The 65,045-nt window shown below is 38.9% G+C and overlaps 1 protein-coding gene across 1 annotated transcript; it reads left to right on the forward strand.

Annotated features, from left to right (window-relative positions):
- The first annotated feature begins 501 nt into the window (after window positions 1-501).
- LOC113120452 (polypeptide N-acetylgalactosaminyltransferase 14-like) lies at window positions 502-45,164 on the forward strand. The gene is made up of 16 exons (XM_026290267.1): window positions 502-854; window positions 6,582-6,751; window positions 17,619-17,717; window positions 21,408-21,475; window positions 21,566-21,631; window positions 23,775-23,896; window positions 24,595-24,682; window positions 24,944-25,028; window positions 28,378-28,481; window positions 34,992-35,118; window positions 36,022-36,114; window positions 36,219-36,302; window positions 37,028-37,172; window positions 42,378-42,497; window positions 42,874-43,189; window positions 44,945-45,164. The coding sequence occupies exons 1-15, from the start codon at window positions 720-722 to the stop codon at window positions 43,030-43,032; spliced, it is 1,665 nt and encodes a 554-aa protein (XP_026146052.1). The 5' UTR covers window positions 502-719; the 3' UTR covers window positions 43,033-43,189; window positions 44,945-45,164.
- The last annotated feature ends 19,881 nt before the right edge of the window (window positions 45,165-65,045 follow it).

The raw sequence follows: 65,045 nt of genomic DNA on the forward strand, positions 1-65,045 counted from the left end.
ATATTACATATTTGATTTTATATTCTTATATTTTAGATAAAGCGACCCATAAATGACAAATAAAATCAAAATCTCTTATTAGACTCCTTTTGTCTAGCTAATCGGACCTTTCCTGTCTAAGTGAAAAAGTCTAAAATTGCTTTCATAGAGACTCACAATGACCATTTCTAGCCTTTAATACATTTAGATGTGCGAATTACCTTAATTACAGTAATCATAAAAATGTTCATGACTTTCCTTAAGTAGCCTACTTATGTTTTTCCATGGCTTTACAAGACTACAAGTCGCTACTTACAAAATCTGATATTTCCACACTTCCCATCACAGCAGGAGCCCTGCTTATTTGTAAGCCCATTTCACAAATAACGGAGAGAAATTCAGAGCGAGTCTACTGCGTTTGAAGCGCATCAACAACAGGAAGGTCCGTAAAAGCGCTGTTCCGCGGTAGGTGGTGCTAAACTCATTCAAATTTTGTCGGTACCTCGGTGGGTACACAGGATGATTTTAATCGCGCTGGACAGCGGCCAGCGTCACTCACAGTCTCAGCAAGTCAACGCGCTGAGCAGTGAGCACGAGAGCAACAACCTCATTCCTGGATATTAGGCACTAGGGGCAAGTGCGCGAGCTCAGCGCGCGGACACATTTCGCCTTTCGTTCGCTGAGAGAGGAGCGCGCGAATGGTTTTCAAACTGAAATGAAACGTTAACGGCCGTTTGAAGATGAAGAGGCTTTCTCGAAAGCTGACTTTAGCTCTTGCAGTGCTGTTTTGGATAGCCGCTTTACTCTATTTCATATTGCTGAATAGCCGCAAAATAATACCTGACCAAAGAAACGAGCAACCGCAAGTCAAAGAGGTGAGTGATACATCATGATATGTTAGAAATAACAAACCTCGTAGACGAAATTAATTGATTTGGGTGGTTTATTTCTGTTTAAAACCTGCCAGTAACTCTTTAATTCTTTGTTTTTCGTGTTCCGACAGAAAATATTTGTAAAGGTGCGTCACTTTTAGAATACCTGAGCCAACAATAAAGGGCAAAACAGTCCGAAATGAAACGTTATTTTTTATTTTTTTATCGTTTTGGGTGTGGAAAAGAGGAAGGTTTAGTCAGATGAATTCCTTTTCTGAACTTATTTTTGAACCACAAGGAGAAATGTAGCTTACTTTTCCCTCTGGAGACGAAATAAAATGCTTTGCGATAACCTTTTCACATTTGTTTGTTGACAAACATAATTTTATAATAGCTAATTTTGTCTCTTTTCCTATTCAAGCATGAATTTATCAGTCAGTATGATGGACGCACGAAAATGGCTTTAATGCACGTTAGGTGCGTACATGAGGGGGCAGATAGGCCTATTCAAATCTAGATTATTGATTAAAAAGTTAATATTTAAGAAATGGTTGTAATTAACGCTGTAAACGAACCAGCAACATTTGTAACTCTGACATTTGCTTTCATCAGCCACTGTTTGACCCCCCACAGGAAAGACAAATCACAAAAGAGGTCTCTCTTAGACAGCAATGACTTTTGTTAAGGCTTATTTCTTAGGAGAAAGTGTTCTGCTTTCCCTTGACAAGTAATAATCTCTCATTTGGTTCATCTGGTCTGGAGTTTCAGAAAAGTCTCTGTTTGCCAGGGTACCATCTGAAATTTCAGCATGAACTTAAAAAATCAAATTCCTCCAAAAATCAAATAAGCCTATGTGCACTGTTATCCACATTGGTTGTATATCCCTATATTCTTACTGTAAGCAGCTATCTCATTTGTTTCATCTCATTTTATTCACATTTGAGACATTTAAGGAGAAACACTTGGGACAAAACTGATTATTAAAGAACTCCATTAAGTCTATCAATAAGCCAACTCAAGAAGTTTGAACTATACACTTTTTTTCTATATGTTTCTCTCCCCCAAATTCAAGATTATGTTTCCTATTAAGATGTAAAATATACATATAAAGGCTATACAAACTGTGTGAGATTACATAGGGAATGAAACAATGAATAGTTCTGTTGTTCTGAAGACATACTGGATTTTTACAAGGAGGCACCAATCAATAAATAATTCCACAATTTTGTTCAATATCCATCAAGACGAAGGTAGAAAGTAATGGAAACAGAAGGTGAAGGATATTCACAAATGGCATAAAGCAAGATGATGCACATATGCGTTGCATTAATGAATAGATCTAGCTGCTGCATTGTTGCTGTAGGTAGCATAAATCTGCAGCAAAGTCTTGTAGATCTTGTAAGTCAGCGGCTGGTATATGACAATAAAGTATCACCGAGGGTAATGGGGTATGAAACATGATGTATGGTGTAATATATCTCAACACTGAGCAACACTATAGGAACGGAAATATAAAAACAGTTTGCACATGCTCCTTACATCTGTAGAGAGACAGTGATGGACTTTTTATGGTATGATGACTGGATTTATCTCAAAGAAATGCAGAAAGAATTCTTAGCCGGTTGTTGCTTCAGTAGTGATGGATTTTCCTTTTTTTTCCTGATTTTCTATGTACATCCTTGTGTGAGTAGGCTATGTAAAACAAAAAATAAGTTAAACAGGTAATGTTGCCTTGAAAGCCGCCAGGAGATCGATTTTGCAGACACTCCCCCTTTAAATACAACTAACGCTGTGAGAGAAATGTCTACTTTAGTATTCGGTGTTGAACATCATGTTTCCACTTGCTGTTTGCTTCAATATCTATTTTCTGTAATAACCCTGACAGGGAAGGCCGAACCTGCAATAGCTGTTATTGGCGAGGAGGAATGTGAAATACAGGGTTGGCGCAGCGGCTGTTGAGGTGAATGCGGTGTGTGTCACGGTGGCCAGTGTGTTCAAACCATTCATCAAATGGTGGTGACATCTCACTCAGATTCAATGGGGAGATACTCCCCCATCAGCAGAGTGATGCATTATCGTTATAATAGTAAGGGAGGACTGAGATATCACTCATGACATCTGCTATTACCATGATTCATGGCAGATATGTCCAACAATACAGATTACACAAGCAGACCGTGTTGTTGTGGGGTATATTCACAGAGGCTTCGTGTCACTGACGTTGAGGTGTTAGACCGGACAGATGGAGTTTGATGGACTCATCATTTGCCTGCACATGAATTCTGACAGAAGATTGGAATGAATCATTTTAATGCAATTCTGCAGACCAATTTTACAGTCATGCACAGCTTCTGTACCTTCTGAGTGCTGAGGCCTTTAAAAAAAGGAGCAGGATTTCAAAAGAAGTTCAGATGTGTGGTTTTGTGCATTGCAAGAGGGCAGAGGCTTTGGTGGAGTAGAACGCTCTATAAAAAGGACCCACACAACCACACATACAGAGTACAGACAACAGGACAGGGAGGATCCAATTACCACTTCCTCAGTCTGTCCTCCTCCTCTCATTAAGGCTGAGCTCTGTGGGAGCCAGGGAACACTGAGCCCCAAACGTGGCACAGCTCAAATGCCCTGATCAGTGACTGTGGAGCATCAAGGAGCTAATGATTTCAGCGGGGAGCGTGGGGGTGGTTGCGCTAACGCTGCCTTTTGAAGGCGAATAAAATTGTTAAACAGATAGGAAATTTGACACATTGATTCAGAACCTGTCATCTTTTTTTTCATGTGCTAATTAAATTCTGTTTCTATTACTGAGTATGCTTAATCATTAAAAGAGTTCATTTTTGCAGTGAGTCATTGTGCCCCAATCCAAAGTGTCTAGATTAACAACGATGTTACATTTTTACAAGCGCTCTCACCTTTTGTCATTTAAACATTAGCTTAGCCTGTAGGCTTGGCGTGTCGCTTTAAAGTTGCTAGGCCATTTTAGACAAACTCAGAATGAATGTGCCTATGGTGTTGTGAGTAATAAGAACTAAAGACAGGACCATACTAGGCATAACATAATTCACAAATTAATATTTGTATTTTTTATTTTTTTGTCTGAGTCATTGCTGATTGCAGAAAGTCAGTTTGCAGTTTCTTTAATACATTTCACAGAAATGTTTGCAGTGTATATTTGTTTGGCTTTAGATTATGAATCCATGTAGTCAGAGGAGATCAATCATATTTAAAATGTTAGCCGATTTTAGAACACACTAGTTGCATCTTAAATTGCATAATGTTTATGTTAATGTAATGTGAAACTTACTTTGTGACAATTAAAAAAGTACTCACATCATATCTATATGATTTGAATATAGGCATTATCAGTGGAATGTGAACATACTACATCCGCCATGTTGTTACTGCCATTCACAACTCGTCTCCCATGACCTGATGAGATGCTAAAGTGTCCATCAGATGTGCACTTCAAAATCTTGGCAGAAGTAATAGGCCATCTGGGTATTTTCCAACATTTTTCTGTACGGATTGGTAGATGGATAGATTTTTTTGCATATTGTGAATTTTGACACTCTTTTCACGTACTGTATTGTATTTTATTTAATTTTTGCCTATTTTTAAACGCAGTACAAATAAATATCTCAGTTTTTGTGAGACTGTGGGAGTTTTATGCAATAAAAGTTAGAAATATTTGCTGAATATCTGCCAGCAAAACAAAAAAGAAGAACTGTGCGTCCTTGGATTGCATCTGCACTGTTTAGCCTACCTGTTGGGCTATGTACATGGACAGACATCTTTAGCTGTTGATCACTGAGTTTTTTAGTTCCTCACAGTGGGCATTGCATTTGCAAGCCAACTGAAAAACTAGTAAATCTTTTAAAAACCATGTCTGTTTTCTGTTCATTCTGTTGCACTGTGTCCACTTGTGTCCAAAATCGACTCTGTGAGACTTGTTTGATTTGGGTCCCTAATTATTCAAATGTGATTTAGATAATGTGTAGTTTTGCATATTCCTAATGAGAACATTTACATATTGTTTGTATTATGAAAATGTGTGTATCTGCATTTCAATATCAGCCTGACATTTAGACAGAGAGAAACCACCAATATTATCTGATACCGATATGACTTGGAGACTGAATAGGAAAGTGGAATAGAAAGCCCAGGCATTATCATGCTAAGCAGTCTAAAGATACAGACATGTGCAATTACCCACCTCCATTACTGGCTGTAAAGATGCTGTTGTGGCTGTTGTAAAGCAGCAGGCCATGACATCCCAAGCACACATGCAGTACTATGAAAAGGTGTGTGAGCTAACTGTTGAATTCATAACTCATTGTATTTACAATGCCCTGAAGTCCACTCATTCTTGAAGTACAATTTAATAGATCTATATTAATGCTGTTGTTTTAATTGCAAAAATAAGAGTATATAGTTTCTTGAAATTATTTCAAGTGGGAACGTTTAAGGCCAATTCACACTGCACTGACAGATGCAGACAAACGACAACAAGACACGCTCATTGGGTTTTGTCAGATCAGTGTGTTACCTCTGTTGGCTTTAGTTGGCACTTGTTTTTGCCGATTGAACATGTTGAATCAGCATTTGTCTGGTTTTGGAATGTCTGAGAAGTGACACTGTAATTGGTTGGCTGTCGCTATTGGTCTGTGTCTGATGGCGCAGTGCGAATTGGCCTTTAAAGGGTGATTTGTGCTTGGCGACTTTTGCATATTATTATTTTTCGGGAACCTTTTTAAATTCATGAACACTATTTCTGATTATAGTTGTTTTATTTTTTATGACTGCACATGACCTTCATTAAAGCGACACATTTGGAAAAATTCTGTGCATTTTTAAAATGAAACAAAAAAAAAAGGTCCCCTTAGTCCTAATTAGCAATACCTCTGAAAATGCATCTGTCATAAACATGGCTTATTGATTTATGATGTGTGTTTTCATGTAACAACCTTTACTATTGTTATTAGCAGAATCTCTACACAAATTCGAATGCTAGTGGCAGTTATTTCCATGGTGGGCAGTAGCTGCATTTGGAAACGCAGGAGAGAAGGAGGCATCATCATCAGTCAGCATTCATACAGGCGTCTGGGGAGAAACTAGCAACCTGCTGGCATGGGTAATCACCAGCCCCGACCATAACCAACAGCCTCCAGCCCCCTTAATGGTCTAACATCAGCAAAAAAGCTCAAGGAAATAATAAGTGGGAAAAACATGAAAACTCTCAAGCTGCTGTCGGTGCAGAATGTGGAGGTTTATTAAATTATGATTGATATGGCCTTATGGATTTCAAGACATAGTGTGTTCAACCCTCAATATTCATGACTACAGCTTGCTGTGTGCCTCATATTTTGAGGGGATTGGTGTGATGGTGCTGCAGAACGCTGAAATATAAATGACTTTCTTATGATAATTGAGAATATTGCCAACAGCAACTTTGTTTGCCTTTCCCCACTCTTTTAAATAGTTTACTGAACATGTTTTTCCACCAAGTGAACATACTCATATCAGAGTCTTGGGTTTCACAGTGGTTTAGTAGCCTATTATTATTTTTAGATTTGAAACTTGAAGATGCTAGGACTTCAGACCTATAGGGATGACTAATTTAACCTGAAGTGTCATTGACTTCAGGCATTTCTCTGGAACAAGACAACGGACAGTGCACATAAATAGGCTAAATAATTACAGTTATTCTGCTGTATTTCCATTATTCTGTAGATCTCAGATGCTGAGTGGGATGACCTGCTGGAAGAGTTTGAAGAAAAAAGCTACCTCAATGCTCACAGATGGAAGCCAGGCCAGGACCCATATAGTCTGTATGCCTTCAATCAAAGAGAGAGCGAAAGAATCCCCAGCAACAGAGCGCTTAGAGACACCCGACATTACAGGTAAGTCCTGTGTGTGTGTGTGTGTGTGTGTGTGATCTATATATAATATCCACACAGTTCATATTAAATTAATGAAGGTGCATCTATGAGTTCTTGAAAACTTTTCGAAACTGATGAAAGGTGTACTGAGATAAAAAAGTAAGGTTTAAATTTCATGAGCAACAGTTTTATGAGTGGTTCATGGCTGGGTAGTGAGTGCTTCTCAGGTTCTCTAAGGTCGACATGCTATACTAGATCATGAAGCATTTACACTATTATAAATAAAAGTTTGGGTTCTGTAAGATTTTTAAAATAAGAGGATGCATTTATTTGATCAAAGATATAATAAAACAGATATATTGCAAAATATTATTACAGTTGAATATTTTAACATTTCATAACTTACTGACCCCAAACTTTGAAATGGTAGAATAAGTTTTTGGTAGAATTATTCAATCATTTTGAAATTGCTCTGCTGTATTATCAGGTTTTAGTTCTAATTCAGTGATTGCACAGACAAAACTATATTTATTTTTCTGTACTTTTGCCACAACAACATTTTTCTCACTCTCTGCCATATGCAATAGCCAGCAAATCAAAACTAACTAAAAAAAAAGAGGTTGATTGGTGCTGTTTCAGAAATTCAGGAGATAGAATTGTTTGTTAACATGCTTTCATTTGCATTGGAAATTGAGCTTCTTTATGACTGCTGTATGTGATATTTGGCAGCTCTCGGTGGCAACATGACCTTGTGGTATTTGTAGCTCATGAAATTAGACTGCTCCTGGCCACAGTACATTTTCACTCTCTGCAGCACTCTGGGAGGTCACTCACTCATTAGTGCATGTCACTTTCGTCAGTCAGAGTGCCACATTTCGATTTGCATCTATTTCTGGATTCTTTTCGTGTTTATCATGTTTACAGCTGATATTAACATCCATCTCGGTTAATCAGATCGCATGTGCTCAGCAGTGACAGATTTTCTCAGGTTTGCACCCCATGTGACCACTTGTGAACAGATTTCTTTGAAGGGAATGTGTCATGTTGATAAAGTGCAAAAAAAACAAACACATTGTACCTTACAAAAATACGTAACTTTTTAAACTCACTTCTAATGTTATGCTTACAGGGATTCCCAGGTACTGTATTTTCATGAATTGAATGGGCTTTTCTAAGTTATTCTTTTCAAAGCTACACTTAACCAAAAAGTTTAAATCTCTTTGTTTTATTGCAATGGATGGTTGATAGATGAGTAGGCAAATCCAAGTATAAACAGTGTCAAAGTCTCCTGTATACACATCTGATGAATCTTTTATTTGCATTCCCTAAATAAACAGAACTTTGATCAAACCTTTTTCAGCATCATAGTCTGAGTTCATTTAGTCTGAGTCATTTACCTTTATATTAAGTTTATAGTATTTATTAGGTTAGGCCCAGATGAAGCAGAGAATTGCAGATGTATTTCACAATGTGGGTCCACAGACCCACTCTTTTGTCAACAGAGAAAATTTATTGATGAATGTGCCTTGTCAACTAACACCTAACATGGTTATTCTCAGTTGCACAGTCTCCAAAAAATATGCAGGTATGTGTCAGGTTTATGAGAAATCATCTAGAGAGCTTTCGGGGCCTCTATAGTGGTGCAGTACTATTCTCTGTAAAATAATTCATGCAGGGGCTTGGAGACAGTAGAGAGAATCTCCGATAAAAGGTGAGGAGGCGGCTCATTATGCAGACCCAGTGCTCTAATGCTATACTCTCTTTCTCTCTCTCTTTCTTTCCCTGTGTTGACTATTTTCTATGTAGCTTTCGTTTCTTCCTTCCTCTTACGTGACTCAAATGCCTTTGTAATTACAGTAGGAACACCACACTCATTGTTCATGCTGTTGTTGACCAGTAGCAATATTGAAATTTCCAGGGAAATGCAATCAAAGTGCCAGCGTTACCTCTTAATTAACTTAAGCTGAAATTGAACAAAGGATAATTCTACAGTTCCAGCAGGAACCACTGTTTCACTGTGGCTTTGGACGTCAGTATAGATGCAAGGTATTTGTTAGTGTTGACTGTATTTGGTCAATAAATATAACCTTGCCAGATTTATGTTCTCGTTTAACAAGCTTCTCGGATCTTGCTGCATTTTCTCATATAGCATGATCAGATTAGAGTATATTAAGCAACCTAACACGAGTTATGCTTCTGCACTGAACATTTGCACTCAGTTTACAAATTCCTTTAGTTGTCTTCAGGCAAGCTTAGTTCTATCAATGTGGAGAAGGCAAAAATTGCTACATCTCAGACTAAGCTGGCAGAGCATTCTATCAAATGCAGAATGAGACTTTGACAGCCATCTGTGGCAAGACCCTGGTCCTTTCACTTACCCTGTTGCCTGAACCTCATTTTGCTACAGAGAAAAGAGCCACCAGCAGAGGAAATTAGCATGAACCTCAATTCAGAAGGACTTCCATTCCTCAAGGACTAATAACAGATAAGCTCAGGTGCCAGGAGCTTTGCAAATGTTGTTCATTAAAGCTGCCATTTATTCAATTCAAAAAGAGGCTTCTGAGTCACCATGATGAAACACCAATGAGGTGGTGGACTATAACCATAGCCAAGATGGTTTTTAGTTTTTAAGATTAGTAAAACACAATACACTATTCACTGAAGGTGAAGATTCTGTAAAGTACACTTACGTTTTTACAGTCTACTTGGCACCTTCTTCCAGAAAGCAGGATATTTTCAGGATGTCCAGTTAACAGTTATTTCTGGTCTTTGAATCCTTCAAATGATTGGTCATATAGATGCTATAATGTACCACAGCACTGGAACTGTGGTTTTTCAGGTACTCTTTCTGCTTTTTATGAAATTATTAAATGATTCATTCTGTTGATTTGTTCAAAACACTGGTTTGTTCAGGAATAAATGAAAACAATTTTGAGGGGGAATGAATGAAGGTGGGGCCGTTGCTTGTCATCTTGTCATATGACACACAGCAGCCATATATTTGTATAGCTGATACAGGCTTATGTATATTATTATTAATTTACTTTTTTGGGGTGTAATATTCCCAAACATGCTAACTACATTATGAGATATCTCTATTCTCAAATATGTGTAATTAAATGCATTTTGCACCTTTATAGATTATGTTGGTTGATCTATAATGCACGATGGGCAGCGCTTTAATACAGAAAGATGATTAAACTGAACAGTTTTAATTAATTGACCTTGTCACACACACACACATACAGTGGTGTTCAGTATGGTCACTGTTCGTTAGTATCTGTTATTCAAGAAACTTCTAAAAAATGTAAAAAACGATTTATGAAAAAATACTCAGAAACTATTTGCAAGAAAATCAAATAGGTCTACAGTTTTTTTTTTTTCATTGTATCAATTAAAAATGTGTATGTACTGTATAAATACAGAATGCAGTAAAAGGGACGGGGAGGGGGTATTGGCACAGTGGTTAACCAGAAAAATTTAAAAATGGCACGTAATGCCAAAAATGTTGCCAACCCCCTGGTGTAAACCATTAACTACGCATAGGGTTGTCAATATGGGTGTCAAGCCATAAAATATTTTTAATACAACTGGCTTTATGTTTAATGTGAATTTAATGAAAACATTGTAATTTACTAATTATAACACTTTAATTTTACAGAAAGAACATTTACAGTATCAAAGAACATTTGAAGTAATCTTAAAAACTCTCATTATAATCACTAAAGCAGTTTACTACTTACATCGTTCACACATCTGGACTTTGTTGTTTCTAATGAGAGAATTCGTCAGAGAGCAAAATTCCTTCAGTGAGCAAATGAACAAAACACTGGCATTTCAGCAATGACTCATCTGATTGCCTCTCATTGGTCATTGCATTCATAAGCTCAACAGAATCCTGTGTGATTGGTTATAATGTGAAAGTGACATGACATTCAGCCAAGTATGGTGACCCATATTCAGAATTTGTGCTTTGCATTTAACCCATCCATAGTCCACACACACAGCAGTGAACAGCCATGTATGCTGCGGCGCCCAGGGAGCAGTTGGGGGTTTGGTGCCTTGCTCAAGGGCACCTAAGTTGTGGTATTGCCGGTCCGAGACTCAAACCCACAACCCTAGGGTTAGGAGTCAAACTCTAACCACTAGGCCACGACTTCTCCATGTGCAGTGCTGTCAAAACGTGTCTGTCTCTGGCTTTGCGCAAGCCGGTTTGAATTTAGCAGCTGATGCTGTGCCGCACTGCACATTCTAATCTCGCAGGTGTGATTGCATTAAATAAAAAAATATTATTCAGCTATGTTTTGCCTTTTGAACTGCATTCAAATCCCCTTGGTTAAAAAATCTGAGGGGCATATGCATTTACGCACAAAGAAATTATTTTTTAGTTTGTTATAATTAGCGATATGTTCTTCCTTCTTCAACACCTTTATGATTTGGATTTTGGCTTCATATTAGAGAAGCATCACTCTTTCTCCACCCTGTATCTTCTCCCACTGCTGAGGGATGATGGTCATGTGGCATTCCTGAGAGGAAGTGCCTCAGATCATCAGCAGTAGCCAATTAGTCAGTGCACTCACACCAGCATCCTTCCAAATCAAGCACAGGGCCTTTAAAAAACCGAAGATCTCATGCTCATTATCAACTCGAGAATCCATGATCTTTCCAGTTTTCCCTCTTGTTTCCTGTTAGGTCTCCAGTGCCTTATCAATAAAATGGACAAAACTGCTTATTTTTTTGAGGTCTTTGGATATTTTGGGCCATCTACTGCATGTGAGCGTGTTTAATTTTCATTGTAGCTTAAGCTTAACGAAAGACATGCTGCCTCCTGGGCCTTTCAGGCTTGCCAAGGTTGAAACAGTGTCACTCGGTTCCCTAGAGCTCTTAGACATCCTATTGTGTGTATAACAAAAGCAGCACAGGAATGACGTTTGCATCTCCGCAGAGAATCTGAGACATGAATACATATTTTTGAGATAAACTTCCTTGTCGGGTCCTATCATTGTTCTGTGTATTATTAACAATAAAACATATGCATAGCAATTACTCAGTAGAGCACATATTTAATTAGCTTTTACTGCCTTTTCCTATTTGTCATATGCAGTATTTCTATTGGTGAGGCCATATGTTGTGATTTTTGTCCAGCAGTACCAATCTCAAGGAAAGTGAGTTGGATACATCATAATGAGAAACACTAAGACCACATTCCCAATTCCCAATTTTCTCAGGGACGCATCCATCATTTTGGCGAAATATCAAGTACACAATAATATGCTTCCCCTCTCCCAGATGTTGTTTTCTGACAGAAACTCTAATGATGCTCTGTGTTTTGCTGTTTAAAGCATCCCCCTATCTCAAAAGACCTTGGGCTATAGCTGCATTGAGCGATGGATCCCGCTCCCAGGCTGCCTTCAGTAGAGGCTTCAAACAGCATATAAAGCTGTGAACACAGCCCTTAGCTCATAAAGTGTGTTTAAGGCTGATCTATCTGTATTCATGAATAAGCAAAGTAGGAATATATATGTACTTGATTCCAAAGCAAATTTATCATGACTGTTTAACCCCCAAAAGTTTTGTCATGAAACATAAATAAATCTGCACTTTACAGTATATGTGTTCCTCCAACCGAGCGCTGATTCTCATTAAACCATTTAAAAGGCTCTGCTGTCTAATGATTGGTGAAATCTATATCATGTTATTTTACAGTTTAACTCAATATTTAAATTATCCATTAGAGTTCTAAATTGCACTCTGCTAATGCAGTAAACAGTCAATTTCAGTCAGTTTACACTTTTTCAATAGCAGGCTTTCCAGACAAATTGGCTCTGTTTCAAAACCATGTGAACTGCCTACGTAAGCAGCATTACAAAACATCATTCACAAGGTCCGTGATGCGAAGCTAGGTAGCATAACTTGGATAAATAATTTACAGTTTTGCCCCAATATTTGTGTATGTTTTGTATTTTATGCTTATTAGAGTTTGATTGTGAGCTTAGTTACATATTAACGGTAAACCTTTTTGAAAGAAACTTAGCGTCCAGTATCCTCTATGTGGTTTGCGTCAGAAAGACTATTTGTAAGACTGCCTGTGTAGGCAGCAGACAGCAAGGCAGCTTACCAGGTTGGAATAAAGCCATTAATTAAGCAAGCCATATTGAGCCCAAAATTAAATATACATTCACTTAGGTGATTATGATGTTAGTATGCTGCTTCTAATATAACTAATTTAAGAAGGTTTGAATATTGGGTTTACATGAGACTATCATAAATGTTTGGTTTAGTAATGAAAAATGTAGTTTAGAGATGTTCACAGATGTATGTGCTTGTGTAAATGTCATGCTCTATTATGTTTAATGTTTACAAAAGCCATAAAAATAGAACAACGACTGTCCATTTGTTTTAAGTGCCATTGATTCTGGAAATGTTTTTCCCATTCCCATTCCTAAGAAGTCAAATATAAGGAGCCCTCAGTGATGAACCAAAACAGTATTTCCAAGATTAAAGGGTTACTCCACACCAAAATGAAAATTGTTTAATCACTTACCCCATGTTGTTTCAAAACCGTAAAAGCTTTGTTTATCTTCAGAACACAATTTGAGATATTTTGGATGAAAACCGGGAGGCTTGTGACTGTCCCATTGACTCCCAAGTAAATTACACTGTCAAGGCCCATGTATGAAAGACGTCATCAGAATAGTCCATCTGCCATCAGTGGTTTGATATGAATTTAATGAAGCAATTTGATTGATGACAAAATTTGGGGTGGAGTAACCCTTTAATCAAAACCTTTTTTTAAATTAACAAACTGATGGAAATTACTTGTCACGTGAAGCAATTTTGTGGGATGTGAATCATTCATTAATTCATTCATTCATTCATTCAATCATTCACTTTAATTAAAACATAAATGTTAAATTATGAAAGTACAGTATAAAAGCTATTAATTTTAAATATTGTTTTACAAATAGAACATTTTTAAATGTTTCGTTTACATAACTTCACTCTCTCTTACGATGAGCATGGCATGACAATGGGTGGCCAAAGCATAACAATGTCTTTCATAAAAAAAAAATAATAATAAAAAAGTACAGTATATTAACTGAAATGACCATTTTAACAACCATTTCTAAAATAGGCCTGTTTCTAGAGATCATCTTGCACCCCATCTTGAAGGTCAGATGTATTTCTCTCCATCTGTGTGAAAATGAAAAAGATAGTTGAAGAACAAATGTGTGTATAGATTGGGAGCATCCCATACTGTCTGAATGTGAACACAAGCTCCCTACAAAGGCTATCCTCTGTCTGTTTTTACTTTCTGTAAGCTGTTCTTACACCAAGGCCAAATGGCTCGGTGGGTAACCTGTTTTTTCCAATTCCAGTAGTCGTTAGTAGGGTTGGGTTCCGGGTACCTATGTAACCAGTATGTACTAGAACTGAAACAGAATGCGGTGCCTCATTTCAGTGCCACTTAAATACCTAAGCGATCGATTAAAATATTTTTCCTGGCTCTCCAATATGGACGTAAGAAGCATGGGCATTGCTAGGCCATTTTTAGCGGGGCTATAGCAATTAGCTCCATAAACTTTACACATATTTGTGATTACCTCTAAGTCAGTCCCCTTTAAATTTCTTATGAAAATGGAGGCAGACTTTGTCTCCTCCATATCTTTTAATGCACTCTACAATCCGTAGACCGTGGTGGAGTAATGTGAGCAGACTCAAACAGAAATAGAAGATAGAAGAAGGTGTGTGATTATCAATAGATTGTTATAATATCTGTATCTGGGCACAACTTTGTCATAAATACAGTTTACAAAAGGTCACAAGGAATAATTTGGTTTCCCATCTACTGTAAAGTTTTCTCTGTGTTCACCCCTCATCACACTACAGCTGTTTCCTCCAGCAAAAATTTAGCCCTTAACACATAGGAATGTATACTTTATAAAACGATCATGTTGCTGTTTTCTTTAGAAAATGTAATATTTAACATAAAGCATATGTGGCATACCATACAGTCATTCACAGAACTAATTAAAGGTGGGGTAAGCGATTTTTCAAAAACGCTTGTAGCCAATCAACAGTAATGGGCGTGTCTACTCATGATGTGGAGGATAGAGTGTTCAGTGCACAGGACAGACATTAGCTGAACCAAGAAGGAAGAGATAGAGATGGCAGATAAAAAACAAAAGAGGAAAACGTCTGAGGAACAAAAGAAGACTTAAAGCAGTAAGGCAAGAAGTAGGACCCGTGTAAATATCGGAATATCGGAACAGATTTCGTGAGTAACACGATGTCTGCGCCGCAACAGCTAAAGCCTGTCTAAGTACACTGGACCCGACAAAGTGACCGTTGAAAATAATTACTTTTTTTTTGTCAATATGTCATAAATAGAACGCAGCAGCAGTTTTCTGTCTGGGATTTGTCGTGTAGTGCCATGACGCATCCAGTGTAGACCATATGTATATGTGATGGATGGATGTATCTACATTGTAGACAGCATCACTGATTAAAATGAGTTCAATAGTATTTTGTCACGCCGCCCCACTCGCGTCCAGTTTAGACATGGTGTAACATTGGTTGTCACCTTTATCAATCAATCACCTTTATTTATATAGTGCTTTAAACAAAATACATTGCGTCAAAGCACTGAACAACATTCATTTGGAAAACAGTGTCTCAATAATGCAAAATGATAGTTAAAGGCAGTTCATCATTGAATTCAGTTATGTCATCTCTGTTCAGTTTAAATAGTGTCTTTTTTTTATTTGCAATCAAGTCAATGATACAGGTTGTATTAAATATTGTTTTTTTATAAATAATGACTCGGATCGTGAAATATATTTATCAGCCTTAGAGTAAGGGAAGCACAACTCTGGAAAGGAGAGCATCCGAGGAGCATGTGAATGCTACAGTATGTTTATTTATTTTAGATATTTTAAATTTTCTTTAAAGGGGGGGTGAAATTCTATTTCATGCATACTGAGTTTTTTACACTGTTAAAGAGTTGGATTCCCATGCTAAACATGGACAAAGTTTCAAAAATTAAGTTGTACGTTTGAAGGAGTATTTCTGTTCCAAAAATACTACTTCCGGTTTGTCACAAGTTTCGGAAAGTTTTTTTCGAGTATGGCTCTGTGTGACGTTAGATGGACCGGAATTTCCTTGTATGGGTCCTAAGGGCGCGTCTGCCGGAAGAGCGCGCGCTCCCGTATAGCAGAGCACTGAGAGCACAACAGGCATTCCCTGATCGGAGCGAGAGCGTCGCGAAATGTCACAAAAGGAGTGTGTTTTTGGTTGTCAGGGCAAGACAACCCTGCACAGATTACCAAAAGAGAAACAGCATTAAGGGACCAGTGGATGGAGTTTATTTTTACAGAGAATCAACGGAGTTGTGCAAGTGTTTGTGTTTGTTCCCCTGCATTTCGAAGATGCTTGTTTTACAAACAAGGTGGTCCAGTTTGACGCCGGATTTGCACATCGTTTATTTCTTAAGGATAATGCAATCCCAACGAAAAAGGGTCACGATCGTGTGTTGGAATCGCAGGCGGTGAGTAATACTGCTTCAAATATCTCTGTGTTGTTAACTTAGCTATCGGCGCGTAAGCACATCAAGTAAACAACATGCGATGTTGTCATCAAACTGCACTTTCCACATGTACAGCTTAAAAAAAAAAAGACGACAAAGTGGAACTTTGTCATTTTCCAAAACCGCTAAAATATATACAGTTTCAGTACATACCACATAGAGACTGACTGCTGATGCTGCTCTTGTTCAATTTCAGCCTCTGGATCTGATTCTGGTTCATAAATATACGCTGAATCTGACTGTTAGCCATGGTTTGTTTTGGTTGGTTTTGTCCTCATGGTGTTACAGCTTCCAGACACGCTCAACAAAGCTTACTGGCGCTCGTGATTATTTAGCTCCGCCCACACGTCATGCCTCCAGCCACTCGTGTTTTTCCGGGAAAAATCGGTACAGACTATCTTTCTCTTATGAATATAATAAAACTAAAGACTTTTTGGAGTTATGAAGGATGCAGTACTACTCTATAGGCACTCAAGATTAACAGGATATTGAGTGAAAACAAGCATTTCACCCCCCCTTTAAAGTTATCCATCGTTAACTTTTTTTTTTTTTAAGTATCGGTTCAGGCACCGTTTAGGCACTGGTACCATTTTAAAAATAAGGATTTGGCACCGATATCGTAAAAAAAAAAACAATCGATACCCAACCCTAGTCATTACAGTAGTTTTATGTTTTAGGCCGGAAAGCTATGTATTCTTTATTACATAATGCTGAATTGGTCATTTTGATCTTTCGTTTTTTCTTGTCCACTGACACTCTTTACAACCAAAATCTAGAGTCTCTAGTATTTCTGAGGTGGAGCACTGCAGGGCAATGGTTGGTGTTTACCGCAAGTCAGAATGTTCATCCTCAAAACAAAGTGCTTTTTACTGGCCCACTCCTTCTGCTGTTGGGGTGAAGCAAAAATGCTATTTATTTTTAATCAGATTCTCCATTATTGATGCTTTCACTCCTCTGGGTTCTGCCTGCTGTCCTTTCCATTCTAACCACATGTTCCCTCTTCCTCCACACAGCGGGGTGCTGTTGGCCTGTTAACACAGGCAACATCTCTCTTAACCATGGCCCATATTTTATGTTGTTTATACTTATGTACTCACTGGATACTAAAGTACCTCAAAAACGCTCGCTTTACACATTTCAGCAGTTGCTGTTGTTCAGCATATGCTAAGAGATGACTTGAACTCCAACAGATTTGATTATTAAGTAGGTGTAAATTCAGCAAAGGTTTTGCCACACATTAAAGTTGATGCTTAATTAGTACCACAGAGTCTCATTATTTTGACTCCCTTCTGTCTCTCCCAGGTGTACAACACTGCACTATGACCCCGACCTGCCATCCACTACCATAGTGATCACGTTTCACAATGAGGCACGATCTACCCTGCTGCGCACAGTTCGGAGGTAAGACTTAAATCCATCAGTTTCATTCTCATAGGCTGCCGCTATGCATATTTGTTCCTTTTCCTTTTGTGTCACAAAAAAAAAATATATGTAGCTTTTAGCCCCGATTGAGCTACATAAACCTGGGTACTATTATTTCCTTATTCCTTATTATTGCCTTATTCACTTTCAGACAAAATGTGAAAAATTGCACCTTTAGGGATATGACTGGTTGTCACTGAGGTAGTATTCTCTAAGGAATTACTTTGTACGTTATTTATCCATGAAAGGTTCATAGTAGTACCTTAAAGGTACATATTATTATTCTAATTTGCGCCTTTTAATGTAAAAAAAGGTACAAAGTAGTGACCCAGAGGTACAATTATTTGCATATTTTATTTCTGACAGTGTTGCTGCAGATGTTTTTCCCCTTTCAATGTTAAAAAACCCACTTCACTTTCAGTCTTGACCTTTGACTTACTGTAGGTTGATAGAGCACCAAGTAAGTCTTGGTGTAGCTCTAGGGCAAGGCACATGTCGATATAGCTTAGAAAAGGCCACACAAGACTAAGTGTACATTTTAATCATCAGTTCCTAAACCATTACTTCATATATACATAAAAGTGAAGCCTGTTTTTAGGACTAAACATGTGTACCATATAGTATATTCTGTATAGGAAAATTAAGCCAATTTTTAATCACTTGATTTTTTTTATTGGATTAAGACATTATTATCCCCATCTTCTAATCATCACAATGCATAATAATAATACTAATAGTAATAATAATGATACATTTAAATTACAAAATTAAATTTTACTTTTAAGTTATATTTTTAGGTTTGTCTTAAATTTGTGCTGAAAGATTTAAATGTATTATTTCAATAATGAGAAACTGAGTTTATGGATTTGCATGAAAATAATGACTCAATGTGAAATCATCTCAGTGTTCACATGACTAGGCTTCATTTTCTTAATGGTTCTTAATATTAGGGCTGGGTGTTGCCAAATACCCAATGATACAATACATATCACAATGTCACAATTCTGAGTTGACTCTTTTTTTAGATGACTTGCTGTTACATGAATTGAGCTGTACAAAGGATAAAAATTAACATATGAATAAAAAATATATTGATTTATGCATCTGAAGTGTCAGTGCAATATTGATGCATTTTCTGTATTCTAACTATAATATGAAAATTCAAATATAACTTCTTTTTAAATTATATGTTTTTGTTAGACAAAGTCAAAAACTGTTTATGGAGCATTAACAGTATCCAGGTGCAGTTTGGCTCCTGAGGCTGCAGTTAAGGGATGTGTTGTGAGGTGTTTCGCCCTGGAGGGTGTGGAATCTAAACTACTCTCATCACACATTAGTCAAGGCAGCTCCCGTACACAGCATAAATGACTTCTGCCCTGCTTTAACCCTGAACCTTTGTTAAAGTTACCAACCATTTAACATCAGCTCTGATAATAACGTCAAAATATCCTGTTGACGGACCAGATATGCTCAGACATCTTGATGGCAAAGCAGTATTAAACCTTTTCTTTCTATGACCTTTTTCCTATGTGGGGCTTCTCTATCTCTCATACACATGAACGCACACAAACATCTCTTCACATGAATGCTCTCATAGACTAAGCATTTACACAGAGTGGGTTTGAAGTGTAGGCCCCAGGCGGTTTTTGATGGGTGTTGCTGCTGACAGAGGTTATTACTACAGGGGAGTCCTAAGAGGTGGAAGAGAACTTTCTGGAGCATTTCCTGGTTTCCTCAGTCTCTCCTTGAGGCTACTTATCAAGCAAAGGAAAGCGAGTGAGAAAGATGTGAGAGGAGGTATGCGGAGAGGCTGTTTGCTTTTCTTAACCCCTCAGGTATAGAGAGGTCTGGACAGACCTTGGTGACGTCCATGCAACAAAGGCTCTTTTTCCTCCTGTCTGAAGATGAGCAATTCCTAATGTAAACTAAAAAAAGCAGTTCAGGAAATGGATGAGAAAGGACTTGAATTGATTTGCCAGAATGGCTTTGAAGAAACTTTTAACATTCTTGTGTCAGTGAGATGGATGGCAAGCTGCTATGTTGCATTATTTGCATCCGAAGGCAGCAGAGAGTTTATGCAAACTTACTATATAAATTGTTGTTGAAGAATTATTTATTCAGAATGTTTAATTTATTGATGTTTTTATTGTATAGCTGCTGTAACCATTTTATAAAATCAATTAAGGAGGAGACACTTTATATCTTTCAAGATTTCAAAATCTTTCAAGCAATAAATTACTTGGGTCATATATCTTTTTTTTTCCTTCCACTTATCCATTTAAATTGCCATTTTTACAACTTTCGAATTAAATGGCCTTTTTGGGAATCAGAGGGATGTTTTGAGTTTTGAATGTTACAGTATATTTTTAATTTTAGCTTATAAGAATCTCATGTAATTGTTGTATTTAATCTCATGGTTTGATACACTTTGCGTTGTATAAATTGCTTTTGTCCCTCTTGTGTAGATTTGGATAAAAATGTCTGAAAAATGCATACATGTAAACTGCTTTAACATAGTAACTTCTTTCATTAACTTTTAGCCACACAATTTAGGGCCACATTTTCTGTTTTCTTACCTGGTTTTATGTTTCGGATAGACTTCAATGTTTTAGATGGGCATCAAAGCCAATGCGCTACCCTGCTCCTGCAAAGCCACCAACAAAACCAAAAATCAATAGACTGACATTCACTTACACAGTCAGTACAGCATTGACGGGGAACAGCAGCAGAAATTGGTGTTAAAAGTGCTTTGATTTGTAATTAGTCTTTGAGCAGGTGTAAAACGATAAGAGGGACAGTATTCCAAATGAATACTTCAATCAAAATAAATCAACGTGCAAAGTAACTGTCACTTGAAAGCAAAAAAAAAAAAAAAAAACATCTCAATGAAAAGTCTGAAAAGCCTTTATTTCCAAGTAGTATATTTTCCCTGTTTGAGAGAAGCAAGGTAAGCCTGAAGAAGGTTGATTGATTAAAACGTTGAAAATACAATTTTGTGATGATGCAGGAGCTTATGTTGGATGTGTACTGTACTTTCTATAGGCATTATATTTTCTATTTCTGCTTGTGGGAAGAATTTTTTTTTTTTTTTTTGAGGTGATTGAGGGAAATATGAGGATCCTACCGCTCTGTAGAGATGCAAAGTGAATTTGAATTGTGCTTGTGTTTACTTGTGTATGTGTGAGTGTTTGTATCAGTGCGCATGTGCTGTACAGGGGAGAACTGTGATGAATGTGTCGTACTGACTCAGACATGTGGAAGCATACCTGTGAGCGTGAGTGCAATGCAATCAGTCACCTAGTGTGAGGACAAAGAAAAGAGGTTTAGAGGAGGTCTGTGCTCTTCAGCTCCACAGCAATGCAGCCCCAGTGTCTCTTTCCATACCTGGCTAACAACATAACTGCTTAATTATCTTTGGGCTTTTTGTAAGCACATTTTTTGTGGTACTGTTTTACAGTATTATGGATTATACTGTTTAATAGATTGAAGATAGTCAAAGTATAACAAATTAATTATTAGTAATTAAACTTTATTAAATTTTGGTAGCTAGTAAGGCTTCCTCCCCAGAAACAGATCTCACATAATGATGTTAAATTGAATGTGAATAGTGACCCATAAAGAACATATTATGGGTCATGTTCTAACAGTTTTTATTATGTTCCTCTTCAGTGTGTTGAATCGGACTCCTGTGCATCTGATTCATGAAATCATACTGGTAGACGACTTCAGCGAAGATCGTGAGTACTGAGCAGTATAGCATTTTTGGAAAATATTTTTTTTATATTTAAAAAAAAAAAAATACATTTGAATATTTTTTTTACTTTCAGCAAATGACTGCCTTCTTCTCACCAAGTTGCCCAAAGTAAAGTGTCTTCGCAATAAACGCAGAGAAGGTAGGCCAGTGATGATGTCTCTGTCACTCTCTCCCTATCCCTATAAATTAAATATTTTGTTTTGGGCTGGCAACATGCCTGTTTGTAATACCATCCAGACTCTAAAAGCAGCTGTTTGCTTTTCGCCCGTGTGCTGGTGAGTGTTTTAACAGCAGGTGGTGCGTTACTCGGAGGGTGATGGTGAACAGACTGTGAGGAAGATTACTGCCCATTGACTGAAACTCTGGACAGTGTTTCACACTTCCTTACATGTACCGGTTTTACAGGTGGAAAATAGAGCAGATACACCACACACTCATACTGTCATCCGTATCTTTCCGTTCGGATGAACAGATATATTGAATCTGGAGGGTGACGGAGCATGGATTAGTTTGCAAACAGCTCGCATACACAGATTTACACTCGTGATAAAAAATAAACGTTTAAAAATCCATTTGTAAGCAGAGCATTTTGGTGTGCGTCTAACCGAAAACATTGGTCTTAAACCGTTATAGCAAATATTGATTTTGCCACTGCTGTACAGCCTGTGGCAGATTTTATGCTAGCCATTGTTTGGAATGGCTGTCCAAGCCCTTAGAGAATGACGTTGGCTAAAATGGCCACTTAATATTCAATGAAATCCCATTAGTATGGTTTAACAACATTATGGATGTTAAAAGGTTTAGTCATCTTTATGGCTGGTTACCTTTTAGGTCATTAAGCAGGTCAAGCTTTACATAAATTTCCATGTCCAATTTGGATTTAAATTTCTCATTTAGTTTATTAGCACTATGCTTTGAATGGCACTGGGTCGTAATGCGTTCAAACGTTAATAACTACATTTTCATAAATACTTGAAGGTAATAAAAGTAAGGCTTTCTCCTTCAAAACCCACGGTCAGAATGGAAGAATACAACTCTCCACTGTGTTATGGATGGATGCATGATTACTATTTGTACTGTATATTATTGTGGTATTTATAAAAAATTTGAATATTTTGAGCTTTTTCATTTCGTTTTAGATAAAAACACTGGTTCTGAGGGTTTTGCTAGGTGGTCAAAAGTCCCCTATGAAAGTCTGTATGATATGCTGCTCCTTAGATAAGGCTTGAATCCTTCCCTCATTGAATTCCCTGTTGAATTAATTTACTAATTTCATCATCTGCCAGATGAAGTCCAATCACTTAGAAAAGTAATAGCACAGCTCTTCTAAATAAGCTGCAAATAAGCTAATCAGTCATGTCCCTAGCTAGCTATGCACAAAAGTTTAATATCAGGGCTTAAACCAAAGTACGAGCAAGCAGCCTTAACAATGGTAACATTAATAAGAATGATAATGTAATATTCAGGCACCACAAGTTCTTATTAGTAATGATCATCCAGTCGCTGCCCCCTCCCTGTTTATTCCAGTGCTCCGAGGTTCCATTACACACTGTCACACATTGTCGCTTAGACAGCATTGATTAATGCATAAAACCCCTGTGCAGCCAACTCTGTACAAGAGAAAATTGTTAAAAGGTTTAAGGCATTTAAACCCTATTGTCGTCCCGGAGCTACAAACAGGGTGTGCAGTTCTGCTATGTTAACTCTATTAGCTGTAGGTGAATGTAATCTCTGCCATTCACTCACTCTCTCACTCTCTCTTTCATTGTCTGTCTTTCTCGCTCTCTCTTTCCTTCTCCATCTGCCCAGCGCATACACAGAGGGGCCACACTAGCCCAAAATGCATGCACACACAAACACAGCCTGCTCTCAACAACTCTGTAGAGGGTGCGCTCACCCATCTGGAAAATACAGCCTTATTGAGGATGAAATGGGATTTTTAATTGGCTGAAGTTGGCGTGCAGTGTGAAACTTTGCACGAGTCTTGCACGTTTACAATTATTATGCGTCCTCAGTCAGGCTCTACCGATTTAACAGCCTTGCCTTCATGGAAAAGCTTCTTGCTCTGATTCGATAATAACCATAAGGCTTTAATTGTCCCTTCAACTAATCAGATTTAAATGGCTCTTCTCGTATCTTTTTCTGTGAATGAGATTGTTGAGATGAGAATATTTGTCAGTTTAACAGGCTTCTCAACAGATGTAATGTGCAGCTCTGATGGACAGTGAGTTCTCCAGTGTCCCTGATCTATGTGTGTATATGTGTGTGTATGTGTGTCACAGGACTGATCCGGTCCAGGGTTCGAGGGGCGGAAGCTGCAGGAGCCGGGATCCTGACCTTTCTGGACAGTCACTGTGAGGTCAACAAAGATTGGCTGCCTCCACTGCTGCAGAGGGTCAAAGAGGTACAATTTTATACTTGTTCATATTGTGTCAATAGCCTATTGAGCATTTCTACCTGTGCAAGTGTCTTCTTTTTCAGTTCGTTTTCAATAGAAGAGAGTCAGCAGGCAGAACGGAGGCGGCACTGAATGCAGAACCAGTTACCTAGCACATGCATGAATATCCTGATGCTTTGTACTGTTTGCTAGTAGAACTGTTATTTGATGTATTTTAGCAGCATATTTCAACAACAAAAACTTTAAATATTGTGTGCATATAAAACTGCTAGCAGCAAATATCACAAAAAATTTTAATGTTTTTTTCACCACAAAAAATGGTGACTGTATTCAAAATCATTGCATACATTTACTCAAAACTGATTTTTGTTCTTAGCCAGAACAAATTTCACAAAATTGCATTTTTTTAAATGCATTTCATACGCAATTTAAAGTAGTTTGAAGTATTCATCTCTTTTAGCAGGACGGTATTGTGAGGCATGAGAGAGTTGAGTGAAGAGGTCAGAGTGTCTGGTGTATTAATGTTGGATGAGAGTGTGTGCACATTCGCTCGCTCTTAGTAACACAGATAATCCCAACGCTCGCTGATTTTCCACCTCCTTTGTTGTGAAATCAAGCTGAACAGACAGAGAGTCGAGCCGTTCACATTCCTTTTTTAAATCTCTTGTTCTTTTGTCTCATTTTGTAATATTTTCATTTTTCAGGACCCGACCTGTGTCGCCAGCCCTGTGATTGACATCATTAATATGGACACATTTGCCTATGTCGCTGCTTCCTCTGACTTGCGAGGAGGTAAAAGCTGCAATTATAATCCTTCATTCACTGTCCCACCAATGACATCAAGGGGCGCCGGTCACATTCCCCAATCAGCGGTGTCAGACAGAAACAAATCTAACAATTAGCTGAGATGAAAGCCTTGGCCTATCATTGGCAGTACTCTGCAGTGTATAGTTATGACTTATAAAAATTAAAGTTACATGAAATTAAAGCAAAAAAAAAAAAACTTCATTGATCTTCTCTCTTTCTTTTTCTCTTTCTCTATCTCTGCTGCAGGCTTTGACTGGAGTTTACATTTTAAATGGGAGCAACTATCAGCCGAAAAGCGATCCCAGAGAGCTGACCCTACAGAGCCTATTAAGTAGGTGAAGAGAAGCAGAAGGGCTTTTATTAGAACTATTCTGCTAAATGAGGACAGGTTTGGTCCAGCACCTACTGGGCTTTGAGCACCATGTTTAAAATCTACAGATAATTTTGAAATTATTTGTTTACAATCCAGTTTACTTTCTGGGGGAAAAAAGGTTTAAAAGGAGGTTTAGTAACAACATGAAATGGCATTCACATTTAACTTCTGTCAAATTAAGGGAAACTGGATTTCTATGTTTGAAATTGTGATTAATTTTATTTATGTGATATTTATTTATCACAATAACTATTGTTTGTATTTAGACTTGGGAACTTGAACAAATTGCTAACCATAGTATTAAACTAGCACAATGGTTCTCAATTACAATGAAAAAAAACATTTGTTTAGGGAACAGTTTCACTCAGAAATTCTTAGAAAACCTCACAATTAACTACCAAGAAATGGTGATCAACTAACCATAAGATTTTACAGTAGAAAGCCTGAAATAGTATTTTTTGTAAAAACATAATCCAATAAGCTTCAGAAGAATTCCAAGGGGGCCTCAGCATGACTTAAATGTATTTAAACTTAATTATGTTATTTAGAATTAATATATTAAAATTCTATATTATTATTAATTTATTAAAACTCGTTTCTAAATTAAAATGCTACAAAGATACACAAATTCACTGCAGTGCCCATATCTAGGTTTCAGAATATCATAGAAACTTGGAGGTGATCTCTATTTACTAACTTAAGCCGGTAGTAAGAAGTTACCTGGAGACACCCTAGCAACCACAAAGCAACATGCTGAAACTATAGTAACACCCTGGCGAAAACCCACAGCTTGGTTTTATTATTATAATTATGTAATATTGAATCTAAATTTTATGAAGTCATTAATTTCAGATTAATTTCAATTTGATGATTATTGCGCTGTGGTTGGTGAGAATTGGCTTGGTCTTAAATACACAGGCAGTGAGAAGACTGGAGCCTCTTTTACACAGTGTGGGGGAGTTTTACAAAGGCAAGAATCAATCATTTTCTCCAGGAAATATAAAAATCTACTTGGTTAATATTGTTTTCCTCCCTCGTGCAGCCTTGGTAACACAAAAAAAGAAGAGCTTTAGATGTGGAGAAATTTACTACATTTTGATTAAAAATTTTTTTTTTAAAGAATAACATGCACTGATCAATCATTTCCAGTTAGAACGGGCATTTATTAGAAGCGTAAATAGTATTTTAATTTCATGTTGTCTTTAAAGGAGAAAGGGTATCTGAAGTATTGATTTCTACTGGGAAGTTCAGCATGGTTGATCATTAAGAATTGAATTATTATATCATAATTAAAATTTTGAGTTGCTATTAATTTCTTTAATCAGTTGTATTTATTTTATTATAAACAAAATAACATCAACATTTAAATCCTGTTTTTTTTTCTCCTCTTTCATTGTCTTTCTCTCTCTCTCTCTCTCTTCTTGTTATGGTGTAATTCACACTGTGCCTTGCGCTCTCAGAGGCTGTTGTAATGAAGGCTGTTAATAGCTCAGATAAGCAGGCAGTCAGGCTGAGAGAGGCTCAGATCCCGTCTGCTCCTGTGGGTGCTGTGCACCGGCCTGGGTCTCTCGCAGCCCATCCACCAACAGATGCAGAATAGATCAGTGGCAACTGAGTCACTGAAAGCTGTGTGTATGTGTGGACGCAGATGGAAAGCAGTGGTATGAATTTCAGGATGATATGTGAGAAGGACAGCACAACCATGACCGCTGACTGACAGCCAGTTGTTTCCCTGACTGGCAATAGTTTGTGTATATTTGTGACGTAATATAAAAAAAAATTAACTTTTGTGAATTCTGAAATATATAGAGGAGTCTAGGATTGGATCATTATTGAAAATAATTAATGTTTCTGGCATTTTATATGATTTCCAACAATTCTTTTTACCTGAACTACTGTCTGCAGTGTGTTGCTTTACATTTTTTAAACTGCCCCTATTATGGGTAATGAAAGGTTCCTATTTTGGTTTTGGGAGTCCCCAACAACAGGTTGACATGCATGCAAGGTCAAAAAACACTTTCATTATCTTAAAATATGCATTTATATTTTCCTTTTTTGCTCAATGACTCCCAAACGATTAGTTTAAAGAAAATTTTTTCCAAACCCCTCCTTTGTGTGACGCTAAACTGTGGTGATTGGTCTGATGACCCAGTCTGTCGTGATTGGTCTACTGCGTGCAGCGTATGTCAATAACAGAATGCCCATCACCATTACTTAACCCACAGCTCGATGGTAAACACCCAAACAGCCATGGTACTGTATGTGTTAACTTAATGCCTACATGCTGTATAAAAGTAGTAATTTATATTTAAAAAATCTTATTGACTTTTTAATAGAGAGTAATTATTTAAATAGAATAAATTATTCCAAATACAGCAGGAGTGTGCAGTTAAAATCCAGAGTGGGTTTGATGATGCTAAAAGTAGTTCCTATATGAGCGTCCCATAAGATAGTTATTATGTGGTGTTTGAAAAAGCAAATATTGATATTGCTCATACTTGGTATTCATATCTGTTTAAACTCGTAACCATTCCCACATGTTTGTGCTATGGACAACTCAAATAATGCCACTTGTGCACTATTATATAGGAGATGTGAACAGTTCTTTTAAGCGATCTGATGACAATTGGTCCATACTGTGAAATTTCAGTAGCCCCTCAAAATCAATCCAGGTTGTGGAAATGGTAGGTTTAGGGATATGTAAGTTGGGAGGCGTTGGATCTGGATCTTGTGTTCTGCAGTGAGGACCATCTCTCAAATCTGGCAATAACATACATTTGATTTATTTCCATACTTTTGTCCTAGAAATTATTTGAAGCAATTGTAGAAGCTTTTGGGCTTTGTTTCTGCCTTCTAAAACGAGATGAGAACAGATTTGTGAAGAGTAAATAAATCTGAAATGAAAGTATGTGAGCCGCCCTGAGAAGCAGCAGATGAAACAATGTGTCCTACCACTTCACAATGAGAGATTACGGCTGATGAAATTCAAATGCTTCCGATAATACCACAGCCGTTTCCTCCAGTGTCCTTAATGTTTGAAGCAGCTCTCTGGGTACAGTGATTTTGAAGGGCAAGCTGAGCTTCATCCAGAGAATGAGAACTGGGCTGTACTGTTTCCACACACACTCGCTTCAGTGGCCTTTTATTCTCTTTCCTCATTCCAAGAATCTTCACCGAACCCCATTCAAAAGGAAATGTTTTCAAACATCTATCCTGAGTGACAGCAGTATTTTAAGCAGTCACCTGGATTGAAGTGTTTAGTGTCAAGACTTAATGTTCACTCTTTTTTCATTCTTTCAACCCTCAGAACGCCCATCATAGCAGGAGGACTTTTTGTGATTGACAGATCCTGGTTCAATCGCTTGGGAAAATATGACACAGCCATGGACATCTGGGGAGGGGAGAACTTTGGTGAGTTATTACTATGCATGAGAGCACCTGTCTGACAGCACATAAGCCTCAATCACTTTCCTTCCTCGATCAAGCTCTGACAGAGGATACTTAGAGTTGTTGTTTCATCACGGAAAGGAAATGGCACGCAATGACATTTGAACTTAGAAATAGCCCTGGAAGCAATTTTCTCAAACCATATTTTGGTGCCTTTATTTAACTGGTATATTTTTTTCTTGGCTCTATAAAATTCTTAAGAGCAATGCACTGTGGAGGAATTGGATGGTTCTCTCTGCGCTGGGTTATACCATCATTAACCATGCATATGTGACAGAATTAGACTGGAGCAGGGCTTGTTTATTCAGACTTAATGTAACGAGGCTGCCTCAAGCTGGGATTGAACCCGGGTCTCTGGTGCTCTAAGAGGGTGAATTTACTCACTGAGCTACTCCCAGACTGTTAAACCCAAGAGCGGAAGAGCGAAAGAGCAAAAAGGCCAAGGGGCTTGAATCTTCAAAAAGTAACAATAATCTTTACTTGAGAAAACAAAGTACAAGATAAACGTAGCAAACTTAGCTACCGTTAAACAGAAAAAGACACAAGGGTCCAAATATATGAGAACAATCAAACTTAACTTAGCAACTGGGTACAAAGGGAGCATAGGCTCAGGACTGAACATAATAGCAGGGAACAAACAGACTTATAAAGGGTCAAACACAGGTGTGAGGAATCAACACTGATGAGCAGAGCACTGAACATGGTACGGGGCGATGCCGCCCTCTGGAGGAGCGGAGAGACCATAGGGCCAGAGTTCATAGGACAAGAGCCATCTGTAGTTCTGGAGGTAACATGACTCCGTACTCGTTGATAGTGACTCCTGCAGGCCAGGATGAAAACTGCAATGCAGATACGAGCCCATTACAGGATCCCCTCTCCTAGGAACGGCTCCTGACGTTCCTTAGATTGGCTCCTTGGGCTTGGTGAAAGTCTGAGATGAGGGCCTTATCCAAGATATCCCGAGCTGGAACCCAGGTCCGCTCCTCTTGGCCATAACCCTCCCAGTCTACCAAGTACTGAGCCCCTCCACGTACCCGGCGGTAACCCAGCAGCCTGCGGACAGTGTAGACTGGCTGACCATCAATCATGCGAGGAGCTGGGGCAGATTTACTGGCTGGAGACAACGTGGAACAAACAACAGGTTTTAATTGAGAAACATGGAAAGTAGGATGGATTTTCATGGACCTGGGTAGGAGAAGACGAAAGGAAACCGGATTAATCTTTCGGAGGATCTTGAAGGGGCCAATGTATCTTGGAGCCAGCTTACGAGATTCCACTCGCAAGGGAAGGTCTCGGGTAGAGAGCCACACTCTTTGTCCTGGACGAAATGAGGGTCCTGCTCTCCTCCTTAGGTTAGCCTGCCTCCGTTGGAGTCGGGCCGCCCTCACCAGGGCTGCACGAGCCCTCTTCCAGGAAAGTCGACAACGACGGACAAGCTGTGTGGCAGCTGGGGTGTCAACCTCTGGCTCCTGTCCAGGAAACACGGGTGGGGGAATCCATAGAGACACTCAAAGGGGGACATGCCTAAAGAAGAATGGTACAGAGTGTTATGAGCGAATTCAGCCCAAATTAAACGAGAGCTCCAAGTGGATTGGTTGTCGGCCACCAGGCACCTCAGGGTCTTCTCAATGTCCTGATTTATCCTCTCAGTTTGTCCATTGGACTGGGGGTGGAAGCCAGAGGACATGCTGATGGAGGACCCAATGAGCCGGCCAAACGCCTTCCAAAACCGGGATGTAAACTGTGGCCCCCGATCAGAAACCATATCCTGGGGAAAGCCGTGGATTCTGAACACATGTTTCATCAGAAGTTCTGCAGTTTGGTTAGCTGTGGGGAGTTTGGGCATGGGTAAGAGGTGACAAGTCTTAGAAAATCGATCTACCACCACCAGAATTACTGTGTTTCCCTGAGACGGGGGCAAGCCTGTGACGAAATCCAGGGAAATGTGAGACCATGGACGTCTCGGGATAGGCAGTGGGTGCAGTAAACCATGAGGGCGAGTTCTTGACCCCTTGCACTGGGCACACACTGGACAAGCAGAGACAAAGGCCCTAACATCTCTCTGTAACTTGGGCCACCAAAACTTCCTCTGAACAAGCTTACAGGTTCTAGTGGTACCCGGGTGTCCGGAGGGGAGGGATGCATGTGCCCACTGCAGGACCTCAGAGCGCATACAATTAGGGACAAAGAGACGCCCTCCAGGGCCATTACCTGGACCAGGCTGTTGCTGTTGGGCTCTCCTGACGGCGGTCTCAATATCCCACTGGATGGGGGCTATCACCCTGGCTGCGGGGAGGATGGTTTCTGGGCACAACTCCCTCTCAGGTGGTTCAAACTGCCTCGAGAGTGCATCTGGCTTGAGATTCTTGGAACCTGGGCGATAAGAGAGAATGAAGTTGAACCGGTTAAAAAAAAGGGCCCAACGGGCTTGTCGTGAGTTTAACCTCTTGGCATCTCGAATGTAGGTGAGATTTTGATGGTCCGTCCAGATTAGGAATGGGTGTTTGGCACCCTCAAGCCAGTGCCTCCACTCCTCCAATGCCATCTTAATGGCCAACAGCTCCCTGTTCCCAATGTCATAATTTCTCTGTGTTGGGGTAAGACGGCGGGAAAAAAAAGCACATGGGTGAAGTTTAGAATCACTCTTACACTTCTGTGACAGGACCGCTCCTACCCCCACATCCGAGGCATCCACCTCCAGGACAAAGGGCAGCTCTGGGTCTGGGAGAGTTAGAATGGGGGCAGATGTGAAGCGTTGTTTCAGTGTAATGAAGGCATGGTCAGCATCGCTGGTCCACATGAATGGCCTGTTGGACTTCTTTGTGAGTGAGGAAAGAGGTTCTGCAATAGAACTAAAATTTCTTATGAATCTCCTGTAGAAATTAGAGAACCCCAGAAAGCGCTGTACCTGCTTGACTGAAGTGGGTCGGGGCCAGTCCACGACTGCTCGGATCTTGCCTGGATCCATCTGGAGGCTGCCCTTGGACACATGGAAGCCGAGAAATGAGACAGCTGGGACATGGAACTCGCTCTTCTCCAGCTTAACAAAGAGCTTGTGCTTCAACAGCTGGGTCAGGACCTGTCTGACATGCTGAATGTGCTCTTGGAGGTTGCGGGAGAATATCAAAATATCATCCAAGTAAACAAACACAAATATATTCAGCATCTCTCTAAGGACATCATTAATAAAGGCCTGAAAGACAGCAGGAGCATTAACCAGCCCGAATGGCATTACCTGGTACTCGTAGTGGCCTGTCGGGGTATTAAATGCAGTCTTCCATTCGTCCCCCTCCCGGATCCTGACAAGATGGTATGCATTTCGGAGGTCCAGTTTGGTAAAGATGGTGGCCCCCTGCAGGATCTCAAAGGCTGTGGTCATAAGTGGGAGGGGGTAACGATTCTTGATTGTGATGTTATTTAAGCCTCGATAATCAATACAAGGTCTGAGACTGCCATCCTTCTTTTCAACAAAGAAGAAACCGGCTCCTGCCGGTGATGTGGAAGGACGGACGAATCCATTATCTAGAGCTTCCTTCAGATACTTGTCCATAGCTAATCTCTCAGGACCAGAGAGGGAAAATAGCCTTCCACGGGGAGGGCAAGTTCCTGGCATCAGTTCAATAGCACAGTCGTATGATCTGTGGGGGGGCAGTGTGGCAGCTTGGACCTTACTAAATACTTCGAGGAGGTCCATGTATTCCGGGGGAACACGGGATGGCTCGGGAGGGTAAAGAGGGGGCTTGATAGTGACTGGTTCGATCCTGGGAATAGCCATGACTTCCACGGACGGGGCTTTGAGCCTAAAGATGGAATTGCTCTTGGGATTGCCAGACATTGATTCTTGGACAGACTTCAGCTCAGGTGGACCGCAGAAAGCAGTATTTGACAGTTGGCAGTGTGTTCCCCACTCTGTGACAACTCCTCTGGACCAGTCAATATTGGGGTTATGAGCAGTCAACCATGGGAAACCGAGGATTATAGGGAGTCTAGGGGTATGAATTAATAAAAACTGAATCAATTCCTGGTGGTTCCCTACTTTTAACTGAAGAGGTGGAGTGCACTCACTGACCCGACCCGATCCCAGTGGGCTGCCATCAACTGCAGTAATGTTAAGGGGTTCTTGGAGAGTCACAGGGTGAATTGCAAGACTTTGGGCCATCTTAAAGTCCATAAAATTCCCGGCGGCCCCAGAGTCTACAAAGGCACATACTTGATGGTGTTGCTGGCCCATGGTAATTGTGGCCTGGATCCTCAAACCCAAGTTTGCTGAGCAGGGGATGGTTCCTATTCTCGCCCGGGCCCCCCTACTCCAGGACGAGACTTGGCTTTTCCCGAAAGCTCAGGACAGTTGGTACGAAAGTGTCCTGGCTTGCCACAGTAGAGGCAACATCTATCTCTCATCCTCCTATTACGTTCGGACTGGGATATCCGAGTTCCCCCCAACTGCATGGGTTCATCCATGTCCCCAAGAGGAGGAGATAATTTAACAGGACTGGTGGCCTCAAATAAGCTGGTCTCCCGCTGCCGCTCTATCTGGCGTTCTCTGAGGCGATGGTCAACCCGGATAGCTACATCAATGAGGGACTCAAGGTCAGGGGCAGGGTCTCGGAATGCCAATTCGTCTTTGAGCTCTGATGACAAAGCATGGTGAAAGGTCGCTCTTAGGGCTCTTTGATCCCATCTACTCTCAGCCGCCAGAGTGCGAAACTCTATGGCGAACTCAGCTGCGCTCCGGGTACCTTGAGAGAGATTCAGCAGGCGACGATCGACATCACCTCCACTGGCTGGATGTTGGAAAACTCTCTTCATCTCCGTGATGAACTGTTGACTGTTTGTGGTTAGTGGAGACTTCTGGTCCCACAAAGCTGAGGCCCATTCGAGCGCCTTGCCGGTGAGGAGAGTAATGATGTAGGCCACCTTACTGCTTTCAGTGGGAAAACAACTTGGTTGTAGTTGAAAAGCCAGAGTGCACTGGGTAATAAATCCTCTGCATCTCTCAGGGCTTCCATCAAACCTTTCTGGGGCTGGTAATCTGGGCTCAGAAGGAAGGGTCACCATGGGCCTAGGTTGAGGATCAGGGGACTGTTGGAGTTCTTGGGATGAAGAGGCCTGGGACTGAAGGCTCAAAATCTGGACAATTTGAGACAGGGTTTGATCATGTCGTTGGATGGTAGTGGCTTGCTCAGAGAGTGCAGCAAGGATCCGTTCCACATTGGAGGGTGGTGAAGACTCTTCCGCTGGGTTTGCTTCCATGGTTCAGTCCTGCTGTAACGAGGCTGCCTCAAGCTGGGATTGAACCCGGGTCTCTGGTGCTCTAAGAGGGTGAATTTACTCACTGAGCTACTCCCAGACTGTTAAACCCAAGAGCGGAAGAGCGAAAGAGCAAAAAGGCCAAGGGGCTTGAATCTTCAAAAAGTAACAATAATCTTTACTTGAGAAAACAAAGTACAAGATAAACGTAGCAAACTTAGCTACCGTTAAACAGAAAAAGACACAAGGGTCCAAATATATGAGAACAATCAAACTTAACTTAGCAACTGGGTACAAAGGGAGCATAGGCTCAGGACTGAACATAATAGCAGGGAACAAACAGACTTATAAAGGGTCAAACACAGGTGTGAGGAATCAACACTGATGAGCAGAGCACTGAACATGGTACGGGGCGATGCCGCCCTCTGGAGGAGCGGAGAGACCATAGGGCCAGAGTTCATAGGACAAGAGCCATCTGTAGTTCTGGAGGTAACATGACTCCGTACTCGTTGATAGTGACTCCTGCAGGCCAGGATGAAAACTGCAATGCAGATACGAGCCCATTACACTTAAGTAGGCTACTGTGCTCATAATTGCAAATGAGCATTGGGCAGTAGCATATTTAGACAGGAGATTTCAACTGTATGATCTAATTATTGGCGTAAGAGTGAAGCTGTATCCTGGAGGGCTCCTTTAAATTACATATACACATGTCAGCAAGTTATATTACTTTACATGACATACCATTCACATACATTTCTGCAATATTAGCTACTGTTTGGGGTCAATAAGATTTTTTTGTAAAATAAATTAATACTTTCATTTAGCAATAATGCATTAAGTTGATCAGAAATTAAGGGAAATACATTTAAAATGGTACAAAATATTTTTATTTTAAATAAATGTTGTTCTTTTAAAATGTATCACAGTTGTATCCAAAAAATATTGATAATATACTTTATAAGAAATGTTTCTTGAGCACCAAATGAGCATATTAGAATGATTTCTGAAGATCATTTGACACTTAAAAATGGAGTAATGATGCTGAAAAATAAATAATAATAGTAGCAATAATAAGTATGATCAAATAAATGCAGTCTTGGTAGGTAAATAAATACATTTTACTGACTTTAAATGTTTGCTAGTGTATGCTCTCTACAGCCATAATGCTATTAAAATACCGTATAGCCCACCGTGATTGGTGTTTATTGTGTTGTGTTTTAGAGATTTCTTTTAGAGTATGGATGTGTGGAGGAAGCCTGGAAATCATTCCCTGTAGCAGGGTCGGCCACGTCTTCCGCAAGAAACATCCTTACATCTTCCCGGAGGGCAATGCCAACACCTACATAAAGTAAGAGTCCTGAGAAGTGCACATACTTATTATAATAATTCATATCCAGCATATCCAGCTGTGTTTTTGATAATATATTCCTGCTGATAAAGGATGTAACACTTTTTATCAACATCAGAAGACCTTGTTTTGTCCTTGGGGGTTGCTAACCTGTAAATTTGAATATGTTAATCATTTTTATTTTAATCTCTGTTCGGATGTTTTTCTGTGTTATTTGTTGGATTTTTCTTGCCAAAGATAGAGATAATACTCCAACTTCTGCCTGGAAGAAAATCTGCAGTGTAAAATTTGTTTGCTTTTATCACGTTTCGCCTCCAGGGAAAAACCTCAGCATGAAACCGAATGAAATATTAAGGGCATAGCACAACATTCTTTCTGAATCTGAATTGCTATGCAGTGTGCTCAGTCAACAAAATCTGTTTCCTCATATAGTTCAGAGGCGCTAATGAATAATTGCAGAAAGCTTTGGCTGGCTTTACTAGATAATCTTAAAAACGGTGTCTTTTTACATCTGTTAGCAGAGTTATGTTAGATATATACAGTATAGAAATCAGATATGGTTCATATATGTATAATTTTTTGTGTATAACCTGCAATAAAATGTCTTGACGAACCTAGATGTGCAGTGCATGACACCAGTTTTCATTAAAAAAAAAAGGGACTGTATATATAGTGTATATATCACCTTCACTCCCTCTTTAAATCCATAAAAGCCATAGAATGTGGCAGCGAGTTTTCTGCTCCGATTTTCTCAGAATTACAGTTGCAAGTGTATAATACCTGTCTGTACACAACTTTTTACTGATGAAATGGCAGGTCATCCAAATGATCTTCTTTAGGCTGAAGTGTGAATTTAGTATGAGACACTTTCAGTGCTCACATTCAGTGCTCTTTCTGTTTCAGGAACACCAGAAGGACTGCTGAGGTTTGGATGGATGAGTTCAAACTGTTCTACTACTCAGCTCGACCGGCTGCCAGGGGAAAATCCTACGGAGAGTGAGTGACTGATAGCATGTGTGTGTTTATGTGCATCTATAATGGGGAGGCATTAGGGAAAAGATTCATCTCTTATTCCACTCATTCTCTTCCTCTCTTATCAGCATTCACGGCAGGCAAGAGCTCCGCAAGAGTCTCAAGTGCAAATCCTTCAAGTGGTATCTGGACAATGTCTATCCAGAGCTCAAGTGAGTTGAGGAGTCAGTGTGGTGTGGGTATTTGAGTGTCTGCGGTTGGTGATTGATAATTATAAAGTGCCATGTTATTTAGTATGGCAGTATAAGGCCCCTCTGTGTCTAAAGCTGTTTTGTTGTGCACTAGTTGCTTTCATCTGTCTCGAGGGAAAGATTTTCCACCCACTATGGCAGATTTCATATACTTTCAGTATTTTTGTCCTTAAAAGACAACCGTTTTTTTATGCCATTGTCGTTAATACGGGATCTAAATTAGTTAATGTTGATGCACTTTTAACTAAACATTTAACTAAACTTTATTTCTAAAAAAATATTTAAATATTTAGATTTTGCTCTTGTAATGTAAGATTAAAGTGGTTTTCAATGATGTTTCATTTGAGTCTTAATTTGAACAATTACATTTTTTATGCTTCCTTTTATCCTTCATTTAATAAAAGTAGACACCAATGAGAGTTGAAATCGAGTATATAGAAATAAAATGAACATATACCATATATATTGGTTTTAGTATCTGATGAGAAATATTGTCCCAGACTGTGCTCAGATTTGCCAAAGTCTTCAATTAAAAGTCAGTAGACTCAAGCAATTTTTAATCATTTGCATTGGAAACTGCCGAGATATTTAAGGACCTAATTTGTATTATTTCCCCTCTCTTTTTTTGTGGGGTATTTATTATCTTATGATAATAAAGTCTGTGCTGTTTCATTCACTAAATCTAGAGTTCCTGATGATTCCGATGGTAAGTCTGGTGTGATCCGGCAGAGACAGAACTGTCTAGAATCTCGTATAGTCGAGGGTCAGGATCTCCCAGTGCTCACCCTCGCACCCTGCAGCATCACCAAAGACGAACCAGCAGCCAACCAGGTACAAAACTATCTGACATAATATTAGAAAAACCATGCTTGAAGTATTAATTGATCAGCTCATTTAATTTTGGTACCACCATTGCTGGAAGAAATAGCACTGTCTGCATTATCCACGTCTATTTGGAATTCACAAAACTTGCATTCACAAAACTATCTGTCTGTCACCTCACTTTCACTTTTCACTTTTTTACACCGTAGAAGTCAAATTATAACAATTTACAACATATCTTGCCTTTAAGCACCGCACTCACACATTGGTGAAAATCAAAGTAGGAGCAAAGGTAGTGTGTATTTTTATTCTCACGCCAGGAATCAGTGACATCTTGCAGGGTTAGGCTGCGACTCTGAGATGCTAGATTACATTAAATACTATGCAACCAGGGGCATGTTGAAAGGGCAGCTTTTACAGCAGGGTGATAAAATATAATTCAGGTCACATTTGTGCACTCCTGTGTAATTATATTAAACAAAGAGGTGCCCTCTGGTCTCTGAGCAGCTAATCTGCCCTACTGTCACCCTTCATGGCTCCCTCACCTGCACATGAGCCTGGAAGAAAAAACACAATTGTGCGTCATTCGGAATTGAATCATGAATGGCTATTAAAGTCCATTCAGTTGCTGGATTTTAATTTGAGCTAGCAAACAAGATACAGAATTGAAATGTGAATTTTTATGGTACTATTTACTATTATTAATAGTATTTAAAGAAATAGTATGAAAGTGCAGTGAAATTAAAATAAATTAACATAACTTCAGTTCTGCCACTAGGAATTATCAGTTAAAAATGTATGGGGTGTTTTACAAGGAAAAATAAATTCTGTAAAATTATCAATGTATGTGTCATGATTCTGCCCTCGTGTCCTTGATTTTTCCTAGTCTTGAGGCAGGATCATGACAGACCCATGTTTTGTGTACAAGCGCATGGCCTTGTCTTTGGGCCATGTGCTTGTGTTGTCTCGTTCCCTTGCCCCGCCCCCCTTGTTAACCTAGTCGTGTCTTGATTGTCCTATCTGTAACACCTGTCGCGTCTTGATTAGTACCCCTATTTAGATCTCCTAGTGTGCTCTGTCTTGCGTCGGTTCATTGTCATTGTGATTGTACCTGTGATTGTGATTGTTCCACTCTGTGATTGTTCCTTAAGAAGTGTTTGTATTACCGTGAGTGTTTGTTTATAGTTAGTATTTAGAGTCCTTGTTTATCTTGTCAGTCCAGTCCTGTTTTAGTTATTTAGTCTTTACCTTGCTCCGTGTTTTCCCCCTCGTGGGTTTTTGTTTCCCCTTTTTGTAATAAACCCTTTGTTTGAGAATCCCTGTCTGCACCTGAGTTCCTCCCTTACCAAGATCCTGACAGAATGAACCGACCACCAAGGAACTCAGCAGACAGGAGGCAATGCTGGATGGCATCAGCCAGCCAGCGAGATCGTTTTGAGGGCTCTCGCCTTGTGGTGTTCCGGGGGACCAGGGGAGGTCGTTCCGGAGTGAGCGGGCGAGAGGAGGAGCCCCAGAGGTCCCCACCTACCCAGCTGCCGGCGATCCCGGAGGGTCGTGTCCTGGCCGTGGCAACCCTGGGGGGTCAGGCAAGCCCCTCCCAGAGTCCTGAGGTGCCCTCCTCAGCCAGCAGTCTCCCCATGAAACGAGGGAGACGGTTTTCATGGGAGTCGGCTTCAGAGTCTTCGGCGTCCGAGTCTGCCCTATCCGAGACCAAACTCCCCCAACCCGCCTCTGACCCAGCTGTAGCCTCTGCACCGCGCCCGAGGAGGAAGAGGAAGAAGAAGGGGCCTGCCGGTCCTGTGACCCTGTCTCCTCCCGAGTCAGCAGCGGTGAGCGTGCCTGAGCCAGCAGCGGTGAGCGCTGGCGTGCCCGTGCCAGCAGCGGAGAGAGCTGGCGTGCCCGTGCCAGCAGCGGCGAGCGCTGGCGTGCCCGTGCCAGCAGCGGAGAGAGCTGGCGTGCCCGAGCCAGCAGCGGTGAGCGTGCCCGAGCCAGCAGCGGTGAGCGTGCCCGAGCCAGCAACAGTGAGCGTGCCCGAGCCGGCAAAGAAGAGAGCTGCAGTCGTGAGAGCGGAGGAGAGAGCCGCGGCCGACTCTGCAGCAAAGACTCTTGTACAGTCGGTCTCATCCCATAAGGAGCTGCCTATTATCCTAGCTGCTAAAGCTTTTTCTGATTATTTGTCCCGTCTTGTCCAAATTTTAGAAGTCCCCGTCAGTCCTGTTTTGTCCCCTGACCCTGTCCCCAGAAGTCCTAAGTGTCCAGCCGTTGTCTCCCCGTGTCCAGCCGTTGTCTCCCCGTGTCCAGCCGTTGTCTCCCCGTGTCCCGTTGATGTGGCCCCGTGTCCCGTTGATGTGGCCCCGTGTCCCGTTGATGTGGCCCCGTGTCCCGTTGATGTTGTATCCCCGTGTCCTGTCGTCTCCCCGTGCCCAGTAGATGTTGTCGTCCCGTGTCCAGTAGATGTTGTCGTCCCGTGTCCAGCTGTCGTCTCCCCGCGTCCCTTGTCTGCTCCTATCATGTCCCCTGTCAGTTGTCCCGAGACCCCTCCCCGCCCCTCACCACCCAGACCTGCCCGTACCCCCCGTCGTCACCCTTCGTCCTACCCTCCTAAGATTCCTACCCCTCCCACCCGCCCTGGTCTGTCCCCCATGAACTTTGTGGTCCCGCCCCCTCCCCTTCCCTGTTTGTTTTTTTTGATTTGTCACCCCAACCCTGCTGTTGTGTACTCTTGTTTGCCGTTGTTATTATTTGTCATGTCCTGTTGGTTTGTGTCTGTGTCCCAGTCTGTCATGTCAGTCGTGTCCCGTGTTTGATGTTCCCTTGAGGAGCGTCTGGAAGCCGCTCCTTAAGGGAGGGGTTCTGTCATGATTCTGCCCTCGTGTCCTTGATTTTTTCCTAGTCTTGAGGCAGGATCATGACAGACCCATGTTTTGTGTACAAGCGCATGGCCTTGTATTTGGGCCATGTGCTTGTGTTGTCTCGTTCCCTTGCCCCGCCCCCCTTGTTAACCTAGTCGTGTCTTGATTGTCCTATCTGTAACACCTGTCGCGTCTTGATTAGTACCCCTATTTAGATCTCCTAGTGTGCTCTGTCTTGCGTCGGTTCATTGTCATTGTGATTGTACCTGTGATTGTGATTGTTCCACTCTGTGATTGTTCCTTAAGAAGTGTTTGTATTACCGTGAGTGTTTGTTTATAGTTAGTATTTAGAGTCCTTGTTTATCTTGTCAGTCCAGTCCTGTTTTAGTTATTTAGTCTTTACCTTGCTCCGTGTTTTCCCCCTCGTGGGTTTTTGTTTCCCCTTTTTGTAATAAACCCTTTGTTTGAGAATCCCTGTCTGCACCTGAGTTCCTCCCTTACCAAGATCCTGACAGTATGATATTTAAATTTAGATGGATGGATGGATGGATTGATAGATAGACCAAACAAAATAAACAAAACACTTGTTTTTGCCCCCATTTTTCATGAGCTGAACTCAAGGATCTAAGAATTTTTCTATGTACACAAAAGGCCTATTTCTTTCAAATATTGTTCACAAATCTGTCTAAATCTGTGTTAGTGAGCACTTCTCCTTTGCTGAGATAATCCATCTACCTCATAGGTGTAGTATTTCAAGATGCTTATTAAATAAATAAATTTATAGCAGACGCTTTTATCCAAAGTGTAATTTATTTATATGACATACTATTTTTATTCTCACTGGTAAATCTTTTTTTTTAACACCAAATTTAAAAACTAAAACAAATACTGAAAGCTGATTAAGAAACATCTTATTGAATGTGTGTTGATTGTCTTTAATTTCACATGGTTACAGTTAATCTTTTAATTTGAGGCCAGTTCTATGTTTCAACACAATTCAAAAACAAAAGCTAAATGCTGATGTCCGTACCATCTATGTTTGTATTGAATGTAGGCCACTTACTGTGCAGTTTCTGCCGTTAATTTCAGATGGTTATGGTTATTGTTTTCAATAGCCAAAAGCCAGTTTGGCTTATTAAATAACAAATAAACATCTTGTTTATGCATACTTTCCTTCTTTCTTGTTTGTTGTTTAAAGAAAAAAAATTGGAAATCGGAATCAGAATCGGCCAGTTTGCTTATAAAAAAATCGGTATCGGAATCAGCAATGAAAAATCATGATCGTGCATCCCTAATATTTATGATATTTTTTATATGCTGTGATGGAAAAACAAAAAAAAAATTCTTAAATTCTTAAATTGAAAATATGGTTCAGCTAAAGCCACCAACTACTAGTCATAAAAACTTCACGACCCTCATTCTACTCAGAAAATATTTATTTAACTGAGTCTCTCTCTTGTTCCTCGTAAATGTTTTCTGCATTTTTCAGATGTTTGTTCTCTAAATGATGAAGCCCAGAGATGAATGTAGAAAGTAGATTTGGGGCCGGAACACCACAAAAGTGATTTCAGAGCTCTTAAGTGTGTTCATAACACCACAAGAGCATGTTTCCCTGCTGCCTGCTGTGCGTGACCTTGTTAAGCGTCTGTAAGACTCACCAGATGGGAAGCGGTTCATCAGCATGGCTCACAAAAGTACATTTTCACACTGCCCTCATGCGTCATTCTCTCCCAACGTGTCTCAGAACTGCAAATGAGACCACCTTCTCAAAGGAATGAAAAAAAGTGTCTTTTTTCCTCCAACATCTCTCTCTCTCTTGCTCTGTGTTTACCATTTAAGTAGAGATGACATACTAGAACAGACATCTTTAAATGAACAAGTCTGTAAATGCTCTACAGTAGCTTGTTTCCTAATCTAGTTTTCTAATAAATATGCCATTGTATAATATAAATATTGTTGGCTCCGTGATGAATTGCTTATGTTCCGCTATTAAAAAATCGCTTTGAATAAGTGTCTGGTAAATGCAGAAGTGTAATGTAAATGCTAAATGCTAAATCTATGAAAGATTTTTTTAAGCTAAATATTGACAAATTAATGAAAAAATGTGACTCATTAGAAGACTTCATTAAAGACATTTCGTTTGCCATTTTAAAGGTTAATTTGGTATCATTCCAATCTGTCACATAACATTTAAAGGAAAATTTTGCTGAAAATTTTGTAACCCTCAGGCCATCCAAGATGTAAATAAGTTTGTTTCTTCATCAGAACAGATTTGCAGAAATTTACAATTTTATTGCTTTGCTCACCAAACTTTGTTATACATTAGTTCAGTACCAGAAAAGCCTGTTTTTTCCCCACACAGGAGTGGATCTACACCCATGGACAGCAAATTCGCCAGCAGCAGCACTGTCTGTCTGTCTCCACCACTTTTCCTGCCTCCCAGATCCTGCTCGTGCCGTGCAACATCAGCGACGGCAAGCAGGTAACTCCACTGACGAGAACACAGGAGACATACGTGACAGACCATAAATCAGGGCACACTTAGAAAGCTTCTGGAGGAACACACTGACATCAGCTCTATGAGTATCAGTCCCAGCGTTAGACAGCCCCTCAGGAGAGGCTTTACTCTCAGGCCGATGTCAGCGTTTCCATACTTCACATTAGTCATGTCAGTGTCGGATGTGCAGCATACTGTAGCATCAGAAAACATTCACTTTGTTTGTTGTGCAGGGAGGCGTACGTATAAGTAGATATATGTGAAGTATAAATGTGTACTATACTTTACATGCAAGATAGTTTATGCTGTCCACAGCTAATGTGCACTTACACATGTGCTCATATGCCCTGTGTTACTGCAGCGTTGGCAGAAATCTGGCACTCACCTGGAGCACCTGGCGTCTCGTTTCTGCGTGGACAGCGAGATGGCTCTGGACGGCATCGAGAGCAGTAAAATGCTGGTGATCAGCCCATGTGAACTGTCAGCACACACTCAGCGATGGGAGATGCCTTTCTCGTGATCCTTCCTCCTTGGCCTCTCCTCACCTTTCAGAGCTCAGCTGGAGTCAAAGATGGATAGAGAGGCAGAGAGAGTGAGTGTGTACCTCCAGGAGGGGCTACATCTGTGTCCTGCTGTTCTGCTATGTCCACTCCCTTTGTCTCTTCGGCACACCCCAGGTATGCTGGGATTGCAGGACGTTCTGATTCAATGACATGACCTCATTACTGCAGCTATATTAATGCTACATTCTACATTATGGGTTTGTCTGATAAAAAAACAAGTGCTGTCAAGTACTGGAGGTAACTCTTAAGCAAAACAAACTCGAGTGAGCTTTAGAGATAATCATGCAAATACTTAAAGGTGAATGAAGTATGTCATTTTCTAATGGTAATTTTGCTTCCTATCCCAGTTAAATATGAGTCAACTAAAAGTGAACTGCTTGTTGGCTGATTCCCCTAAAGACAATGTGACTGTCAAAACATTGCTCTGTTTGTTTGAGCATCTCAAACAGGGCAGCGTTTCCAAAAAGCATTGTAAAACCTAGACTGTAGTAGACTGTAGAAATGTATCGATGGTCTGTATGATCAACTGAGACTCACAAGGCTTCTGGGCAGTGTCATTACAGTGAACAAAAACTATTAAACATGGTTTTTATTCATTGAAATAAAACAGAATATGCAAACAAATAAGTAAAAATGTAAATGACTAATATTTAAGTGAAATAATTCAAGCATAAAAAACCATGCTAAAATAACACTGCTTCTTTGAAACGCAGCCCAGTCTGATATAGCAACAGTGGCTCAACCATTGAGCAGGGTATAATTTTTTCATAATAATAATAATCATTTTTTTTCTAAATTAGTAAAATTGTTAAAAAAATAAATGCCATTATTGTTTTAATGTCATAATTATATTTAGCTGAAAAGAAATTATAAATTTTACCTATATTTACTGTAATCTGTGTTGGAGAAATGTTTTAAAGTATATTTAAGCATGTACTTCTAATAAAAAGCAATTCATTGTAAAAAAATTAATATAATAATTTAATATTAATAAATAAATTAAATACTTTTTTTTAATTACAGTAGTTACTTTTGTATGGAAGCCCATTTCTGCCACTGAATAAAAAAATAAAAAGGTAGTTGCGAGATGTGAACTTGCAATTTTGAGAAAAAAAAGTCTGAATTGTGAGATAAAAAGCAACAATAACCTTTATTTTTTTAATTTTTTTTTTAATTTTTTTTCAAGTGGCAGAAACAAGCTTCCATATATTCGTGCTTTATCTTTGAGCTGTAACTTTTTCTCTCATTAGTCGGCTGAGACTCCTTTTCCAAAACATCAGTGTTGAGTTTGGCATTTTGGTGTTTTTTTGCTGTGTTTGTCCTTCTGACAGTCTTGCAGTGTAGATAACTTCATTGATTGTAATGGGGGTGGCCTAGTTTTGTTGCTTTTTTGCATCCTGCCACCCGCTTGCAGTATAGACACTTTGTTGCACACAATGGACAAGACTTGACTGCAATGTGGAGAAGGAAGAGGGTTACTTAAAAAGCAGCTCAGGTATTATGTAATATTATACGTGTAAGAAATATCACATAATCTTGCTTATCATGCCCAAAATGTGCAACATGCATAATTTGTAATGTGTTATTCCCAATTATTTTTTTCGTTCAAATATAGTCTGAGGTTGGAAAAAAATACATCCATAAATGTATAGCTTATACAAAATGCAATGCTTAAAAAAGGCATCTCAGTAGACAGTAGTGAAAACCAAATCAGACAGTATTTTTAATGTTTTGAACACACCCTCTATATTATATTTCAAAAACTGATATTCCTCATACTAAAGTTTGACATACCTGTACATGCATAATAACCTACCCTGTCTGCCTGTATGTGCTTTGGCCGATCTTCTCTTCTGTCTTCCTCCCTAGGTTCCCCAGAGTGTCAATCATACTGATGCTCTCCAGAACAGAGTTTGGCAGCTGGACGCACACAAACTTGTGGAACACACACCAAATGTGACACACCAACTCACACTGGAGAACAGCGCACAACCTTTTCATTTGTTTCGCTTGAATTTACCCCAATATGAAGCACTTGTGAGATAGATCTGCTAGCACATCAACATACAATAAATACCCTATTTTTTCTTAATGGCCTGCTGCTTGCGTTTCTTCCTTGTCGTCTGGTTGCATAAGTAAACAATGATCAAAGTATACTTAAGGTAGTTGTTTACATGGTCGTCAAAATTAGATGAATCCCAAACGAATCGCACAGCCAGCCTGCTTTAATTAGCATGTCAGCACACCCTCATTAGTCCATAATATAATGGCATATCTGCTGCATGCAGTTGCAGAGAGCAAACTTCTGTTCTGCAAGCGAATGAGCTCGAGATGGGCAGGGGTGGTTTGTTCTCATGAGCTCTGCGGTTGCTGCTGGCAAGTGGAGAACTGAGACTGTTTGCCTAGAGGATCTAAATAAAGCACAGCCACATCGCCACACATGCCCGGGCGACAGGACAGGGAGGATCCAATTACCACTTCCTCAGTCTGTCCTCCTCTTCTCATTAGAAGGCTGAGCTCTGCAGGAGCTGGGAGAATACTGAGACTCAGACGTGGCGCAGCTCAGATGCCCTTATCACTTGCTGTAGTCTGGCTGCCTGCACCCGGCAATTACATCCAATTAGGTTCTGGTGTTTTCTTACATAGCCCTTCCTGATGCTGCAGTGATTTTGCCACCAGTTTTTCGTGCTGAACTCCTCGGCACTGCAGAGTTTGAACCTAATAGCTTTGAAGAATAAACCACTGGGTCGTTATTTGATTCCTGATATTGTAAAAGTGTGTGCTCTGAATAGTCTGCACGAGTCTCCACATGCCTACTTTGTTTTAGTGAGGATGAGTCATTATGAGGGAAGATCAAGATGAGAAGGGTGAGAGCAGTAAGATTTGTCTCAGACGTGTTATCTAATGATATGTGTAGGAGACCTGCACTAGTCAACACAATGCAGAGGAGTCTATTTTTAGGGAATCTCGGAATCCTGGTGGTTAAGGATGCTGTGTCACAACAGAAGAGCTTCTTTATGTTTTAAAAAACATTATATCAGATCTCTTTCAACGGCACCGTAACCGTGATGCTTTAAAGCTGAAGTGTGTCATTTTTTTGATGTAAGTACTTCTTATTCTAGTGTGGTAATTATAGGCCATTCAAATGTTGATTTCTTTTAAATGTGTAATCGCTGTGGTTCTGTGGAGGCACTATCAAAATGTTTGTCATTAGCTCACAATCATCTCAGTACAGCAACATTGGCTCAACCAACAGAGTGCAACAGCTGGGTTCCAAGAGTAAAAGTCCCATTCATTTTGATTGATTTAAAAAAAAAAAAAAAAAGATTAAATACATACAGATATACTGTGCACTACACGGTTGTTAATCAACTGTATATTATTTTGTTGAAGGTGTCTCTCCACACTATTTTACCTTCTTTTTTTAAATAATTGTCTTAACAGCAGATGTCCTGGTGGAAAAACTACACTACACATGGCTCTGCAAAGAAATCACTTTTCAGACACTTGAAAATTTTAGCACCCACTCCCATGAATCACTGCAAGTGATATAATCGAGACAAAAGTCTCTTTGCTCAAAAAAATACTTAAATATTTGAGTGTGTGTATGTGTGTGTGTATGCAATATATATATATATATATATATATATATATATATATATACACACACACAAACACATTTTGTAATAAATGTAAAACATTTTGATATTGATCAATCATTTTTACTTTGATTATGTAAAAGCTGTAAAGTACATGGTCTTGTACCTTTGCCTTTTGTCTAATTTTAGTTTTTTATAATGTTGTGATCCAACTTGTAGCTGGTTAATTTGGTTCTTGGTTTGTAGCTGTATAACTAAGACTTAAAAATCCCTCTGGGAAAAATACTTCACATAAAAAGTGGGTGGGCACTCTTAGTGCAGGTTAGGGGTCTTTTTTTATCCAAGAACAGAAGGAAGCAGTGTGTTCAGAAAATTGTTTATTATCTGGCATGCTTGATTCCACATGACCAACTCGAACCCATTCGCTTTGAGCTTTAATTAAGGTTGAGTGGATTCCTATTGAAATGACTGCATTTCACCTGCTAAAATCTCTCACCAGCATGAGTCTTAAGCATAGATACGACTGTAATATGTTGCTGGACCAATTGTTCTGTACATTGTAGTGAACTATTTTTCTTAGCATGAGCTTTAAGATAATTACACACGTCATGTCTCAAAATGTCCAGTGTGTTAAGCTTTAAACTTTTCATGGCAGAAAGAGGAAACACTGCATCACCGGAGGGCTGGAAACTGCAGCCCTGCATTAGCCTGATAAAGACAAATTCAGTGTCTCTCTGATGCTAAAGAGAGAGAGCAGCCCCTGCCACGACCTTGAGCATCACTCACCCAAGGTGGATTAACTTCCACTGTATTGAAGGAAAGGGGCTTGGGTCCAGATAGAGAAACATATTAACCAGCTTTATTGTGTCTCGGTGGACAACAATTACTCCAGCCTTGGCATCGCATGAAAATGAAATGTAATCACTGAAAAGCAGCAGCAGGTGTTTCATTCCTCTTGTAAGTTCACACTAATCGACAGAACGGCTTTTGTCTCCGTGTGCATCCCTCTGTCTTAGAGAGATTTTCTTGTCTTGAAGACTCATCACTATCCAGCTCTCAGAATGGCTATCAAGGGGCCACTAGCAAGCTGCCGCGGTGGGTTATCACAGCCAGTGACCAAATATCTCAAAACTACAGCCCCTAACACTTATACTACACCGATGAGTGCTTCACATCACACAATATAAAGAACACAATGCAGTGCTCTTCTGGAGTTGTGAATAGAGATTAATTTTAGTTTGTTTCGTTTTGGTATTTTGCTTTTTAATGCAGGGCTGCAAAAATGGCTTGTCTCGTAACAGCTACATAATATAGTTAGTGCTTCTAAATAAAATGTAGAGTTCCGTAAATGAAAGAGAAACTAGCTTTTTAACACAACACATTTCATTAATTTACCGGAGTCTGAAAAACGTATTTTTAGGTCACTTTCAGATCATGCTCGCTTTTCAAGATGGCTATACTCAAAATCAAAACAGACACCTAGAAATGAAGCTATGCCAGCTGTTCTGGGACTAATATAGTTCAATGCTGATAGAAGGGCGAAAAACATTTCCAAAGTCATCTGTATTTTTAAGAGAAAACACTAGGATGATCCCTTGGCAGATTGTGAAGAGAAAACTGCTCTCAAATAGAAGCCAGGCCAAGACCCCTACAGTCAGTCTGCCCTTCCTCAGTCATGGAGAAAGAGAGAGTGAAAGGATCCACAGCAACAGAGCACTTAAACACTCCACTAAAGAGCGCACAGCCTCTGGACACATTGCCATTTTAAATCTCACTAAAGTAATTGTTGGCTATTTAAGACTGTCGTCCTTAAGTAAATACCATTTGAAACCCATTTACATGATTTGCATATGTAAGGGGCATAAATGTGTAGTCATACAGTATATGAAATAATGATATGAGAAATTATTTTACAATTTTACCTGTATAATGTTCCTGAAATAAGAATTTTTTCTTTGCATTATCAAAAATGCTTTCTGTATGAAATCCCCCTTACATCTGAATTTTGAGAGGTGATTAGCCCCTAAGTTCTAATATTTGTTGTAGTTTCAATTGGTAACGTTAATGCAACGCTGCAAAGCCTGACATGAAACAACTAAACTGGAAAATCAAATAATAGTAAATTGAATAGAATAATATATAAATATTTCTATCCACCTTTCTTCTTGCCGTAAAAATGGGCATGGCCATTTGTAAATTCTACGGGTCTAGCTTCCGGTCTCATCTGCGTCCATCTATTTTTAGCTGTAGGCTACTAAACAGTTGGTTTTGCTGCTTGATATTGCTGCTTATCATATTATTTGAATGTTTTATTTTAATTATGAACACACTGCTTTGTTGTGCAAACAGTTTTCACGTTTAATGCACGTTTTTATTATTCTCGTTGTTTACCTATAGTGACTAATAAACTGGAAGACTCACCCATTACTTTCGTGTTCAAGAAAAGGGTGGATATATCAGTAAGATCTTTATAGACTACCTACATAAAATGCTTACAAATATTTGTCACTTTTATGATCAAAGATCTGTAGTTTTCATTGTGGGGGCAAAACAAATAATGCAATGCAATACAATGAATAAAATATGATGCAGTGGGCTTTATAGGGTTAAATGCTCGATTCGTCTTTCCAAAAGCCTCTGCAGGATCATAGAGTTCTCTGTTTTTCCCAGTAAACAGTTTGTATTAAAATAAAGCCTCCCCTGCCACCACTGTCAGCGCAGGCTTCTGTGCACTTGAGGGGGAGGACACAAAAGATTCTCTTCTGGGTTTGTGTGTAAGCCTAACCCCGCTGACTCCACAATGCTAGTCGCTCAAGAGGTCAACAGCAGAAGATCCACGGTTCAACTTTTGCTTCTGCTCTGTTCAGCTCTGCCAGCACCCACATCTCCCATCAGTCCACATCATTCAAAAGATCAGGAACAGTGGGGCCAGTATCGATTTTCTCTGTTATTGCTAAGTTCATGTCTAGGAGTTTGGCAGTGCTTGTTATGTGCTGGCCCCTTTGTCAACTGCATAACCCCCCTGATATTTCTCTGTGATATTGGAGGGAGGACGGTGAAATTGCACTGCCAGAGAAAGGTCAAGAAAATTACCGCCGCAAGAAAATGTAAGATCCTGCCAAAAAAGACCAAGATGAGCGGGGATGAATTGCTGTCAGGAGATGAAGAATTGAGGATTTGGCAGTAATTTCTCAGCCTTTGTTCTTCGCCCCTTCTTGCTGATCAATTCGCTCATGTTCAAGAGCGCATGGTTTCCCATCATTGATTTTGCCCCAAACCGTCAGTCACTCTGAAGAGGTTAACGATTATCTTCTGTAAAAGGATAGTTGAACTAAAAAAAGAATTTAGCATATGCATCATAAAAACATGGATCCATCGTGAATCAATGGTTCAGGCTGGTGGTGTAATAGTGTGGAGTATATGTCGGGGAACTGTTTTCTATGTTAATATATTTTAAAATGTAATTCATACCTGTGATGGAAAACTGAATTTTTACCCATTACTGCAGTCTTTAGTGTCACATGATCCTTGAGAAATCATGCTGATTTGGTGTTCAGTTTTTGGAAACAGTTTCTTTAAGTTCTCTGTAATGGAAGGTGACCTCTGCAGAGAATGCTGCTTAATGCAAAAAGATGGCAGTATCATTACTATTTTGTGTTTTAACTGATATTGTGTTTAGGGTGTTGTGCAATGCCTAATTTACACCTGAACATGTTAACATAATGAGAATGAAAAAGGTGCATTTTAATGATTCGCACCAGCTTCTTTTCCTGTAGCTTGCTAAATGAAATTAGTTATCCGCACGACGCCAAACTCTAGAGAAAAAAATCCCTCCCCATTCCCCATCAGTGCTCCCTCTAGAATGAAATTAATACTGTCTTGATTCACCCTTGCATTACCTCTCTCTCCTTTTCAGCTCTCGCCACCAAATTTGACTTTGCTTGATGCCTGAGCCGCAGTGAATCTTCCATGCTTGAAGCTTTTCCCCTTGCTTGACTGGCTGTATATGTATCTTGCGCTTTTGACATCAGGTAATCTTGTTTTGCGGCAGACACGGCGTGTTGTGACATTTTATTGCGCAGACATGGTATTTCAGATGTGCAGCTGAGCGTAAGCCTTTTCTCTCTCGCTCGGTGTTTTCATCGCTCTGCCTCTCGGTCAGCCATCGATCTCCATTTGGCTGCTGTGGTTTAGTAATTACACAGCAAGCACAGGGGCACTAAATGAGTTGATTGCGCTCTGATGCCTCCTGGGTCCCTCCGACTAATGCGGTTTTCATGCGGCCTGATGTTTAACTGCTTAGGAACCAAGTCAAACAAAGAAATCATTTCATAATTGCATTATATGATAAGTTAATTTATCAACACCTACACATGGAAATTTTGCTTGCTCAGTAGAGGCCTTCTAATAGAACGCAAATACACAAAGGGTAAGATTACATACAGTAAGATTACAAAGACGTGTCCAGTTGGTATAAAGCTTTTGGGGCAATAGTAATATTTTATCAGCTTTTCTCTTTTATAAATTGCCCTTATGTGACATTCTTCTGTAGAAAATAAAAGTACAGTACATAATCTGGGAAATGTCTTTGTGTTTTCCCCCCATGCAATAGAATTCAGTGGTAAATAAAGCTGTTTGATCAGTACTATTTCTTCAAAATATCTTCTTTTTTTTGTTGGCACTTATAGCCTCATGGCATATAGCGCCATTGCGCTTTGGGCAACTCAAGTCCCAGTTTGCAGTCCTTTCTAAATTCTGTACCCCCCTCTCTATCCCACTTCATTTTCTTCCCACTTCTTATATACTGTCGTCTCTTAATAAAAAGCAAAAATGTCATAGAAGAAAAAAAACATACAGTTTGGAATGAGGCTGCGTAATTTATTACAGAATTTGTATTATTTGAACTCTCCAATAAGGATCTAGTAGAAGCTTCTGCCAACTGGTTGCATGGACCTTTTTTTCAATATTGGAAAAGTAGCCAAACCAGACAAAGAGACTCCAGAATAAACCTGCACAAGAATGTTCTGTAACAAGAACTGTTCTTTCCTAATACCACCAGTAGACAGTGTGAACATGTACAGTACATTGTACACAGTACACATGAGACACTGACCTGTCAGATATGAAAGCTTTTTTTCTGCTTTGGTGCTTTGTGTTCACTGCAAACATGCGACGTCTACAAGCACCTCAGATCACAGCTGCTGTTCAACACTGTGTGTCAAACTACACATCTACCTTCTCTTCTTTTTATGTGCAGCTGCTCCAGCACATCTCACAGGACCTGAGGAGCTGGAGCTGATGTGGATGAAAAAATAAAGACAAAATTTAATAATTCAATAATGTGGTGGAACAGTGCAACATGGATTTTTTTATTTATTTATTTTTTGTATAAGAAATGTAAAAGTGTAAGCATCATTAACTGCAGGTCTTCACCTTCTTCACGAATGCTGATTCTGTCTTCTACCGTTGCATTGTTGGTGAAAATGTTCTTCGATTTTAATTAGACCATAAATTATGTCTCATCCATTTAATGACATCCAAATGTCCTTCACGGCCCCTGTAAAATCTTCTATTTGAAATCTATACACTGCCGAGAGGCTCTTTTAAGATCCCGCTAATGATGAGACCTGAGCTGGGTTCAAATTAAACTAGACAATCTTAATAACATTTGTCACCTCTCACAGCACACAATGGGCAGACAGAGACACAATGGCTGAATAAATAGTGTCCGCCTAACTACTGTCTGCTTGACATTGAGGACTGTTCTTTCATTTAGCCCAGTCTGTCAGGTCCATCACATCAGCCGCTGCTTCACTCCTGCATTATTTAGACCCGCTCCATGAGTGCTGACTGGCCATTTGGGCTCTCGCAGTTCTTCGCTCTTCTCTCATGCTGCAAAATAATGCAAATACAAAGATTTTGATTTACAAACGAATAAATTATTAATACTTATAAGAATTTAAAATTCAAAATGTTGGGAAATATTTACTGTTGTTTGAAAAAGTCTTTTATGTTCATTTAGGATGCCTTTAAAAGCAATTTGTCTCCCTTTTAAAATAACGGTTTTCTATTTTAATATATTTAAAATATGATTTATCATTGTGATGCAGTGCTGAATTTTAGTCAGCTATTACCCCAGTCTCCAGTGTCACATGATCCTCCAGAAATAATTCTAATATGTTGATGTATTATCAATGTTGTGTGATTTACAATCAACCTGTGATACATTTTTCAAGGTTCATTGATGAACAAAAAGTTTCAAATGAACAGCATTTATTTAAAATAGAAATCTTCTGTAACAATCTAAGTCTTTACTATAATTTTTTAGCTCAAAATAGTTATTTTTTTAATAGATGTTGCTCTAAATTTCTATTTTTCAAAACATCTTTAAACGTACAGTAGAAGCTCTGTTTTTCCTTGCTTGCTGCTTGTTTATTTCACCACAATATGCTATTCACGGCTTCAGATTTTAATGAGATGTCATGATTCCATTATAAAGACTTTTAGCTTTAAGCGTCTCCTCTGAGATATTGTGACCTGAATTTCTGAGCCAGTGCTCACCTGTGATCTTTTAATAGCTTAATGCATGAAAGAATGTGAGCCACGTAAAGGATTCGGAAAAGATCTGTGAGCCATTCTCGGTGTGGTGCGCCTCATCTGATGTCGCTCCCAAGGGTTTGGGGGGGGGGAGTCTCAAGCGACCCCCAGCTGTGCGTGTGGAAAGAGTGTGCTATCACATCAGTAGAACAGAGGATGTGTTCCTTCACTCCACCCGTTTAGAAACTAGGACGCATGTATCTCAAAAGAGCCCACCAGTGGCACCACAGCACTGTTGTCTGTAGTGTCTCCAGGGTTTTCTCTTATATCTGACATCATCTTGGTGCACTTTGCTGCTTGGCATCAGTCAGTCTGCTGGTTTGATCTACCAGACAGCTGTTTCTGTCTCTTGTTGCTTCTTCAATATTAAATGTTAAGCCTACTGCTCACTTGGGTGCAAACACAGTTATTTAGTATATGAAACATAACTAATATATATATATATATATATATATATATATATATATATATATATATATATATATATATATATATATATATATATATATATATATATATATATATATACTAGTATGTATATATATATATATATATATATATATATATATATATATATATATATATATATATATATATAAGTATATAAATAAAATACATTGATAAAATGGAATATCTAATAATTTTAATTAGAATAGTTATTAATATATTTTTTTACAAATGAATGAATATAAATTTAAAAAAAATCATTATCATAATGCATCCATTTATTGTATTCTGATGTTCTCAAAAAATGCAAAAATCTGTTATCTTCATCAGGAGGCCTAAACTAAATATAGAAGGAGATTCATTTAAATGCATCTCTGATTGGAAAATTGCGATAATTGTGAAGTTGTCAAAAAGGAAAGGAATATCATCATGTGGAGATACATTCAGAATGCAACAAAAAAATATATAGCTCTTCATTATTCATGAAATTATGATCATTTATGCAACATATATATTGAGGAAGTGAGAGCAGTATGACACTAATTGTATCTCAGTTGATAAAATGGAAACTTGATCCGTTTCTTGTCTAGATATAATCTATGTTAAGATGATAATGTTATAGGATAATGTTAATCTAATGTTTAAATTACATATATATAACATCTTATGGCATCGAAAATTTTGCATTTATTTATAATATTGAAAATGTACATTGCACGTGTATATGTGTTTCCTGGAAATCAAATTCATGACTTTTGTGCTGCTATAGTACATTTTTGAATTTACATTAAAAGTATCCCGTCATTTTAGTAGAAAGGAAATTCTGGTCTGAATAATTTACTAAATGACACCATCTAAAGTATATATATATATATATATATATATATATATATATATATATATATATATATATATATATGAAAGTCGTGACATTTGCCAAGTACGCTAACCCATACTCAGAATTGGTGCTCTGCATTTAACCCATCCAAATGCACACACACAGCAGTGAGAAGTGAACACGCTGTGAACACACACCCGGAGCAGTGGGCAGATATATATCCAGCTGACCGGGGAGTAACTGGGGGTTCAGTGCCTTGCTCAAGGGAACTTCAGTCATGGGTATTGAGGGTTGAAGAGAGCACTTTTCATTCACTTCCTCCCACCTACAACTCTTGTCAGCACCAAGGCTCAAACCAGCGACCTCTGGGTAACTAGTCCAAGTCTCTTACCATTAGGCCACAGCTGCCCCAAATATATGCCTATATATATATACGTATTAAAGTCTTTTTCTTGGATAGTGAACATCTGCACTTCTCATCTGTGCTGTGTCTATTCAAAATGACTGACAGTTTGCAGTTCTATCACTGTAAATTTTAATGACACTCCTTGTCAAAAATAAAAATAAATAATCTCTTTTCAACATATGTCTGTGTGACAAATTTCCCTCTATTTTGCACCTTTTGGCAGGTGATTCATGACTGCCTGCATGCAAGTGGATTTTAATTAAAAACTGCCTCGACCCGAGCGCCAGTGGAGCTGTTGTTCTTGAGAATATGAGTGTACACAACATCTAAAACATGTTGACAGCTGCTTGCTGAGGACTAGAACATTAATAAGGTTGTCTAGCTGTCTTGGCCACCATCTCAACATTGAGGGTCTAAAGTTTTCCCACCATGACAGCTTATCTCAACTTGAATTCTGCGGTAACTGCGAACACATTCAAACACAGCTCACCTTAAATTGGACGGAGAGTGGATTTGAAGAGAAGGCCTTGGGCATTGTTTGATGGGTGTTAGTCTTGACAGTAACTATTACTACACAGCTAAAGGTGCGAGAGAACATTCTCGTAGAGTCGGTACACACTTTCTGTCGGCTTCAAGCTGCTGCTGGCTAAGGATCATGGCAGAGGACAAAGAGAGGGGTGGGAAGGTGAAGTTTATTGAAGGTTAAGATTTGAAAGGCCATTTTATTTCTGGTTTGAAAAAACAAAGCTAGTGAATTCATTAAACAGTTGCTTCTTTTTTCTTTTTTTAAATCTATTCAGGCTGAAAACAAAGTTCGATCAGCATGTAAAAATGGCTTTTGCATGCTAATAAATAGAACTAATATTAACTTTGAAAGGCAAGCCTACAACAGTTTGATTTCATAAAGGAATATTTCACCCAACAATAAACATTTGCTGATTTGCATTGAGTTTATTCACCCTCAGGGCATCCTAAATGCAGATGATTTTCTGATCAATTGACCAGATTTGGGGAAATTTAGCATTACATCACTTGCTAACCAGTGGATCCTCTGCAATGAATGGGTGTGAGTTCAAAAACCTGAAGAAACATCCCAATGATCCACAAGTAATCCGCACATTAAACCGTCACTTCTGGCCAAAAGAGAAATCCATCATCCAGTAATCCTTACTGTAAAATCATATCAAAATCCACTGGACATATTGGTTTTTGAACCATTTTGGACTGTTATCGCTTGTACATCATGCTTGATCTACATATTTCTTTCCTGATACAAACCAGAAGTGAGACTTTTTTACTGGAGAAAGTAACATTATCGATAGTTGACACATATTTAAGATGGAACCAATGGTTTGAAGTTTAAAAAATGTGGATTATAGTGATGTTTTTATAAAATGTTTGGACCCTCATTCCGACGGCACCCATTCACCGCAGGGGATCCGTTGGTGAGCAAGTGATGTAAAGCTGAATTTTCTAAATCTGTTGCAATGAAGAAACAAATTCATCTTGGATAGCCTGAGGGTGAGTAAATTGAGTGAACTGTTCCATTAATAATCAAATCCTGTTTTATCCTTCCTTGTTTAATGAATGTGCGAAAAGTGCTATGAGTCACACTGTGTACTCCCACATTTTAAGGAAGACACGAAGAAAACAAAAAGACTAATTGTTTCCTCTGTTGCTATCTTTATCATCTTTAAGGCTATGATCATTTTTCTTGTTTTCTGTGAAAACAAAAGGATGGGCTAAAATGACATCCAGTTGGCAAACTGAGCTGCAAAAAAAATGACGTTCTTCAGTTGAGTGCTTCAGAGGGGTTCAGAGACATTATGCTTCCACCCACTCTAATTGTGTTGCACTCACAAGCTGTCCGACTATTAGACTTAACTAGCTCAGGCTTATTATGCGGCTCCCAGGAATACCGAATTCTGATTGGTCAGTCGGGCTAAAGATATATATATATATATGTTTTATCTCACTTTGTCTCCCATTTAAAAGACTGAGTCAGTTTCAAACATGGTTATTCTGCTGCACTGGTGGACCACTGAGATTTGTCCATTAATTTAATTAAATTTACAACAGAGGGGAAAGAAAATGCAATCTGCATGGTCTGTGGTCACAGCTTGAAAAGATTAATGGCTTCCAAGACATAAAAATAATCTAATAATAACCTTACTTTCTTGGGAAAGAATGTTCTTATCCTTGTAGCTCAAATGAAATAATGCAATCTGTGGCTTCTAGCATTTCCAAACAGGGCCCTGGCAGTGCGCCTGTTGTAATGTTGTTATGGTTCTCCTAAGCAGCTGCTAGCTTGTGAAGTGATCTAACAGCAGGTTGGATTTTGTTTTGGAGAGATAACAACGGTCTGTGGTGATGACTGCGGTGTGTTGGCAACAGATGCCGTCAAGTCCAGTGTATTCACAAGATGCATTAAGTCTTCTGGACAGAAGAAAGTCGCAGGGTTTCGGAGGATGGACATTGTTTAATTTGCTGTGCAGAAGTGGCGGTTTGGTTGCGACGGCTTTTGTCTGTCTGTATCAAATATTTATCCAGTATCGCTCAGAAGCTCTTCATAAAAACCAGTTTAAAGTAAACTGTCAGTAAAAGATTGAGAAGATCTCATTAAACGTGGAGCCAGCTGTCTCTGATGATAGTGTCTGCCTCCTGTGCAGCCCAGCAGAATTAGGTCTTAATGAGTATGTAGATTGCTGTATGTAGAGGTGTCCATAAAAAGTCTTTGAAGTTTCCTGCAGAGAGCTCACCAGCAGAATTAATCAGATGAACTTCACGCAACCTTCTGCATTGCTGAGAAAAGGAGGAGGAAAAATAACATTGTATTGTGCCCTAACAGTTTAACCAGTACATACTTTCATCAGAAACGAGAACAGTCTGGGGAAAACTGATGCCGTTCTTATTACTAATTTTCTTCGTTTGTTATGAATGTTTTTCGTGATGATCTCAGTCTTCCAGCTATTAGAGGCATTCAAAATATGTTAGCATACGAATCATTCGACATGGATATAATGTATTGTAAGCATTACAATGATTCTACCACATATAAAGTATTAAATAAGGTCTACTTTCTTTCCGACAAAAAACATCAACAGGGCTTATACAGTAAAAAAAAAATATATATATATCTATATCTATATCTATATATATATATATATATATATATATATATATATATATATATATATATATATATTTACTGTATAAGCCCTTTTGATGTTTTTTTGTATATACACACACATACAGTATATATATATACAGTACAGACCAAAAGTTTGGACACACCTTCTCATTCAAAGAGTTTTCTTTATTTTCATGACTGTGAAAATTGTAGATTCACACTGAAGGCATCAAAACTATGAATTAACACATGTGGAATTGTATATGGAATTATATACATAACAAAAAAGTGTGAAACAACTGAAAATATGTCATATCACTCCCCCATCACTCTCCTTCTTGGTCAAACAGCCCTTGATGCCTTCAGTGTGAATCTACAATTTTCACAGTCATGAAAATAAAGAAAACTCTTTGAATGAGAAGGTGTGTCCAAACTTTTGGTCTGTACTGTATATATATATAGTAGCCAAATTTATTGGATAAAAGTAACAAAAAAGTTTTTTTTATCTTTCCCTCAAATAAAGAAAAAACACAGGTAATTATTATTATTATTATTTTAATTTAAATGTTAACAATTTCAAATATTTTTTAAGGATAAAATACCAAATCAACAGATATGAGAAAATTATGATGCTGTATATTTGATTTGATAGAGTCAGTCAAGAAGGCCAAGATCTATAAAATCTAGATAGTTTATTAAACATTATGGGATTTAATCTTGGGAAATACACTGAAAACTGAAAAAAAACAAAACAAAAACAAAAAACGGAATTTTTCTTAAGAGACTGGCAAGTTTCGTAAGTAACACATTGATTCAAATGAGAAATTTTGAATTCGAATTAATTAAACAGTAGGCTATATTCTTGTAAAACATATTCCAATAGATTTTTACCATGCAAATTCACTTGTTTTAGGACAAACAACATGGTAACACTATGGTACTCTCTTATATTCAACTTAGCTTCAACATCTTCACTCTGAAAGGAGAATGCAGGATGCTTCAATGTGTGCCTGGCACTGCTAAGCAAATTAGCGGTCGTGATGAGTGGCAGTTAGTGGGAGCATAACACAGTAATTCATGCTATTTTGTTGTGTTACCTCATAGTAGGAGGATCAGTCTGTTACTGGCTCTGTCTGGCCAGATTAGACCTCTTAAACCTCATCTGATAGAGCAGAGCATGTACTGCTACACAAAGTCACAGTGTGCAGGGGAAGGGGAAGTCACTCAACCAAATAATAAAGTGTTATTGAGGGTGAAATGGGAATTTTAATTAGCTGGAGTCAAAAGTGCCATGTGGAACTTTAACAATGGTTGTGCACTTTCACAATAACACCACGTCCTCTGTCAAGCCCTGTTGATGTGACTGCTCAGCCCAAACGTACGTCCTTCAGCCATTAAATGCTTTAATAGGGTAAAATCCCTTTATATTGCAGATGCTACTCCCCTAAAAGTCTAGTTTTACTAATGACTGATTTGTCATTTAGCTGACACTTTCAACTAAAGTGACATACAGTATAAGGATTGTCATGGATAGTGGACATGGCAGGTTAGTGACAAGGACAGGGTAAAAACAGCATGCAGAGAACAGATGTGCTTCATCGTTGACAAATGAAAGAAGACATTTCCAAGGTACGTTTTGTTACTTTGTGTTATAAATTATCCTGCTACTTTCCAAAATTACAAAATATGTAATACAAAAAGGCAATGCAAGTAAATACTACATTTTTATACACTGGAGTTTTATCGACCACATGTATGTGTTTTTTTATACTTGAACTGATGTCTGATGTGTTAATGTGTGTGTCATTGTGCCATGCAAGGCATATGAAGAGAGAGACATCAGAAATGAGATGAATGAGATCTATAAAGTACACAAGCTCATGTTCGTCTTGTTGACCCATGCGGATCATCCTCGTGCTCATTGATTTTCTACTCTTTAGTTGTGAAATCAAGCTGAACAGACCTGAGGCAATCCGACCAGCCCTGTAATAACCAAGGTTACATTCAGAGTCACTTCAGAGTCACTGTGAGGTCATGTGAGACAGATTTGATGCAATGACCCATATCACATCATCTAAATTAGGTGCAATTAAATACAGCAGCAATCTTAAGTGCTTGTATTGAACTACACAATTTAAGGTTACAGCATCAACTACAATACAATACTGCTTGCACAATCAATGTGAAGTAAAGGAACTGTTTTTGTTCAATTTGTAGCTTGAACCAGTTACAACAACACTAGTCAAAATAGCTCAAACCTTTGAATTTTGAATAGCAGCTATTTCATGTCCCCATAATTTCCCGTGCTTAATTAAATTATTAAAATGCAAGGACTTATGAGTTTCCCCTACAGCCTTGAACATTTATTCAATTATTAAAACTTACAATTTTCATTATTTTGAAGCCAAAAAAGGTTTATGGAAGGCACATACACAAATTCTTATTTTTTTTTAAATAAATGGCTGCAACACTACTACTAATAATTCTAAAATTTCCAATCTCACTTATGACAGATCAAATTCATACCGTCTTAATGTATTAAAGAGTTAAGTTCTCTCTTCTCCAGTTTCTTGTTGTTTAGCGGTCTTCCTCTGGCCCCGTCAACATAAACCCATGTCTCAAAAATAAATCCTGCTCTTCATACTGTCTGAAAGAGACAATCTCGCCATCTATTCAGACGCTCAACAGTGCTCATAAAGAAATGTCAGAGTCAATAGGGATAATAGCTCTTGCCCAGCTTAGATTGATCAGTTTAATTATTCATGCAGCTATAGCTCATGACATGAAAAAGATGTGGTGTCAATAGAGCTTCATTGATCCACTGAGCTTCTTAGCTGCTGACTGCAGCAGAAACATTATTGTGCAAGACTGGTGCATTGTACCTACTGTGCTTTAATGCATCGGTATGAATCCATACACTTCATCTGACTTTTTAATGTGTTTTGGGACTGGTGCAATACAGATTGAAAGTGTGCAAATGGATTTCCCCTTTTTTGATATGGATGTTCATTATTCTCTGAATGCAGGCAAAATTATTGGCTTTGATTGCTTTATTATGCTGTTAGAAATAGCCTCAAATACATGCATGCATTCTCCTGAGCTCATAATGGGCCACTTTAAGGCAATATTCATTCTTTAGCTGTACTTGATAAATCTATGCAGGAATTCAAAACCATTATCCTGCACAGCCCACTCTGAACTTTTAAAGAGAGATACTGTACAGCAACTTTGTCAAAGTGAGTTATTAGGACCTGTGTATATTACATCCTATACTAGCACTACTGCAGTTTTAAATTCAGATTTGCAAGCCTATCATGGCGGAAAAGCAGTTACTGCAGACAATAATAGCACATAGTGACACATTCATGCTTTCAATACTGAATCGGCCAGGAAGAAACTCTCTCTCTCTCTTATTGTAGGTGCATATGCAGAGAAAAGCATGAAAGAAAGAGACCTGAGCCCATCTGTGCTGTGCAGCTTTATTATTTTGAGCTTCTGTCCGTAACATATGTTAGGCAAAATGATAGATTAGGGACTATTTATAAAGCAACAATAATTCTTAAACATAGCAGCTAAAACATTGTACAGTGTTTTTTTTTCCTGAGGGGGTGGGGGGGGGGTTGGGTAGTTAACCCAAATTTTTTAATCTGGCATCATTTACTCACCTTCATGTCATTCCAAGCCCAAGGCTTTCTTCTATGAAACTAGAATTAAAAGTAGTTTTGAATATGCGGGTATCTTTTTTGCATGCAATAATAATTAATGGGGACTGCCATTTTAACCACCATATCTTTGTAGACATCAGATATTATCTGCAGATGAAATCAAACCTGCGGGGTGTTTTATCTCAAAGATTTCACAAAACAAAAATAGCCCATTACAATGTACAAACCAACTGACCTATAAGCAAGATGAAGACAGTAATACTGAAGTTTCTCAGATCATTATTTGAGATGCAAGTTGCCACCAGGTGTTTTTTTTTTTTTTTTTGCTGGATGTTGCGCTTGACAAATCAGAATCAAGTATTCCAGACAGAATATCAATAATCCTTTATGTCGTTAAAATATTTTCATTTCTAGGCTGTTAACCGAGGCGACCGAATCACTGAGTCGTTCAGGTGAACAGGGAATCAATGCGATTCGTAAATGAATCATTCACACACCTAAATGAATCAATAGTTTTAAGAACTGGATAAACTGATCAATTCATCAAAAATTACTGTTTTGTTTATGAACTGTGAACGGTGGGCTAGAACACGCTATTCAGTAAAACTAGTTAAAAATGTGAGCTAGTTTCAAAAACTAGGCTACTTATATATTAGTACGTTATTGTATTGCTCCAGAAGATTTATTCTTCTGGTTAAGTCAATTCTTCAACGGTTCACCTTTTAAACACAAACAGTGTTAAGTGTTATGCATACTACATTCTTTAACAATTCACCTTTTAAACAGAATTGAATTCAGGTCTCCAGCATATCATTTCTACTGCTGCACACAATTTCTGGCCTTTTTTTATCATGATTATCTGGTCACCTCATGAGCCAACTGATTATTTTGAACATCACCTTCTCTATTCTCAATTAGAATGTCATCCATCACGGCTGTAGCACCAAAGTCCCACTCCAGTCAAAGCGGTGACAAAGAGCTGAACTGTGGGAAGAGTGCCTGTGAGTGTCTGACAGAAGGAATCACTCCGCATGAGTGCACCTGACTGGCAGGACGTCACCCTTAATCTCTTTACTGACAAAACTCCTTGAGTTTTTGAACAACAGCTCATTTGAATCATGCTTCATCTCCTACTGAAGGCATGAAAACAGTTGTGTTGATATTTAAGAGCTAAAATTGTTGATGTAAAACTTTGTATTCCTCAGTGAGATTGCTAGCATTTATGTAGCTCCTCTATTATTTACAGGTGTTTCATCTCTCTCAGTTAAAGCTGTCTTGTTCTGTGTCAGATAAATTGATGTGCCATTCAAGCCTCATTCATTCCCACATTTCACATTTTCTTGAAAGCGGCCTTTTTGCAGATATTAGTAACGACCCATCTAACAGGGAACATTCTCAGAATTTCGGCCAAAACTTTTAGAACTTTGGTTTATGAAATATGTTTTACGTTGGACTTTGTTCGCATTAAAGTATACAAAATGACCAAATGGAATATTTTGTTCTCATGACCAAGAAAAAAACATTGATGCTTTGAACATTCAGAGAATATTCTGATTTCATAACTTGACTAAAATGTTCTTAGAAGATATTTTTGTTAGCTGCAAAAGACCAAACACATCTTAATTTAAATAGCCATGAAGGGTGACCTTTACAGTCCAAGGCTTGAATGCATTTCAGAATGACTCATGTCTTCATGCATAGGATGTGAATCTCCACTAGAACCAGAATAAGTCATTTCTGCAGTTATTAGACTGAAAATGCCTTCATATAAAAACTGGAATCTCATTAACCGCTAAAGAAGCACAATGAGATTATAATGTAACCATCTAAAATGCAATTGAGAATTTTGCATAATAAAATCAGCATTATTTCTAACATTGTGAAAGTCACAGAAAATCAGAGGCACAAATCATGCAGCAGCAGGCGTCCATAGGAAGTGATTCTGGACATTGTGGGAACACTGAATTGCCTTAATGGCCATAATAATGTTCAGCTATTAGCGTAGGGCAGTAATATTTGATACAGGCCACACATTTACAGTGCTGTTTAATCCTGCTGTGCAGTGGACGGGAGTGCGCTATGACCGACCCACTAATCTGCCTGTGGTTCTGACCCACCTGCAGTTTAGTCCATCAGTCCATTAGCTTCCTCACCATTAGTGATCACACCAGATGATTTTCACGTCTCACTCTGTCCTCCTTTCAAATCCTCCATGACTCCCACCGCCATACACTCATACATCTGCATGCATATTATGCTTTTTATATCTTATTTTATCCCTTTGAACACTATTCACCATGCATTCATTTTGATTTTGGTCCGAGGTCTGCTAAAGAGTGTGACTGAAAAACCATCAGTCCTCTCAGAGAAAATCGCTTAAATGTTGTGTATTGCATCGCTCAAAAGTTGTTTTATTCAAAGTCCACATGAAACAGCATTAATAATCATCTTAATTCCATCATATATTTCTAGGGAACAGGATATCAAAAAAGAACAGATACAGGGTGGGACTGAATTTCATCCACTAGGAACTAATTTGATCATGAAAAATAAAAAGTAAAACAGCGAAATTCTGTTTTCAGAGGCAGAGCAAGAAAATGTTTTACATTCTGACAAAAAATTAAGAACACAAACACACAAACTTTTTTTTTTTATATCATGAACTGTCGCAATAAGCTCAGCAACTTCATATTTTTAGTTCATGTTAGGACAGTTGTTGACATACAGTCCATTAAGTAGCTATAAAATGAATGGATAACAAGACTCAAACATTAATGTTATTATTTCTAAACCCAATGATCTGAGTTCATATGGAGCTTGCTGACTCTTGATTGCATAATTTAATATCTTGGCAAATCACAATTGATGAGATCACATCTGAAACGATTGAGGTGTTCCTCTGTGTCTTTTTACTCCCCAGTTAAAGGAATAGTTCACCAAAACATGAATAACTGTAGAACTGTGAGTCGTAGCGATTACATTTTAATTATTGTGATTTTTTTAATCAGCTGTATGGACTCTCATTCTGACGGCACCCATTCACTGCAGAAACTCCATTGGTGGTGTAATGCTAAATGTCTCCAAATTTGTTCTTGAATGAGCGGGAGTAAATTTGCCACAGATTTTCCGTTTTGGGTAAACTATTCCTTTAATCTCATTGATGTCTAGAAGCAACTGTGATATTACTGTAAAGCGATCTCATTTCTGATATTTCTTGATACTGGATTGTCCAGAGCTAGGTGCAAAATGCCCAACACCTGACATGGATACAATTTGAACAGGATTGAA

This window comes from Carassius auratus, chromosome 20 (assembly GCF_003368295.1).
Source record: "Carassius auratus strain Wakin chromosome 20, ASM336829v1, whole genome shotgun sequence".
NCBI classification, from domain to species: Eukaryota; Metazoa; Chordata; class Actinopteri; order Cypriniformes; family Cyprinidae; genus Carassius; species Carassius auratus.

What these genes read in the sequence shown, in the direction of transcription:
- LOC113120452 (XM_026290267.1), top strand. Translation starts at nt 720, where the DNA reads ATGAAGAGGCTTTCTCGAAAGCTGACTTTAGCTCTTGCAGTGCTGTTT. An exon ending in TGCTGCAGAGGGTCAAAGAG is followed by an intron (nt 23,897 to 24,594) that starts GTACAATTTTAT and finishes TTCATTTTTCAG; the next exon opens with GACCCGACCTGTGTCGCCAG. An exon ending in GACCCTACAGAGCCTATTAA is followed by an intron (nt 25,029 to 28,377) that starts GTAGGTGAAGAG and finishes TTCAACCCTCAG; the next exon opens with AACGCCCATCATAGCAGGAG.